Source organism: Nicotiana tabacum, chromosome 17 (assembly GCF_000715075.1).
Source record: "Nicotiana tabacum cultivar K326 chromosome 17, ASM71507v2, whole genome shotgun sequence".
NCBI classification, from domain to species: domain Eukaryota; kingdom Viridiplantae; phylum Streptophyta; class Magnoliopsida; order Solanales; family Solanaceae; genus Nicotiana; species Nicotiana tabacum.
The window spans coordinates 141665636-141737724 of NC_134096.1; the positions used below are offsets into that span (position 1 = coordinate 141665636).

At 39.7% G+C, this 72089-nt stretch overlaps 1 protein-coding gene and 1 pseudogene across 1 annotated transcript; one reads left to right on the forward strand and one right to left on the reverse strand.

The window, feature by feature from the left end:
• The first annotated feature begins 9363 nt into the window (after window positions 1–9363).
• LOC107796689 (uncharacterized) lies at window positions 9364–9936 on the forward strand. The gene has a single exon (XM_016619486.2). It carries the CDS (start codon window positions 9364–9366, stop codon window positions 9934–9936), a length of 573 nt encoding a protein of 190 aa, XP_016474972.2.
• A 3362-nt stretch (window positions 9937–13298) lies between these two features.
• LOC107780417 (uncharacterized) lies at window positions 13299–59801 on the reverse strand (annotated as a pseudogene).
• Window positions 59802–72089: the final 12288 nt, after the last annotated feature.

The window sequence follows — 72089 nt, forward strand, 5'->3', positions numbered from 1 at the left end:
GGATCTCACCAATAACCGCTGAACTGGACAGCCTACTGTGGTGGGGGAGCTGCGTTTACCCGTCTATCATGACCTGCAGCACGACATGCAGCGTCCACAAAAAAAAAAGGACGTCAGTACGAATAAAGTACTGAGTATGTAAGGCAGGAAAGCATAAGTGAGAACAGTAATGTAAACATGGATAGAAAATATTCAACCTGTGACATCTGGGTACCTCTGAGGGCTACTGACATGAAATACATGATACATACATATATATACATAAACTTTTAAAACATATGCCTTTGTGGGCATCACCATCATCATATCGTACCCGGCCGTAATAGGCTCGGTAAAACGTACCCGGCCATCATAGGGCTGGGTAGAATCGTACCCGGCCACGTGGAGCTCAGTAAAACTCAACTGATCAGTGGTTGCACAATAGGTCCCGTACCCGGCCGACTATAACGTAAGGTCGGTATCCTTCGTACACGTTATTAGAATTAATTCTTCATCAAGAATCTTATAAGAATCAGGAACTACCAACAACATTGATAATATAAGAATAAGAGAAGTAATATCAATATCAGTCGTTTCATAAGAAGGGCAGCAATATAAGTACTGCTAGCTTCTAAGAGTAGAGTATCTTTGGGAGCTCGTTCATTACATTATGTACAATCGGAGTCATGCAAAAGAATGAAGGGGATAGCCTCACATACCTTGTATATACTGCCCAACTTGAAGCAATGCAAATGTCACGACTCCTTAGTCTACAATAAGAGAAATGACACTATCATTATCATTTAAGCATCGTAACTATTATGTATCGACCGCAACCTATTTTACGATGAAACGAATAGCACCTCCCCTATTTATATGACTTCCCACAAGTCAATACAATCACAAAATATCCCAAACAACATCATTAATAATCATATTGAGCCTCCCAAAACAGTCCACCAACCAACAACATTACTACCAAGCCTTTCGATATATATTTCACAGGTTCTAGCTTCAACGACTTAGCCGCAACTTGGATAATCTTAAATATATATAGAGTAAGAGGTTCATTACCTTTAAACATAAAGAAAAACTCCAATTTGACCTTAATTTTCCATGAATTATCCCTCCAATTCTTCCACAAGAACAAGGAAGCGAAACTAGCAATTAATTCGGGTTTTTCGGCACTAGAATTACTTTAGAAGACTTGAAATCACCTAGGGTTGATATTAAAAACTCGAAGGAGTATTTACAGAACATAAAACACTTAAAACAACCTCCCACACGAGCTGGAACAACACAAAAATCAGCAACAACAAGAAGAACAAGAAACTTACTAGCGTCACGGGATTCCTGACATTTGATTTGTGTTGTTTGCCCTTTGTTTGAGTCTTGGATCATGAGAGAACCTTGAGATACAGTTTTTAGGGTTCTAAGGTCTGAATATACTGAAAAATAATGACTTAAAACGGGGTTGAGGTATCTTATATATATCCATATGTCTTAAACCGCCTATGTGGGCCCCATAGAGAGCTGCTTGGCGCACTCTCGCGAAAATGCGAATATCTCTCTATTCTGAGATCGTATCGACGAACGGTTTAATGTGTTGGAAACTAGACTCATAGATCTTCCATTTGATAGGTATATCACCCCATAATTCCAAGTACATTGGGAGAAAAATATAGTAACATCTGACCTAAAGTTTAAGTAAAATTATAAACGTAAGTTGCGACAACTTTTATCGACTTTTGTTTCATAACTCGCCTGACTTCAAGACTTATGATACGGATATTATATGATTCAAATACATTAAAACATGACCTCTTGGGACAATTAATCACCTCTAGTGTTACTCGAAAATACGGGTTACAACATCCTTGATTCGTTTAACTTCTAATACTTGTTAACCACTCTTATACACCCTTGTATCGTTTAAGACCAATAGGATTAACTTCTTTTCATTTCAAAGATAATCTCTTCTTGGATTTACGTCGACTAACTTATGGCATGATCTAAGGTACGCGAATTTGGGTTGTAACACCCTCTACCCCTTAGGAACATTCGTCCTTGAATGTAAGGGTTTATGGGGTGTCTAACTCATCGTGGATTCCGACGGAAATTTCCGGCTGAGTTTTCCCTATAAAATGGACACTAGCCAAACTTGCAAGCAGTTAAACCCAACCTATGGCCTTACAAAACTATACAAAGCATTATGGATATGTACATTATCTGCATATCACCATTTTGTATTAAAAAAAGAGTATTCACAAGCTATTGCTTACCTCATAGAGCCGTTTCACCTTATAATGCGTCCTTCTTTCCCCCGGCATCCTCGTTATCTTCACTCTGGAATAGGTAAGGGTATTTAGACTTCATCTCCTCTTCTGCTTCCCATGTCATTTCTTCTATATTCTTGTTCCTCCATAATACTTTCACGGAAGCTACATCCTTTGTTCTCAGCTTGCGGACTTGTCGATCTAATATAGCCACTGGCACTTCATCATATGATAGATCCTCTGTAACTTGTACATCTTTGATAGGGACGACCCGAGAAGGGTTTCCTATACATTTCCTCAACATAGATACATGGAATACCGGGTGGACAAATTCCAATTCGGATGGCAATTCTAACTCATAAGCAACTTGTCCAATTCGTCGAAGAATTTTGTACGGCCCAATATACCGCGGACTCAACTTACCCTTCTTCCCAAAATGCATAACACCCTTCATCGGCGAGATCTTCAGGAAAACCCAATCACCAACCTCAAATTCCTGATCACGACGTCGGACATCGGAATAAGACTTTTGCCTGCTTTGTGCCGTTCTCAGTCGCTCTTGTATCACTTTCACCTTCTTAATGGCTTGGTGAATCAAATCTGGCCCATATAATTCTGTCTCACCGACTTCGAACCATCCAACTGGTGATCTACATCTCCTCCCGTACAGTGCCTCATACGGGGCCATTTTAATACTGGAATGGTAGCTATTATTGTAGGCAAATTCTAAAAGTGTCAGATGGTCATCCCTATTCCCCTTGAAATATAGAACACATGCTCGTAGCATATCTTCAAGCGTTTGAATGGTACGTTCAGCCTGTCCGTCAGTTTGCAGAAGGAATGCAGTGCTGAGATTTACTTGTGTGCCTAAACCCTTCTGAAAAGACCTCCAAAAGTTAGCCGTAAATTGAGCTCCTCGGTCTGATATAATAGATACCGGCACACCATGAAGCCTAACAATCTCCTTGATATACAACTTCGCATAATCTTCAGCCGTGTAAGTTGTCTTAACTGGCAGAAAATGGGCAGATTTTGTAAGTCGATCAACTATCACCCAGATGGAGTCAAACTTATGATAAGAGCGAGGTAATCCAATAATGAAGTCCATATTAATCACCTCCCATTTCCAGGTGGGAATCTCTATATTCTGAATCAATCCACTGGGTTTCTGATGCTCGATCTTTACTTGTTGACAATTAGGACACTGGGCTACAAATTCTGCAATAGACTTCTTCATGTTATCCCACCAATACTGCTCCTTAACGTCATGATACATCTTTGTCGAGCCAGGATGGATAGAATATCGGGACTGATGAATCTCAATCATAATCTTCTCTCGCAACCCTGCCACACTAGGCACACATAATTGGCCCTGGTATCTCAGTGTCCCATCTCCTCCGATCTTGAAAGCTGTAATCTTACATTGCTGAATTCCCTCTCTCAATCTTACTAAGGTAGGATCTTCATATTACCGTGCTTTTACCTCGGCTACCAAAGATGATTCTGCTGTATTCTGTACAGTAACACCTCCGTTATCAGAGTCCAACAATCTGATTCTCATATTGGCCAGTTGGTGAAGCTCTTTGGTCAACCCTTGTCTACCTGCCTCAATATGTATTAAGCTTCCCATTGACTTACGGCTGAGAGCGTCTGCCACAACATTGGCTTTACCGGGATAGTACAATATCTCGACGTCGTAGTCTTTCAGTAATTCAAGCCACCTACGCTGCCTCAAATTCAACTCCTTCTGCTTGAAGATGTATTGTAAACTCTTGTGATCTGTGTAGATGTCAACATGGACGCCGTATAAGTAGTGCCGCCATATCTTCAAAGCATATATTACTGCAGCCAATTCCAAATCATGAGTCCGGTAATTGTTTTCATGCTTCTTCAATTGTCTTGATACATAAGCAATCACCTTCCCACGTTGCATCAATACGCACCCAAAACCTATAACTGAGGCATCACACCGATTACATGATCCGTTCATTGAAACCTCCTAAATATGAATATTGATATTATACAGTGGTTACCGAATTTATCATTGAATTATTAATTGTATTATACTACAAGAAAAGCATGATGAGACTGAAAATTATTTATTGTTTCTAAAAAGGGCATTTTTATGTTAATTTCTGTTTGAGATACTAGCATGTTTTCTGACTTGTCCTCAATAAAAACGGTTGTGGTTAAATGTTATTACTCAGTGAGCTAGAGACTCATTCCCCGCTAATTATTTTTTACAGAGACAGCAGTTGACGTGGGCGAGGATTTCGTTAATTAGAGCGCACAAGTTGATAGTTCTTGGTGAGCCTCGCACTTGTTCGCGTGGGCGGAGATTTTATTTATTGTTATGGCCTTTATTTGAACTTTTAGAGTCTCTCTATAGTCAATATTTTGTATCATGAGTATTCTTTTGTTATTATAGTCTTATGTTGCATATCGTTATTTATTATCAAAGTTGGAGATAAATTAGTATTTCTGGTTGTTAGTGGGTTGATTAGTAATGGTGGAGACTTGTTTTGATTAATTGATAAGTTGTCAATTGTTTGGTTTGATATTAGGATGGTTGGTTGTTGATTTTGAGATAGGGAAAAATTTTGGATAGTCCAAAAACTGGGGAAACTCTGCCCGATTTTCTGTAAAATACCGATGAGGCTTACTTAGGAGCACTTGCTCCTAATCGCCGGTCACGATCCTAAATTGGGTCGTGACAAAGTTGGTATCAGAGCTTAGGATTTAAGTCCCGAGTCATGGAGCAATGTTTAGTAGAGTCTTATTCATGGGTATGTAGGCTCCCATACTTATGATCTTGAGGCTACTGAACATCTAGGAATGTTTTCCCTTCTTTCATCCTTTGATCGTGCATTGAGATAACTTAAGATTGACTTTGGAGTATTTCTTTCACAGATGGCTAGGACACGCACACCCTCATCTGCTGGATGTGGTGCTGGACGTGGTACTACCCGGGGTGGCAGTCAAGTTGGGGTTCATCAAACTAGAAGACAGACTGCTCCTCAACTTGAAGTTGGGAACATGGGTCAACCCCAAGCTGCTATGCCAGATCAAGTGCAAGGGCAGGGAGCTCAGGACGCTCCACCACCAGTGCCAACTGTTGTACCTACTGTTGCCTTACCTGCAGACGCAGTGGCAAGGTTATTAAATGTGTTAAAGGCATTGGTTCCTACTCATGGTAGAAGTTCAGCTCCTCAGGCTACTTTACAGACACAAGCACCTGTACAGACTCGGACTTTCGGGAATAAGGAAGTATCCCTACAACAGTTCCTGAAATTGAAATCACCAAAATACACAGGTTCTGATAATTCGGCAGATCCTCAAAGTTTCTTGGATGGGACACTCAGGGCATTACGTTCTCTAGGATGTTCTAGTGAGAGAGCGGTGGAGCTCACAGCATACAAACTAGAGGATATGTCTAACACATGGTATGAAACTGTATTGCTAGGAAGGCCAGCAGGAACAGCACCACTGATATGGGACGAATTCACTAAATTGTTCATGAATCATTTTCTTCCAGACAGCCTGATGCAAAACTATGCTAGAGACTTTGAGAGATTAGTTCAGACTCCAGATATGGATGTGTCAACATAAAACACCAAGTTTTGTAAGCTGGCTAGATATGCCCCTTACTTAGTGCCTACCGAAGAAGCTCGAGTTCAGAGGTTTGTTGATGGATCGGTTGGTCCTCTATACACTCCAATAGCCCCCCAGATGAAGACTTTATCCTACTCTGATACAGTCGACCTTGCTAGAAAGATTGAAACCAAGGGACGTGAGGAGCATGCAGCTAGTGATTTACGTAAGAAGGCCAAGACAGGAGGGTCTTTCAGTGGCGGTTTTAGTGAAATCGAATAGCAGGAAATCAGGGACAACAACAACAGGGTTCTCAGACAGGGACACACTTGTCTTCACAGACCACATACAGACCACATTACAGACAGGGTACTAGGGGACCGTCAGCATATGGACATCATAATTCTGGGCAGATACATGCCACTACTCCAGTCTTCCAGACTTGTGGTAGATTGCATTTAGGCTAGTGTCGTGTTCTAACTGGAGAGTGATTTTGGTGTGGCTAGTTGGGAAATCAATTGAGGGATTTCCCTCAGCCTCTGAGAAATTTCAACCAGACTTCTATTCAGTCAGATGCACCTACTCAGACTACTCGTAATACTTCAGGTGCTACAGGTACAGGAAATAGAGGTCGACGTGCTGGAGACTGTGCTGCTGTGAATCAAGGACAAGGGAATGCTGGTAGCGGTCAGGCGAGAGTTTTTGTATTTACTAGACAGGATGTACAGGCCTCGAATGGTGTGGTTACAGGTATTCTTTCTGTTTGTTCATTTGATATATTTGCGTTGATTGATCCGGGATCTACTCATTCCTATGTGTCCTCGTACTTTGCTTTGAGGTTTAGTAGACCACTTGAGCTATTGAATGATCCTTTTCTAGTTGCTACTCCTGTTAGAGAGTCTCTATTAGCTGAATACGTGTATCATGCTTGTCAGATTCGGGTTGAAGGTAGAGATACTCTAGCTGATCTTATTGTACTTGATATGATTGACTTTGACATGCTGATGGGAATGGATTGGTTATCTTCTTGCTATGCTATCGTCGATTGTCATGCAAAGATAGTCAAGTTTGAGATACCAAACGAACCTAGTTTTGTTCTAAAAGGGGGTCAGGTTCCAGAGACTTGCAAAGTTGTATCTTTTATGAAGGCTCAACGACTTCTAAAGAAAGGTTGCTTGGTTCTCTTAGCTATTGTAAATGACACAAGAAAGGAAACAATTAGTGTAGAAGATGTTCCAGTAGTGAGAGAATTTTCTGATGTATTTCCTGAGGATTTACCAGGATTGCTTCTATTACGAGAAATAGATTTTGATATTGATTTGCCACCTGACACACAACCCATATCAATACAGACATATCGAAATGCACCGGCAGAGTTGAAGGAGCTAAAACAACAACTACAGGATTTGTTAGATAATGGTTTTATCAGACCGAGTATATCTCTATGGGGTGCACCAGTACTGTTTGTAAAGAAGAAAGACGAATTTCTGAGAATGTGCATTGACTGCAGGCAGTTGAACAAGATAACAATACGCAATAAATATCCTTTGCCTCGTATAGATGACATGTTTGATCAGTTACAAGGAGCTGCCCACTTTTCAAAGATTGACCTCCGTTCTGGTTATCATCATCTTAGAATCAAAGATGAAGATATTTCTAAGACTGTTTCAGAACTCGATACGGGCACTATGAGTTCCTTGTGATACCTTTCGGACTGACTAATGCTCCAGCTGCATTCATGGATTTAATGAATAGGGTGTTCAAGCCGTTTCTGGATAGATTTGTAATAGTATTTATTGATGATATCCTGATATATTCTCGTAGCCAAAGAGAACACGAGGATCATCTCAGGACTATATTGCAGATATTGCGAGAACATCGGCTTTATGCTAAGTTCTCGAAGTGTGAATTTTGGCTAGACTCAGTATCATTTCTTGGGCATGTGGTATCCAAAGATGGAATTATGGTAGATCCTAAGAAGACCGAAGCTATGCAGAAATGGCACAGACCTACTTCTCCTACAGAGATTCATAGCTTTTTAGGCTTAGCAGGCTATTACAGGCGTTTTGTGTAGGATTTCTCCAGAATAGCAGCGCCACTGACTAAGCTAACACAAAAAAATGTAAAGTTTCAGTGGATGGAGGAATATGAGCAGAGCTTTCAAAAACTCAAAACACGTTTGACAACTGCACCAATATTAGCCTTACCATCAGGTTCTGGAGAATTTACAGTATTCTGTGATGCTTCGAGGGTGGGATTAGGATGTGTTCTCATGCAAAATGGTCGTGTTATAGCTTATGCTTCGAGACAATTGAAAAAGCACGAGCAAAACTATCCTTCACATGATTTGGAGATGGATGCAGTGGTATTTGGTCTAAATATTTGGAGGCATTACCTATATGGAGAAACTTGTGAGATTTATACCGACCATAAAAGTCTGAAATATATCTTTCAGTAGAGAGATCTGAATCTTCGGCAATGCCGGTGGATGGAACTACTCAAAGACTATGAATGTTCTATTTTGTATCATCCTGGAAATGCCAATGTGGTGGCGGATGCATTGAGAAAACAATCTATGGGGAGTTTGGCACATATAGCTCCTGTAAAGAGACTTTTGGCCAAAGATATTCAGAGACTAGAAAATACAGGTATCAGATTTAGTGTCAGAAATTCAGAGGCATTGTTGGCTTGTGCTCAGGCTAAGTCTTCATTAGTTGAGCGCATTAAGGCCACCCAATATGAGGATGAGCGATTATGCAAATACAAAGATGAGGACTTAGTTGGTAAAAGCAAGGATATGATTGTTGAAAGTGATGGTGTGCTTCGAATGGGGGACAGGCTATGTGTAGCAGACGTAGATTAGTTGAGACATTCTATTCTTGAAGAAGCCCACAACTCTAAATACACCATACATCCTGGATCCACAAAAATGTACCAAGACCTGAAGCAATTCTATTGGTGGGTAGGTATGAAGAAAGATGTTGCTAACTTTGTTTCCAGTTGTTTGACTTGTCAGCAGGTCAAGTCTGAGCATCAGCGACCCGCAGGACTACTACAATAAATTGAGATTCCAGAGTGGAAATGGAAAAGAATTACTATGGATTTTGTCATCGGGCTACCACGAACCCTTAGTGGTTATGACTCTGTATGGGTGATTGTAAATCGACTGACGAAATCAGCACACTTTTTGCCGGTGAAGACTACATATGGCGGAGTGAGGTATGCACAGATATTTATGAACAAAATTGTCTGACTTCACGAAGTTCCAATATCTATCATCTCTGATAGAGGATCACAATTTACCTCACACTTTTGGAAATCTTTTCAAGAAGCATTGGGTACACGAGTTGATCTTAGCACTGCATTTCATCCACAGACAGACGGGCAGTCTGAACTTACTATACAGATCTTGGAGGATATGTTGAGAGCTTGCATTCTTGAGTTTGGAGGTAGTTGGGATGCTTATCTACCTTTAGCTGAATTTGCTTACAACAATAGCTTTCAGTCCAGTATTCAAATGGCACCATACGAAGCATTGTCTGATAGAAGATGTCGTTCTCCTATCGGATGGTTTGAAGCTGGTGAGACTAACTTATTGGGATCCGACCTAGTACAAGAAGCTATGGACAAGGTCCAGTTAATCAGACAGAGATTGCTTGCAGCTCAAAGTAGACAAAAGTCTTATGCTGATAAGAGAAGAAGAGATTTAGTGATCACAATTGGGGACAAAGTGTTCCTACGAGTCTCCTCTATGAAAGGTATGATGCGGTTTCAGAAAAGAGGCAAGTTGAGCCCTAGGTTTAAAGGACCGTATGAGATACGAGACCGAGTGGGAGCTGTGGCTTATCGTTTGGCACTTCCTCCTGAGTTGTCATTTATTCATCCAGTATTCGATTTCTCAATGCTAAGAAAGTGTATATCAGACTCATATCAGGTGATTGGAGCACCGACTATACCGCTCGATGAGAAGTTGTCTTACGAGGAGGAGCCGATGGCTATTGTTGATAGACAAGTAAGAAAACTACGGTCAAAAGAAATACTGTTTGTGAAAGTCTTATGGAGAAATCATTCTATTGAAGAAGCTACATGAGAAATAGAAGATACTATGCGAGTCAAGTATCCTCATTTATTTCAGTCTACAGGTACGTACCTGAGCTAAATTCAGAGACCAAATTTCATAATGTGGGGAGAATGTAATTTTCCTCATTACAAAAAACAAAGGAAGTAATTAAGTAATTTAAAAAAAAATAACTAATAAACAAAAAGGGGGGGGGAGCAAATTAATAAAACAAAACAAATAAAAAAAAAGAATAAGTAAAGCAAAAGGGTCGAAGCCCATTTGCCAAAAGACAAGAAAGGGGAAAAGAGGGGTTGGCTGCTACGTCGAAGCAGAAGTTTCAGGAATGCCGAAAAAAAATTCAAAAGGAGAAGAAGAAGAAGAAGAAGGAGGAGGAGGAGGTTGGAACCAAACCTTGAGAAATTTTAAATACGCACTGGTTCTTAGGGTAATACTCGAATTTCTCATCTGGGTTCTTTTCTTGTGGTAATTCTTTTTGTCTTAGTTCATATATTTAAAAGGTTTCACAAGGTATAAGAAATTTAATACCAATAAGAGTTATTCTGGGCAAATTATGCAATTAGAAGTTGGTCAATGTTAATGTAGGATAAATTCACTTGGAAAAAGAAGGGTATTGATGTATTTGTACTTAAACTAGTTTCATTATATATGATCTTTGATAGGTATAAATTAAGTTAGGGTGCAATGATTAAGTTTTGGTGTTTAACTGTATTGCAATGACAATATCGAATTTAGGTTTGAATGTGGTAAGTCTAGTATTGAGTACAAAAGATAAGTACCAATTAAGAAGGAATATTATGAACGATAAGGTTATTTTAGTTTAAATGTATGCACACAATTAAGGAAATTGAGCAGTACAGGGAATAAACCATATAAATACCTTTTTATTTAAAAGATTTTGGACTAATTTAAATTACTCATAGCATGGGTAAATATAATTCGGCGAATTGATAATAAAATATAAAACTCAGAGGATTAGGTATTCTAAATTAGTGATGGATTTAGCCTAAATGAGGCAATTAACATGAGATCGATATTATGTAATTATAGATTGATTGGAAGAAGTTGTACGGATTGCTCGAGGTGAAGCATTTGATATTTCGGCACGAGTACTGTGAGTAGTAATCTTACCGCAATTTGTATTTTCATAACTTGCATGATTTACACTTGATTTTTAATATGAATATGTTACCGATTATTTTGAGCTGTATGTGGGACAAGTCTTTTACTCGATATGATACCGAAATAATAATTTGAGATGATTACCGTTGTTTTAAATATTTTTGTTGTCATTAGATATGTTTTACTGTTACTTGAATTTATTATTATCGAAATGAAATTACATGATTTGATAAGAACTGAAATGCCTTATATTATTTTAAATATTGTCCTATGAGTATATACGGATACAAAGACAAGTATAAATAGGTGTAGACTTTGAAGGATTCCGTAGCTAACGACGGGTTTGTTAGACCTGGTGCACCTTGTAAATACCGATTATCATTATAGCCCTCGCTAGTGGGAAGGTAGAACTAGCATACCGTTACCGATTTCCCTCGAGTAGGCACTACCGTTATATTTGATTTCTTGCGAAGAAGTTCACAGTTATACCGATTATATGATCCGTTCATTGAAACCTCCCAAATGTGAATATTGATATTATACAGTGGTTACCGAACTTATTACTGAATTGTTAATTGTATTATACTACAAGAAAAGCATGATGAGACTGAAAACTATTTATTGTTTCTGAAAAGGATATTTTTATGTTATTTTCTGTTTGAGATACTAGCATGTTTTTTGACTTGTCCCCAATAAAAACGGTTATGGTTAAGTGTTATTACTCACTATGCTAGCGACTCATTCCCCGCTAATTTCTTTTACAGAGACAGCAGTTGACGCGGGCGAGGATTTCGTTAATTAGAGCACACAAGTTGATAGTTCTTGGTGAGCCTCGTACTTATTCGCGTGGGCAGAGATTTTATTTATTGTTATAGTCTTTCTTTGAACTCTTAGAGTCGCTCCATAGTCAATATTTTGTGTCATGAGTATTCTTTTGTTATTATAGTTTTATGTTGAGTATTGTTCTTTATTATCAAAGTTGGAGATAAATTAGTATTTTTGATTGTTAGTGGGTTGATTAGTAATGGTGGAGATTTATTTTGGTTAATTGATAAGTTGTCGATTGTTTTGTTTGATATTAGGATGGTTGGTTGTTGATTTTGAGACAGGAAAAATTTTTGGATAGTCCAAAAAAGGGAAAACTCTGTCCGATTTTCTGTAAAATACCGATGAGGCTTACTTGGGAGCACTTGCTCCTAAGCGCTGGTCACGATCCTAAATTGGGTCGTGACACTCTCTTCTTTAACCGTTACACTTAAGTTATTCACTTAATCATTATGAAACTAAACTACATATTCAATTATTCACTATATATATATATATTTAATATAACTTTTTAGAGGAATTTTGTGTATACTATTGTATTAATATAGGGGAAAAGGTAATATACATGGTATAACTCAATTCAATTATATTTTTATTGAAGTATAATATTATATATTCCTAGTATAATTCATTTTTGGAGGTATACTAATGTATTAATAGACATAGTATAATTCAATATATGTTATAATGATATTAAGGTATTATATTACATATATATAATATATTTTTAGAAATGCATGTATATAAATATTAATGTAAGAATATACCTTCTGTGACCTTTTTAAGAATATACCATTTAATGAGAAATACTATATATACTAAGATAATAATATACATTTGATCTTCTTAATAAGAAAGTACTCTTTGATATAATCATGATATAAATTTACATGGTTTATTATGTATATATATCTCGAATATACAGTACATTTTTCTTGAAACATATGTATTTTATTTTTTCGAATATAAAGATGTATACTTTCGCTAGATAATGTTGTGTAAAAAGGTATGTGTACTTTTTCTAGTAAAACGATCCATGTATGGAACGTAGAAAATCTGTTATGGAATAAATTAGTTTCCAACAAAAAAACAATAGGAAAACATATTATCATTTAAATATGTTAGGGATTGGTTTCAAGAAAAAATATGGAAAGAAATATTAAAAAGTACTAGGAACGTTTTCATTAAGGAAATAAATACATTGGGTGCGTGATTATAGGTACATGGTTTAAAGGTGCCTGCTAAAAATATAATTATTTAGTTGTCATGTGTGTAAAATAGCTATTACTGCGATGTTTCTAGAAATTTTCCTTAAATTATGCCTATTTATGTTTTTTGCCCATATTTTTGAATTTTGCTGAAAGAACATGTTGATTTTCTGGTTTTGCAAAATAAAACGGAAGAAGTATTTACCAATAAAACTTTGATCACATATAATCCTTTGTCGAGTGTAACTCCTCTGAAACATTTCCCTACAAAGACAGTGGACAATGTTTTGAAACTGACAAAAAGAAAAAGTAGATATTTAACTTTAAGTCATAATGTTTTATAGGGTAAAATATGCTATGACACGTGTGTCTGTCACGACCCAAAATCCTAATCTGTCGTGATGACGCCTATCTAGATACTATGCAAGCTGACAACTTCAATAAACTATAATTTCTTTTATGTTTGAAAATATAATATTTAAACGCAATCCACAAGTCTCGCAAATAGCGATACAAACACTCCCAAAATCTGGTGTCACTGAGTACATGAGCATCTATACATTACAAGTCTGGAAAACATAGTTTATAATAATCTGAGACCAAATAAAATAATGTCACGGCCCAGTTTCCCCTTCGTGTGACGTCGTGACGGCACCTAATCTCTACAACTAGGTAAGCCTAATATTTTTGCGGAATAATAAAATAAAAATATAAGTTTAACCAACTATTCAAAAATACACAACAATCCCAAAATCCGGAACATCGTGAATCACAAACTACAGGAGAAAAATCTAATGTCTCTATACATTAGAGTCTATCAAAAGAAAATACAGAAAATAATGGATATGGGGAAGAGTAGAAGGGGACTCCGAGGTCTGCGGACGCAGCAGATATACCTTGAAATCTCCAAAGCTGTCCCGGCTCACTGATAGCGCGGCTAATAAGGTGCACCTGGATCTGCATACGAAAAACATGTGCAGAGAGTAGCATGAGTACACCACAATCGGTACCCAGTAAGTGCCAAGCCTAACCTCGGTTGAGTAGTGACGAAATCAGGTCAGGGCCCTACTGGCAAATATATATAATAAGAACAATATAGAGTGTAATACCGTAATAAAATAAAGGCTGAAATTTAACAACAATGAAATCATAGAAGGTAACAGCTCAGTACACAGAAAACACAATAGGGGATCTCCCGAGATACCGTCTCGTAGTCCCAAACGTAAATGTGCAGGGGGATCTCCCGGAATACCATTCCGTAGTCCCAAAGTAAATATGCAAGACATGGGGGATCTCCTGGAATACCGTTCCGTAGTCCCAAAGTAAATATGTTGTACAGGGGGATCTCCCGGAATATAGTTCCGTAGTCCCAAAGTAAATATGCAGCGCGAACGATAGAAATACAACTACATCACGAAATTCTTACAATTTAAACTAAGTACCTGTCAGGGAAGAAGCATGAAATTCACTAAGCATGCTGCACAGAATTCACATAAACAATTAAGACACGTAGACATGTTGTATTAGACTAAACTTGATAGCTACACATATTGGAATAACTCAATTAAGAATAAAAATAGATTAGTACTCATTAAAATGGTATAACTCAAAATAACAGGAAAATATGTTGCTTCTCACAAAGAAAATCGAGTTTTACCACAACTAGCCCATGTACGTACTCGTCACCTCACGTACACGGCGCTCACATATCACGATAGTTCCAAATCTTAAGGGGATTTCTCCCACACAAAGTTAGGCAAGCCACTTACCTCGAGTCAAGCTCAATTTAATCGGTCACAATGCCTTTCCCACGAATATTCGGCTCCGAATGACCCAAACCTAGCCAAAAGCAATTACGTATCTTAAATACAACAATAATAGACTCATCTAATTAACGAAATCAACATTTTAACGAAAATTCCGAAATTAACTCAAAAATTGCCAGTGAGACCCACTTCTTGGAATCGGGTAAAAGTCATAAAATACGAAAGCCCGTTCACTCACGAGTCGACTTGTACCAAAATTCACCAAATCCGATGTCAAAATCCCAATCAAAACTCAGAATTTCGTTTAGGAAAAGTTTCCCCCATTTTTCCCAACTTTTCAATCCAAAATCGAAATTAAATGGAGAAAATAACTATAGATTAATGAACTACAACCAAAAACGAGTTAGGAATCGTTACCCGAAAGCTCTCTCTAAAAATCCCTCAAAGAATCGCTAATTTCCGAGCTCCCAAGTCCAAAATGGAGAAAATGACTCAAGCCCTCGAAACTCTCTCTTTTCTGCCCAGCGAACTCGCTTCTGCGAGCCCAGAACCACACCTGCGGTACCGCTTATGCGGCTAGGACGCTGTACCTGTGAGTTTTGATAAAACTCCAGAGCCTGCACCTGCGCACCTAAGTCCGCACCTGCGGATGCGCTTCTACGCTCAATCGTCCGCTTCTGCGGAACCTTGTGTCCTTCTCATCTCCGCATCTGCGACTGACTTCCGTAGATGCGGCTCTGCTCCTGCGGCTCACTCGTCGCATACCACTGACTCCCCGGCCTAAAAGTGCACTTGTGATCCGAGCCTCGTTTCTGCAAGGCCGCACTTGCGGACTTCCCACCGCAGGTGCGAAAATACCAGAACTAGCAACTCAAAAATTCCTCTAAGTCCAAGCTTTCACCCGTTAAGCACCCGAAACTCACCCGAGGCCTCCGGGACCTCGACCAAACATACCAACCAATTATAAAACACCATACGAACTAAGTCGAGCCCTCAAATCACATCAATTAACTTTTAAATCACAAATCATCCTCTGATTCAAACTTAAAGAACTTGAAACTTCCAAATTCGACAACCGACACCGAAACCAACCAAACCATGTCCGGTTGACCTCAAATTTTGCACACAAGTCATATTCAACATTACAAACCTACTCCAACTTCCGGATTCAAAATCTGACCCCGATATCAAAATTTCCACTACCAGTCCAAATCTCTAAAAATTCGACTTTCGCCATTTCAATTCTAAATAAGCTACGGACCTCCAAAACATAATCCGGACACGCTCTTAAGTCCAAAATCACCCAACGGAGCTAACAGAACCGACAAAACTCCATTCCAAAGTCATTTTCATACAGTTCCGACTACGGTCCAAATCATAAGGCTTAAACCTCCATTTAGGGACTAAGTGTCCCAAAATATTCCAAAAACCAAAATGAAACCTCCCAGAAAGTCACAATAGCAGAAAATAGATATGGGAGAAGTAGTAAATAAGGAATCAGGGCTATTACTCTCAAAATGAACGGCTGGGTCATTACAAATAAAAAAAGGATAGGAAGGAGAGACAAGGTCTGCAAAACATGGCAGTTACCTCTGAATCTCCTGAAAATGGACTGTGTGAAAGAATCAACACCCACTGTATCCGGGATCACCTGGATCTGCACACGAAGTGCATGGTGTAGTATGAGTACAACCAACTCAGTAAGTAACAACAATAAATAAAGAACTGAAAGTAGTGACGAGCTTCTCAGCTAAGTCCAAATACGGTACTTTCCGATATAAAAGAGTAGGCATGGTCTCAAGTTCAACATTTAAGATTTCACTGAAATTTCATATCAAGTTTGACGGAAACAGAAAATAATGTTTTTCCAAAATTTCCAAAAATAGTGATATATGACAGCTGAAATGCAGCAAATAATGATATCAATGCATCCTCTCAGAGTAACAATCACTCAGTCCTCCCATTCACTCCAACCTCACAGTCACTCTTTCCTCACAGTCACTCATTCCTCACAGTCACTCAGCACTCGGCACTCGCACTCAGTAGGTACTTGCGCTCACTGGGGGTGTGTACAGACTCTGGAGGGGCTCCTTCAGCCCAAGCGGTATATCAAGATAATCATGGTATAAATCAATAAAACATGTTGCGGTGTGCAGCCCGATCCATAAATATCCTCACAATTAGGCCCTCGGCCTCACTCAGTCATCAACCTCTCCAGTCTCTCCGGCTCTCGAAAATCATGATGATCAGCCCAAAATTTATAATATGATATTTTAATAAATAGCAACAGAGACTGAGATAGGATATGAAATGAATAAACATGATTGAGTATGAAATTACAATTTGAACATATAATTCAACCACAAAAATGACCCCAATGGGTACCAATAATAACAGCATATGTCTAAGCATAATTTTTAGTACGAGTCTCAGCTCCATTTTCCCTAACACGTAGAGAATGTACGGATATCAACAGATAATTCAACTACACAGTCCCATGAAATTTGACCAAGTCATAATTTCTACGGTGCACGCCCACATGCCCGTCACCTAGCATGTGTGTCACCTCAAATTCAATCACACAATACATATTCCGGGGTTTCATACCCTCACGACCAAATTTAAAACCGTTAACTTACCTCAAGCCGTGTAATTCTTTATTCTGCAATGCCTTTTCCTCGTGAGTTGGACTCCAAATACCTCGAATCTATCCACAAATAATTTGATTTAATCAATAAAATTTATTGGAATTAATTCAATAAGAAAATACTAATTTTCCAACAAAATCCGAAATTTAGCTTAAATATCGTCTGTGGGGCCCTCAAATATCGTCTGTGGGGACCACGTCTCGGAACCCAACAAAAGTTATAAAATCCGAAAGCACATTCAACCACGAATCTATCCATACCAGTTTTACTTAATTCCGACATCAGCTCGACCCTCAAATCTCCAAATTAAACCAAGAAGGTTTTCTAATCTTTCCAACTTAATTCACCCATTAAATGTTAAAAACAACTATGGATTGGGGTAATTTGACCAATAATGAGTTAAGAACACTTACCCCATTGTTTCCTTGAAAGTCTCCCAAACATCGCCTCTTCCCTAGCTCCAATCCGTCAAAAATGAAAAATGGGACGAAGTCCCGTTTTCAGAACTTAAACTTTCTGTCCAGACCTCTCTTATTCGCGAACGTGACAGGTCCCTCGAATTCACGAAGCACAAAATCGTGCTGCCCCACATTACTCTTCGCGAACGCGAGACACTGCTCACAAACGCGATGCTTTACCGAGCTCTTCTTCGCGAACGCGAAAACCCATGCACACTATTTTTTCCCTTTGCGAATGCGGTACCCAAACGCGAACGCGATGCACAATCCATCTCCTCTTCGCGAACACGAGACCCCCTCACGAACGCGAAGGGAAAATCTTTCCTGCCTCAAATTCCTCTTCGCGAACACGAGGGCCCACTCACGAATGCGAAGAAGGAAACCAGAAAAACACACCAGCAGTCTTTAGCCAACATGCCAAGTCAAAAAATGGTCCGTTAACCTCCCAAAACTCACTTGAGGCCCCCGGGACCTCAACCAAACATACCGTCAAGTCCCATAACATCATACGAACTTAGACGAACCCTCAAATTACCTCAAACAGCACTAAAACCACAAATCATACCCCGATTCAAGCCTAATGAACTTTGAAATTTCAAGTTTCCACAACCGACGCAGGAACCTATCAAATCAAGTCCAATTGACCTCAAATTTTGCACACAAGTCACAAATGACATAATGGACCTATTAAAATTTTCAGAATCAGATTTCGACCCCGATATCAAAAAATTAACCCCCCGGTCAAATTTCCCAAAAATTTAACTTTCGCCATTTCAAGCCTAATTCCACTACGGACCTCCAAATAATTTTCCGGATACGCTCCTAAGTCGAAAATCACCATATGGAGCTATTGGAATCATCATAATTAGATTCCGATGTCGTTTACACATAAGTCAATATCCGGCCAACTTTTCCAACATAAATTTTCAATTAAGAGACTAAGTGTCTCATTTCACTTTGAAATCCTTCCGGACCCGAACCAACTAACCCGGTAAGTCATAAAACAACTTTGAAGCATAAATTGAGCAGTAAATGGGGGAATGAGGTTATAATACTCAAAACGACCGGCCGGGTCGTTGTCGCGCCCCTCTTTCTCGCGAAATCGTGTTTTGACACGTGATAACTCTTTTAAAGGAAGGGGTTAAAAGAGAGAGTCGCCACCTAACGGGTTTGAGTTGCGTAAGGACACCTATTTGCAAATAACTCTGGTTTAACCAGTTTGCGTTACCAAAGATCGAGTAAGGGCTCAAATTACCTCGAAGGGAAGGTGTTAGGCACTCTTCGAGGTCCACAACTGTGGGTCCCGGCCGAACATGAATTATATGATTTAGTCAAATAGTAAGAGAGAAAAATAAAAAATTAGAAAAAATCATTATTAGAAATTCCTTGAGTAAACACAGATAATTGGTTTAAAGACAAGATTGGGGGGGGGGGGTCCTAAGTTTTTTAGCCTAAAGGATCATCCCGTGCAACATAAATAATACTTCGTAACTCCCTCGAGATGGGGTGTTACTCGTATTATTCAGCAGGCACAGACTATCATCTCCCGCTACCCGATTACTATCATTAAGTTTTTACCTAAAGCGCACTAGTTAATTCTAAATCGTGCCCTATGCGTGCACTACTCATCCCATGCCTATGGCCCAGGAGGCGTTTGGACCTCTATTTTAGATGGTTTCTAGACTTAGCTTAGGCTGCTCAGAAATGATAAAACTAGGCGACATACAAAAGAAGTTGGACTATATGTCAAAGCAATTAAGGGCTCAAGTTAGCCTCCACACTTAGACAATAAATGCACGCGAACAAATTTTCACATTAACCGTTAGACAATTTCAGGATTGAGGCAAATTAAAGCCATTAGGCCCTATAGACATGATTTCTATGTGACCTGGATTTTGAATGTGTAGACAGTTTTGTATGCAAATTATAATTTCTAAGTGACTACACAGTTGCCTACTAATTACAGGTTATAAGCGATTAAACCTATAGACATGCTATCTAGATGATTTACGCACTAAATGGAAGTGATAATAACAGGAGATATTCAGAATTACCCAGTTTGATCCTATAGGCATGCTTTCTAATAGCGGCAGAGTTAAGAAATGAAACAATGTTGAAAGTTCAATTTAACACATTAAGGCGAGTGGTATTACCCTATAGGCAGGATTTCTAACAATTAGCGATTGAAACTGATTTTTATACTTAACTCCTATAGGCATGTCTCCTAAGTGAGCAATTATAATAACAACAGAGAATTAACCAATCAAAGTCCTATAGGCATGATTTCATCTAATGAATATGCTGCAATTATGCAAATTGGGAGATTTGTCATTTTATTTCCTAACAAAATATATAGGAGCAGAATATGTTAGACGAATTAAGCACTCAGGTCCTATAGGCAGGTTATCTAACGACACATAGGAGCAGAATATGTTTGAGCAAATTAACACCTATAGGCAGGATATCTAACAACACATGGTAGCAGAATATGTTTGAGAAAATTAAACAGATATAGGCAGGATTTCTACCCGTTTCATGAAAACATTATAATAGACCCATTTTTCTAATTTTACTAACACCCCAATTGTTATTATAACATTATTACAAACCCAATGAGTGAAATAAATTACAGAATTACATAATAGCTATAGTGGGCCTAAGGCAGGCCCAATGTATACCTAGCCTAGCTAGGCCTTCAACAGAGTTTTACAACAGCCCAGAAACAAACTCCATTCTCACAAAATAGCCCACATCCAGTAGCCATCAAATGTCCTAGAGGTATAGCCATTTACACAAACCAACTGGTTTATCCAGTAGGTGCGAATAGGGGGCAAAGTTGAGCAATTAGGGAAAAGGTGGCAAAGAACCTTGGACCCTAGTGTGTCAAAGTTTCCAAGGGCTTCAAGAACCCAAGCCAGTGCTCACACTAGGGAGGTTGATAGAGGAGACTCAGGGGAAGGGCTTTGTCTTTCAGCCAGCCCCAGAATTAAACAAGAAACAACCAGTGAAAATAGTAGTAGAGTAATAGGTTTGGAAAACATTTGCAAACTTGTAAGATAATTACATAATAAACTCCAAAAGAAAATTAACACACTGGGCAGGGTGACATATAATAAGGAACAAGGAGCCTGGGATTGCAAGTTAACATGCAATGGTATTAGACTATTAAAACCAAGTAATGAAACTAATTTAGGACTTAAGGGATCATATTATACCAAAAATAAGAGTTAAGCATTATAATACAAACAAGATCAGGTAACATAGTGAGTGTCAGTTAAGGCAGACTAGTTTTAAAGGATCACAAGTTGTCAAAGGTGCATGTTGGATATGGCAAAAATACATAGGGTGACAACCATAGTCATAAGAGCATATAACATTCAGAGTAAAGGTCTTAAACAAGTTAGGGCATACTAATAACATCAAATTAGTCATTTGAAGTTCAGAATTAGGCACAGAACATAGATTGAACCATATAGTCAAAACAGATTTTCAGGTTATCACAAACTAAACTAAGTATGCTTCATTTTGTCTAAATTAGTTAGGCTAGGTGCAAAGCATTATTAAGCTAGAAATCACAAGCAGAATTAGGCAGAAAAGAGTCAAAGAAATGCATTAGAACATGCAGTTCAGAGAAAATGCTAATTAGAACATAATAAACATTGCGAAAGTTAGAAACTAACCAGTGACTGTTCGATAAACAAGAAAAAGATTACAGTAAGGACCCAGAGTCCTGAATGTGTCAAGTTCCAAGGGTTTCAAGAACCCATGCAATGCTCACACCCAAGAGAGGTCAGAAAAAGTAGAAGTCCGGTGGCCTTGGCTTTCAGTCGGCCAAGAACCAAACAGAATCGAATAGTGAACAATTATAGAGTAGAAAACTTCAGTTTTTAGTGAGAGAATAGTGATTCCAGTTCTGTCTAAAGGGGGAATGGGGATGGGTTTATATAGTTGTAAAACTTAAACACACAAACAAGGAAAACAATCAATCAACCTCAAAAGAAAAGGAAATAATAACATGCGAAATTGATTCAGAATCAATTTAGGAGAAGTCAAGTCACCCTAGTTTTTAGGAAAACAAATATTACCAAAATATACACAGAAATAATAACATAGGATGAATATAGACCCAAATAGCACTAAAGATCAGAGGGTCAAACTAATTTTGGTCCGATTTAAGAAAAATCTGAAAACCCTAATTTTAGGGTAAGACAAATATTGATAAAACATATATTGAAAACACACCATAGAAGAATGTAGGACGAATATAGACATAATAATCATACTTAAATCAGAGAATCGAACCTATTTTAGTTCGATTAAAAGAGATCTGAAAACCCTAATTTTAGGGTAAGTAAGAATCCATAAGAGATACACAAATATTCGTACTTACAAAGAGCAAGATGATGAATGTATACAGAATATCAGAAAAGTCAAGGATTTGAACCGATTTCGGTTCGATACTTATGAAATTTTCTTGCCACGTTTAGGCAAGCAGTATAGAAGAAGAACCAGTACCAAAGAAAGGCCGTATATGGCAAAGGGTAGCCATAGAATCCCATATCGTGTGGGATTAGGAGAGATTTTGGGGGGCAACGGCTAAGGTTCTTAGGAGGGAGAAGGGAGGTGGTATATGAGGGTGGAGGACGGTGAGAAATGATTAGGGTTAGGGATGAGGGTGGTAATTAAAAGGGAAGGTTTAATGTGGGCCGTTGATCTCAGAGATTACGGCCACGATTAGAGGGGAATTGGGTCGGGTGGTTAAAACGGGTCGCGGCCGGGTTGTGGGGTTGGGTTAATTGATTTGGGTTGGGGGTTATCTGGGCTAGGGTATTAGATTTTCGGCCAGTAATTGGTCCGAAAATAGGTAGGAGTTTAGGCTAGTTTTTAAATACCCAATATTTAATAAAATAATAATTTATAAAAGTAATTAATAAATAGCAAAATATTATTTTTGTACTGAAATGATTAAAAATAATTACTTAACATTATAAAAATATAAAGAGTCATTTTCGCATAAATAATGTAATTATACATGAATATGGGCTATTATTGCGAAAATGTGTAATTAGCCCTAGAAATGCAAATGTAATTAAACAAATGCACTGGAAATATTTAAAACATCATGTTTGTGTAAATGATAAGTTTATATGATTAAATCATCATAAAAATAATTTGAAAGATAATTACTGGGTATAAACATGCGGAAATAAATTGATTTAAAGCCTTTAAAAATTATGAAAAATTATGAAAAATACTTGTAAAATGCTTATAAACTAAATGACAATGTATATGTACTATTTTGAGAATATATATATTTAAAATATGAGGGGAAAATTGGATATCAACAACTGCCCCTCTTTACCCGGGAATTGTGAAAGAGTTGTCGGGTAAAGAAATGATGACCAATTTTGACCGAATAGGATGATTTGGAAAAATATAGGCCGAACTCCAGTTTCTGAGTTGCCTACATATCCCTAGTTTTACGGAAATAAGGCCGTGTGTAGTTCTGGATCCAACGGTGAAATAATTTGATGGAGTTGTTATAGGAACGGACAAGCTCTTCTGGATAGGACGATATCGGAATTGTGAATGGATATACCTTGGAACGGTTATGGATATTTAAATGGTCATCAAGTGGAAATGGGTAACGGATGGTGGTTGGCTGCATTTGAGGTAGTTACAGGGTGTGAATATTGAACGGAAATTGGAGCGAAGATTTCTCCCGTTGGGAGAACGGTTACCTCCTGGATTACCTGCAAAGCTTAAATACAATGCATGCAAGTGTATATTGCGTTAATTTAAACATGATGCAAATTCCTTTTGGACCATGAAAGTTGTCTTTGGACGATGGGGATGATGTCCTTAGACCATGATGTCCTGGGCCATGAATTGCGTGATAAGGTATTCGCAGGCCATGAAATGATATTCTCGGGCCATGAAAATGGTGCCTCTGAACTATGACGCCTTTGAATAATGATGTGCGATATTAAGAGATCCTCAGGCCATGGCATGATGTCTTCCGGCTATGAGGAAGATGCCTTCGGACTATGACACCTTCGGACAAAAATGGCGGTATTTCAGCCCATGAGATGCAAAGACATGACGTTTGGTTATGCAAAGAGAAATAAGACAGAGCTTAGTCTTGCGTGAGATCGGGGGCAGAGCTTAGCCCCAAGGTGGAGAATAGTGCTAGATTTCAAGTAGCACAGCATTTGGGGTTACGCAAAGAAAGGCAGAGCTTAGCCTCATGCGAAATGGGAGACAATGCTTAGTCTTATGCAAGGAGGAAGCAGAGCTTAGCTTTATGCAAGATGGGAGACAATGCTTAGTCTCATGGAAGAGGAGATAGGGCTTAACCTCATGCAAGTGGGAGACAATGCTTAGTCTTATGCAGGGGAAGGCAATGCTTAGCCTTATGCAATTAAATAGGCAAAGCTTAGCCTTATGCAAAATAGAGACAATGCTTGGTCTCATGCAGGGGAAGGCAGTGCTTAGCCTTATGCAATTAAGGAGGCAGGGCTTAGCCTCATGCAAGATGGAGACAATGATTAGTCTCATGCAATGAACAAATAATAAGTAGTAGCAGAGTATTTCTTAGCTGGAAATGTGTTTGCGCTTGCCAGCTTTGTCGTTATGAAGATAGTGATTCTGAGGTGTGCCCGAATTTGAGAATATTTCGTGTTCCTGCATCCAAAGGACAATCGTGAGTTTTACGGGGGAAGGTTGGTTCGTGCCTCCACCTGCCTACTTTGCTTTGCTCTGTATCGAAGTCCTGCTTAAGTTACCATGGGTAGCATCTGGCTGCTTCATAAAAATAAAGTTTTGAAAAATGTGCGTGCATATGATGAATGTAGTTATTTAAAATACATTAGCATGCAATATCGGATAAATTAGATGAACCAATGACTGTAACACTTTAGAGATATTGCGACTTCCTTAGAATTTTGAGGACCCTTCTCAAAATTCTGCCCCAGTTTACTTAGGCGATTCTCTGACTGTTCTGCATATGATGACGTTGGTTGGACTTGCTCTGGAATTTTGAGGGTCCTCCTCAAAATTCTTCCCCAGTTTCCGGTTGTGGGGAAAATGAAAATTTTATTGAATTGTGACCGAACCCATAGGGCTGCCTACGTATCCCCTCTTAAACGGGAATCAGGTCGAGCGTAGTTCAATTACATCAGATGAAGAAATGTGAACATTCTAAACATAATATCTTTTGACTGCGTCTGAATTGATAGGCTTTGGCCAAACCTCTCCATCCATTTCTGCGAGTATGAGTGTTCCTCCTGTTAGTACTCTGTGAACCATGTAGGGCCCTTGCCAATTGGGCAAAAATTTCCCTTTGGCTTCATCTTGATGCGGGAAGATCCACTTCAGTACCAGCTGCCTCGGTGTGAACTGTCTAGGTTTGACCCTTTTGTTGAAAGCCCTGGACATCCTATTCTGATAGAGTTAACCATGACACACTGCATTCATTCTTTTCCCATCAATGAGAGCTAATTGTTCATGGAGGCTTCTTATCCATTCTGCATCACTGAGTTCAGCTTCTTGTATACTTCTTAAAGAAGTGATCTCTACTTCGGCAGGAATAACCGCTTCAGTACCATAAACCAATAAGTAGGGAGTTGCCTCAGTTGATGTGCGAACCGTGGTAAGATACCCGAGCAGAGCAAATGGCAACTTCTCATGCCATTGTTTGTAATTATCTACCATTTTCCTTAGTATTTTCTTGATGTTCTTGTTGGCGGCTTCTAAAACTCCGTTCATTTGCAGTCTGTATGCCGTGGAGTTCCTATGCTTGATCTTGAATGTTTCACACATGGCTTACATCAAATCGCTGTTTAAATTGGCGGCGTTGTCAGTAATGATTGACTGAATCACTATTCTCATGTTACGTTATCTCATTACATGTCACATTTGTAGGTTCATCGATATAGGTAATAATAATGCTGAAAAGAAAAATGTAAAAATAATAATAAATAAGATAAGCAGTAATGCATTAAGAAAAATCTTAAAAACGTCAACAAGTGCGACTTGATGGCTCGAGCAATTATTTCAAAACAGAATACTGAAAAATGTTTCAAATGTTCAAAACTATTTTTTAAAGTAATTCATTCTAATTTGCCAGGCTACCCAGGAATTCGACGGGCCCGGGATGGTGCAGCGGTCCAGTTTTTGAGAAGATGCCAGTATGCACGAACTAACCTTTGGGAATGGGAATAATCAAAAGAAAGAAAAAACAAAAGGTAACCAAGTTAGTAAGGAACATTAAAAGAGTGTTTGCAATATTAAAACATGTTTCACAAAGTCATGCAATAATTCACGTCCTAATTTGGGGACCTCATTGTGCCCGAGGTAGGCCTAGCGACATATAGCTTTGGAGAAAACTCAATGCCGATAACTGCATCATTTTATTAATATGATAAATAGACCAAATCTCTACTAAAACGAAAATAATTATAAAGAGTCACTAGTGGCATTTGCCTTATTACAATCAAATTCTAAAATTAATCTAGAAAACATCATTCCTAATCTACTCGGTCCTAGAGGGACCTTCTCCAAACTTGGCCTTCTTAGCCCCGTCAAACAGATTCCCCAGGTCGCGCATGTCCAACAGCAGATACGCCCTTGCTAGATGTCCTCCTTCATTTCTCTCTGCGTTCTGACAATCCGAGACCCTTTTCCTCATCTTTCCCTCAAGTTCCATCAAACCCTGCTCAAAATACTCCAAACTTTCTGTTGATTTAGTAGCGACTCCGCTCCATTCATTGATTGCTTCCATGTCCACTTTATGTTGTTCCAAATGCCTGGCCTCAGATTCAAAGACCCTTTTGCGCAACCTCCTGTATTTGACTTGTGCTTTAGCAGCGTCGTCTATGACCCTATTTCTCAAATCAACCCCTAGCTTGACCTCTCCTGCTATGTCATCGACCAACCATGATGGGTAGAAGTACACATGGCCGGCATGATACCTGTCTGGCTCGATTGTATCTTTCTCCACAATAATCTTTTGATGCTACATGTGCTGCGCCTCGAACTTGAATGGGATGGCATTCCCTTGGAAGTCTACTTTGTAATGAACCATTTTGGAAACTCGTGGTATAACCTGTTTTCTCCCAGCTTGCCTCATGATTCTGATAGGAGCATAAGGATAAATTCCCCTTAATTCGATTAGCACTAGATAAGGAACATCTCTCGACCTGATGATGAATTCACTGCTAGGGAACCACTCAAACATCCAATGTACCTTGTCATCGGTCAAATTGCTAAAGAAATGTACCCAGCTCACAGCGTTTCCCGGTTGTGCAAACCTGTCTGGGATAAAAGTCATTCTCTTCGGATGGTGATAAGCTATGTGGTCATTCCATGCTCGTCGCGGAAATGCTTGATGGTGTTGTCCTCTCTGAAGGTGTTCCAACAACCATATTTGCAGCAACAGATTGCAACCCTCAAAATGCCTATATCCCTTTTTGCAACGGTCTAAGGCTCGGTACATCTCAGCCACGATCATTGGGACAATAGTGTAAGTTTGCCCCTTAATTCCCTCCATTAAGGTCTTAGTGACCATAGCTAGGCGAGTGTGGATCATTTCCCCTTGTATCGGGAATATCAGCATCCCCAAAAAATAGACAATGAATACAAAAATCCGGCGGTTAGTCCAACCCAAAGAAGTGATGGAAAATTCATCATGGTAAAGACGATATGATTTGCTATGACCATAACACTCGTAAAGGAAGTCGAATGGTATGTAAGATTTCTTCAGACAGACTAACTCATCATTTTTCCTGAAACCCATCATTTTTAGGAAACCTCGAGAAGTACGGTTTTTCCGTACCAACAAGCCAGGGCTATCCCATGGGAGCCCAACGAAGCCTCCTATTTCCTCTAGAAGGGGAGTCATTTCTATATCACCAAAACAGAAGATGGCCCTCTTCTCATCCTAGAACATGGTGGCAGTCTCAATTAACACATTGTTCGGCTGAATATCAAACAAAGAAGGTAAATTCCCGAGAACTCTTTTCACGTGGTTTTTGTCACTTGGTGAGAGATTTTCCCACCAATCTAGCAAAAAAGGTGGCATACTTCCAACCATGCCGAACCCGGGGAGTTCGTGCCTCATTTCTGTAAAACAAATAAAGTTATCCCTTTCCCTCTCCGGATTCGACTATTTACACATTAATGATTAGCATATCGGCATGATTTCTCCAAATAATGCACATATCATGATTGTACCCCTTGGGATTTAAGGAAATCCCGGCGGGCATTGGACAAGGCTTGCCTTAGAGAGTTCTTACGCAGACAACGTTCTAACCCATACTAAGTTTAGACATGATGCATGCACAGTTAATATTAGAGTGGGGGTTTCTAGAAGAGTCTAGACCGGTACCCTCAAGTGGACAACTTGAGAGGGGAAGGCACGGAACCGTCGATTGCACCGCTGATCGACTAGTTTTACCGCAAATAATAGTTTTAAAATTTAAAAGGGTGATTTAGAAAGAGCACGGACACTCATCAAGTGCTGCTATGGTATTAATTATGCAGGAGTGGAATATGATGTTGAGCATGCTTTATGTAAAGATAAAATGACACGTTGTCAAGTATTTTGCATGATGAAGACGGTAAATGCAGTATTAAATGAAACGTAAAGACATAAAAAGACAGAAAAACAAGGAAGAAATTAGTTCGCGCAATGTGAAAGAATTGCAATAAAGCAAGTAAGGGGGTAGGGGTAGGGAGAGACATGATGTAGCAAATTTAAAAATGATTCGGAGCAAGTGAACATGACTAGAAAATAAAGGAAAACACTCATTGTAACCAAATTAAGCAAAGATTTGCTTATTAATACATATTCAAAATAGAGGGAAATAGGGGAAAGGGTGTGCATGTAGCCATAAAAGGGAAAATGGAAGCGGGATGTTCATGTAACGATAAAGAACAAGGAAACACATTCATCAAAGAAGACTAATTCTTATAGACCAAGTTCGCTATGGTAAGAGCCTAAAAATATCCCCAGCAGAGTTGCCATGCTGTCGCGCCCCTCTTTCTCACAAAATCGGGTTTTGACACGTGACAACTCTTTTAAAGGAAGGGGTTAAAAGAAAGAGTCGCCACCTAACAGGTTCGAGGTGCGTTAGGGCACCTATTTGCAAATAACTCCGGTTTAACCAGTTTGCGTCATCAAAGATCGGGTAAGGGCTCAAATTACCTCGAAGAGAAGGTGTTAGACACTCTTCGAGGTCCACAACTGTGGGTTCCGGCCGAACTTGAATTATATGAATTAGTCAAATAGTCAGACAGAAAAACAAGAAGTTTGAAAAATTCATTATTAGAAAGTCCTTGAGTAAACACAGATAATTGGTTTAAAGACAAGATGGGGGGGTCCGGGGAGGGGGGTCCTAAGGTTTTTAGCCTAAAGGATCACCCCGTGCAACATAAATAATACTTCATAACTCCCTTGAGATGAGGTGTTACTCGTATTATTCAGCGGGCACAGACTATCATCTCTTGCTACCCGATTACTATCTTTAAATTTTTACCTAAAGCGCACTAGTTGATTCTAAATCGTGCCTTATGCATGCACTACCCGTCCCATGCCTATGGCCTAGGAGGCGTTTGGACCTCTATTTTGGATGGTTTCTAGACTTAGCTTAGGCTGTACAGAAATGATAAAATTAGGTGACATACAAAACAAGTTGGACTTCATGTAAAATAAATTACGGGCTCAAATTAGCCTCCACACTTAGACAACAAATGCACGCGAACAAATTTTCATATTAAACGTTAGACAATTTCAGGATTGAGGTAAATTAAAGCCATTAGTCCCTATAGACACAATTTCTATGTGACCTAAATTTTGAATGTGCAGACAGTTTTGTATGGAAAGTATAATTTCTAAGTGACTACACAGCTGCCTACTAATTATAGGTTATAAGCGATTAAACTTATAGACATGCTATCTAGATGATTTACGCACTAAATGGCAGTGATAATAACAGGAGATATTCAGAATTACCCAATTTGATCCTATAGGCATGCTTTCTAATAGCGGCAGAGTTAAGCAATGAAACAATGTTGAAAGTTCAATTTAACACATTAAGGCGAGTGGCATTATCCTATAGGTAGGATTTCCAATGATTAGCGATTGAAACTGATTTTTATACTTAACTCCTATAGGCATGTCTCCTAAGTAAGCAATTATAATAATAACAGAGAATTAACCAATCAAAGTCCTATAGGCATGATTTCAAGATGAATATTGGTATCTAATGAATATGATGCAATTACGCAAATTGGGAGATTTGTCATTTTATTTCCTAACAAAACATATAGGAGCAGAATATGTTAGACAAATTAAGCACTCAGGTCGTATAGGCAGGTTATCTAACGACATACAAGAGCAGAATATGTTTGAGCAAATTAACACCTATAGGAAGGATATCTAACAACACATGGTAACAGAACATGTTTGAGCAAATTAAACACATATTGGCAGGATTTCTACCCGTTTCATGCAAACATTATAATAGACCCATTTTTCCAATTTTACTAACACCCCAATTATTATTACAACATTATTACAAGCCTAATGAGTGAAATAAATTACAGAATTACAGAATAGCTATAGTGGGCCTAAGGAAGGCCCAATGTATACCTAGCCTAGCTAGGCCTTCAACAGAGTTTCACAACAGCCCAGAAACAATCTCCATTCACACAAAATAGCCCACATCCAGTAGTCATCAAAAGTCCCAGTGGTATAGCCATTTACACAAACCAGCTGGTTTATCCAGTAGGTGAGAAGAGGGGGCAAAGTTCAGCAATTAGGAAAAAGGTGGCAAAGAACCTTGGACCCTAATGTGTCAGAGTTCCCAAGGACTTCAAGAACCCAGGGTAGTGCTCACACTAGGGAGGTTAATAGAGGAGACTTAGGGGAAGGGCTTTGGTTTTGAGCCAGCCCCAAAATTAAACAAACAACCAATGAAAATAGTAGTAGAGTAATAGGTGTGAAAAACATTTGCAAACATGTAAGATAATCACATAATGAACTCGAATAGCAAATTAACACACTGGGCAGGGTGACATATGATAAAGAACAAGGAGCCTGGGATTGCAAGTTAACACGCAATGGTATTTGACTATTAAAACCAAGTAATACAACTAATTTAGGACTTAAGGGATCATATTATACCAAACACAGGAGTTAAGCATTATAATACAATCACGATCATGTAACATAGAGAGTGTCAGTTAAGGTAGACTGGTTTTAAAAGATCACAAGTTGTCAAAGGTACATATTGGATATGGCAAAAATACATAAGGTGACAACCATAGTCATAAGAGCAAATAACATTCAGAGTAAAGGTCTTAAACAAGTTAGGGCATACTAATAACATCAAATTAGTCATAAGAAGTTCAGAATTAGGCAGAGAAATAGATTGAACCATATAGTCAAAACAGATTTTCAGGTTATCACAAACTAATCTAAGTATGCTTCATTTTGTCTAAATTAATTAGGCTAGGTGCAAAGCAGTATTAAGCTAGCAATCACAAGCAGAATTAGGCATAAAAGAGTCAAATAAATTCATTAGATCATGCAGTTCAGAGTACATGCTAATTAGAACATAATAAACATTGTGAAAGTTAGAAACTAACCTGTGACTGTTTGATAAACAAGAAAAAGATTGCAGTAAGGACCCAGAGTCCTGAATGTGTCAAGTTCCAAGGGTTTCAAGAACCCATGCAGTGCTCACACCCAAGAGATGTCAGAAAAAGTAGAAGTCTGATGGCCTTGGCTTCCAGTTTTTAGTGAGAGAATAGTGATTCCAGTTCTGTCTAAAGGGGGAAGGGGATGGGTTTATATAGTGGTAAAAATTAAACACACAGACAAGGAAAACAATCAATCAACCTCAAAATAAAAGGAAAGAATAACATGCGAAATTGATTCCGAATCAATTTAGGAGAAGTCAAGCAACCCTAGTTTTTAGGAAAACAAATATTAGCAGAATATACACAAAAATAATAACATAGGATGAATATAGACCCAAATAGCACTAAAGATTAGAGGGTCAAACTAATTTAGGCTAGTTTTTAAATACCCAAACGGGTGGTTCAAACGGGTCGCGACCGGGTTGTGGGGTTGGGTTAATTGTTTTGGGCTGGGGGTTATTTGGGCTAGGGTATTAGAATTTGGGCCAGTAATTAGTCCGAAAATAGGTAGGAGTTTAGGCTAGTTTTTAAATACCCAATATTTAATAATAAAAAATAATTTATAAAAGTAATTAATAAATGACAAAATATTATTTGTGCACTAAAATGATTAAAAATAATTACTTAAAATTATAAAAATATAAAGAGTCATTTCGCATAAATAATGTAATTATACATGAATATGGGCTATTATTGCAAAAATATGCAATTAGCCCTAGAAATGCAAATGTAATTAAACAAAATGCAATGAAAATATTTAAAACATCATGTTGGTGTAAATGATAAGTTTAGATGATTAAATCATGATAAAAATAATTTGAAGGATAATTACTGGGTATAAAAATTCGGAATTCTAGGATTTAAAAATTGATGTAAAATGCTTATAAACTAAATGATGATGCATACGTACTATTTTGAAAGTGTATATATATATATATATATATATATATATATATATATATATATATATATATATAGTCGTTACATTCTCCCTCTCTTAAACAAACGTTCGTCCTCGAACGAGTTTAGAATTATACCTGGAATCTCAAATAGGTGTGGATATTTGCTCCGCATCTCCTGCTCAATCTCCCAAGTAGCATCTCCGACTGGCTGGCCTCTCCACTCTACCTTCACTGATGCTATGTTCTTTGACCTCAGCTTTCGAACCTGCGGGTCTAAAATAGCCACCGGCTCAACGTCATAAGTCAAATTACCGTCCAGCTCCACTGTACTGAAATCCAGAATATGAGACGGATCCCCGACATACTTTCGGAGCATGGATACATGAAATACTGGATGAACACCTGATAGACTAGGTGGCAAAGAAAGTTCATAAGCTACCTCTCCAATTTTCTTAAGTATCTCAAAAGGCCCAATATACCGAGGGCTCAACTTGCCCTTCTTCTCGAACCTCAACACACCCTTCATGGGTGAAATCTTGAGCAGAACCTTCTCCCTAACCATGTAAGCAACATCACAGACCTTCCGGTCAGCATAACTCTTATGTCTAGACTGCGCCGTGTTAAGACGCTGCTGAATCAATTTAACCTTCTCCAAAGCATCCTAAACCAAATCAGTACCCAATAGCTTAGCCTCACCTGGCTGAAACCAACCCACTAGAGACCGACACCGTCTCCCATATAAAGCCTCATACAGAGCCATCTGAATGCTCGATTGGTAGCTGTTATTGTAAGCAAACTCTGCCAGTGGTAAAAATTGATCCCAAGAACCTCCAAAATCAATGACACAAGTGCGTAACATATCCTCCAATATCTGAATAGTGCGCTCGTAATTTCCATCCGTCTGAGGGTGAAATGTTGTACTCAACTGAACCTGTGTGCCCAATTCTCGTTGAGCTGCTCTCCAAAACTGTGATGTAAACTGCGTGCCCCGATCTGAAATGATGGACACCGGCACACCGTATGGGCGAACAATCTCACGGATATAAATCTCAGCCAACCGCTCCGAAGAATAATTAGTACCAACTGGAATGAAATGCGTGGATTTGGTCAACCGTTCTACAATAACCCAAACCGCATCAAACTTCCTCAATGTCTGTGGAAGCCCAACTACGAAGTCTATGGTAATGCGCTCCCATTTCCACTCTGGAATTTCAAGTCTCTGAAGTAATCCTCCCGGTCTCTGATGCTCGTACTTTACCTGTTGACAATTTAAACACCGAGCTACATACCCAACTATATCTTTCTTCATTCGCCTCTACCAATAATGCTACCTCAAATCCTGATACATCTTCACGGCACCTGGATGAACAGAGTACCGCAAACTGTGAGCTTCCTGGAGAATCAACTCACGCAAACCCTCTACATTAGGCACACATAGCCTGCCCTGCATCCGTAATACACCGTCATCTCCAATAGTGACTTCCTTGGCATCATCGTGCTGAACCATGTCCTTAAGGACAAGAAGATGTGGATCATCATACTGGCGCTCTCTGACGCGATCATATAAAGAAGACCGAGAAACCACACAAGCCAGAACTCTATTTGGCTCGGAAATATCCAATCTAATAAACTGGTGGTCCAAGTCTTGAAAATCTAAGGCTAAAGGCCTCTCTGTTGCCGGTAAGTATGTTAAGCTGCCCAAACTCTCCGCCTTACGATTCAAGGCATCAGTCACCATATTGGCCTTTCCGGGGTGATAGAGAATGGTGATGTCATAATCCTTAAGCAACTCTAACCACCTTCGCTGTCGCAAATTAAGATCCTTCTGTTTAAACAGATGTTGTAGATTCTGGTGATCGGTATAAACCTCACAATGGACACCATACAAGTAATGCCGCCAAATTTTCAAGGCGTGAACAATAGCTACTAACTCAAGGTCGTGGACCGGATAATTCTTCTCATGTACCTTTAACTGTCTGAACTCATAGGCAATCACCCTATCGTCTCACATAAGCACTGCACTGAGACCAATACACGAGTACTGCTAACTCAGATTTCACACATAGAGAATTTGGCATAAAGTTTCTCTTCCCTCAGCCTCTATAGTACAATACTCAGATGTTGTACATATTCCTCCTGGCTACGTGAGTATACCAGGATGTCATCAATAAATACCACAACAAATGAGTAAAGATACGGCTAGAATACGCTATTCATCAAGTGCATAAATGTTATTGGGGAATTGGTTAGCCCAAATGACATCACAAAAAATTCGTAGTGACCATAACGAGTCCTGAATGTCGTCTTAGAATATACGAATCCGGAATTTTTAATTGGTGATACCCGATCTCAAATCAATTTTGGATAATACCCTCGCTCCCTAAAGTTGGTCAAATAAATTTTCAATACGCAGCAAAGGATATTTGTTCTTGATTGTAACTTTGTTCAGTTGTATGTAATCAATGCACATCCGCATAGTACCATCTTTCTTTTTCACAAACAAAAATGGTGCACCCCAAGGTCACACACTAGGCCTAATAAACCCCTTATCAAGAAGTTCCGGAAGTTTCTCTTTCAATTCTTTTTACTCAGATGGTGCCATAAGATATGGAGGAATAGGAATGGGCTGAGTGCCCGGCACCAAATCAATAACAAAATCAATATCTTTGTCGGGTGGCATACCTAGCAGGTATGCAGGAAATACATCTGAAAAGTCTCGTACTATAGGTATTGAATCAATAGTAGGAATACCTGCATCAACATCTCTCACAAAGGCCAAATATGACAAACACCCCTTCCCAACCATACGCTGGGCCTTCAAATAAGAAATTACCCTGCTAGGAATAAAGTCTAGAGAACCTCTCCATTCAACCTTCGGCAACCCCTACATCGCCAACGTCATAGTTTTTTCGTGACAGTCCAGAATAGCATGACATGGAGACAACTAATCCATACCCAGAATTACATCGAAATCAACCATATCGAGTAATAAAAGATTAACTCTAGTCTCCGATTCCCCAATACTTACCACACACAACCGATACACACAGTCCACCGTAATAATATCGCCCATCGGCATAGATACACGAATAGGTAAAACTAAGGACTCATGGGGCATATCCAAATAACGAGTAAAATACGATGATACATATAAATAAGTAGAACCAGGGTCAAATAATATAGAAGCCTCCCTATGGCACACTGAAAAAATACCTCTGATCACTGCATCTGAAGCAACAGCATCTGGCCTGGCAGGAAAAGCATAAAATCGGGCCTGACCACCACCTGATCGGTCTCCACCTCTTGGGCGACCCCTAGCTGCCTGACCCCCACCCCGCGCTGGCTGGGCGAGTGGAGAAGTAACTGGTGCTGAAGTCGTAGTATGACCCCTCTACTGCATTGGACCTCCCGAGCGACGAGGACAATGTCTCCATATATGCCCAAATTCCCCGCACTCAAAGCAGTTCCCGGGTACTGGTGGTGCTGACTGAATCGGGCCCCGAGAATCAGAATAACTGCTAGAAGCACCCGGTGCAAATGAACCTTAAAATGAAGGAGCACAGGACGAACTCTGGGCTTCCAGGGCACTGAGAGATGACTGACCCTGATGAGAACTATATGGACCCTAGCTGGATGATGAATCGCGGTGAACTAGACGACCCGTCTGAGCGTGTTTGTAAGGACAACCCTATGATGACCCAAAAGGTCATCTTATGTTTTAGAACTCGAATCTATGCTCTTAAGCCTTAAAAATTTCATTTTCACCCTCCTCGATTTGCGTGCACAGTCCGGGCAGGTTTCCGGAAAGCTTTTATTTTAAAAATGGATGAAAATAAGAATTTATACCTTAAAAGTTAATTTTAGTTGACTTTGGTCAATATTTTTGATAAACGGGCCCGGATCCATGTTTTTATAGTCCCGGTGGGTCCGTATCGAATTATGGGACCCGGGCTTATGCCCGAAATCGAATTCGGAGGTCCCTAGCTCAAGTTATAAATTTTTGATAAAAATTAAAAGTCTGAAAATTAATTGTTCTAAAGAATTGATTGATATTTGGCATTGTTAGTATCGGGTACGTATTTTGCTTCGGAGCCCGGTACAGGTTCATTATGATATTTAAGACTTGTCTGTGAAATTTGGTGAGAAACGGAGTTGATTTGACGTGATTCGGATATCCAGTTGAGAAGATATGAATTTTAAAGTGTTCTTGTGAATTTTATTTGTTTTGGTGCTAAATTCATAGTTCTAGGTGTTATTTTGGTGATTTGATCGCGCGAGCAAGTTCGTATGATGTTTTTAGACTTGTGTGCACCATTGATTTAGAGCTTCGAGGGCTCGGGTGAGTTTTGGATAGGCTACAGAGTGACATTTGGCTTGGAAAACACTCATGGTGCATCTGATATTATTGCAGGCCTCTGATCTCGCATTTGCGAGATCAGGCATCGCATTTGCGAGCTTCTCATCGCAAATGTGAAGAGAAGCTGGGCCAATAGTTTTCGCATTTGCGAGTTTTCTTTCACATTTGCGAAGGGAGTCAGGGAAGGGTAGTGATCGCAAATGCGATCATTTAGTCGCATTTGCAAAGATTCAAGGTTCGCATTTGCAAACTTATCTTCGCATTTGCGAAGGCAGCATAAGTGTGAAGGGCTTCACATTTGCGATGACTCCTTCGCATTTGCGAGCTTCGCATAATGAAGCTCAGGTCGCAAATGCGACATCTGCAGCTGATCGAAATGACTTTTGGACGGGAATTTTCATTCATTTCCCAAGTTTTCAAGACCTAAAACACAAGAGGCGATTTTTCCAAAGACCATTTCTTCCCCAAATCATAGGTAAGTGATTCTAAACTGGTTTCTTTCAATCTTTCACTACATTTTACAAGATTTCAACCTAAAGTCTAAGGTTTTCATGGTAGAATTAGGGGTTTTGGGTAGAAACTAGGGATTTCGAAAATTTGGGGATTTAGACCTCAATTTGAGGTCGGATTCCAAAACCAATTATATATTCGGGTTCGGGGGTGAATGGGTAAATGGATTTTGGTCCGAACCTCGAGTTTTGACCAAACGGGCCCGGGGTTGATTTTTTGACTTTTTGGAGGAAAATTTGGGAAATCTGTAATTATTCATTAAACTTGATTCCTTTAGCAATGTTTGATATTATTGAGTCATTTTTGAATAGATACGAGTGATTTGGAGGTGAATTCCAAAGGAAAAGCTGTGATTGAGAATTAAGTGGCCTTCGGAGCGAGGTAAGTGTTGTGTCTAACCCTGACTTGAGGGAATTAGGAACCTTAGATTATTTGCTAAGTGAAATTCATGTGAGCGGCGTATATGTTAGGTGACGAGTACTTATGCGCCACCAATTTACCTATTTTTCCACGTTTCTTCTGTTTTATTATATTGTCTCTTCCTATGCCTAATTGCTACAAGTTTATACTAGTGTTGTTAAATTGATCGTCATTATCATGTTTACGGACTTTCTGTTGGTAATCGAGTATTTATTTAAAAGTTGAGATTTATATTGTGGAACCAAATGTTGAAGTAAGGTTTGTACTTGTTATTCTATCTCCCTATTGTTATTTATGCATTGCATTATGGTAAGGGAGAGTGTTAATGCACGAAGGGTGATGCCATGTCATATTGTGAGTGTTAATGCACGAAGGGTGATGCCGTGCCATATTGTGAGTGTTAATGCACGAAGGGTGATGCCGTGCCATATTGTGTGTGTAAAAGTACGAAGGGTGATGCCGTGCCATGAAATGAGAGTTAATGCACGAAGGGTGATGCCGTGCCGTTTCTATTGATTTTATGGTGAGATTGAGAGTAAAAGTACAAAGGGTGATGCCGTGTATTTTTCCTTTATTGTTTTCACTATTCCTGTTGATTCATGGTATATTGACTGCTCCGGTTATTGTTTTGTCGTACTTCTTTATTTCGTATTCCCCTCAGTATGTTTCCCTCCTGACATTTCCTGTTTAGTTCTTCATTTATGTTATTTGTATATACACCGTTAAATTGTACATGTTGATTTGTATGTGACTTGCCTTAGCCTCGTCACTACTTCATCGAGGTTAGGCTCGACACTTACCAGTAAATGGGATCGGTTGTACTGATATTGCACTCTGCACTTTCTGTGCAGACTTTGATACCGGTTCAGGTTGATCAAGATTTTGCTATTAGTCCGCTGTTCGGAGACTTAAGGTAGATCTGTCGGCATTCACAGACCTTGAAATCCCCGTATACTTTTTATGTCACTGTTGTTTTCTTTCATTCAGACAGTTGTATTTCTTCTAGACTATTACTTGTACCAAATTCTAGAATGCTCGTGAATTGTGACTGCAGATCCGGATGGTAGTAATTAATATAGTTTTATGATATTCCGCACTTATTGTATTTTATCTTAGTTAATTATTGTTAATTACTGAATGGAAATAAGGAATTGGTTTAATGATTCTCTAACGTTGGCTTGCCTAGTAAGTAAAATGTAAGGCGCTATCACGGTCCCGTCGGTGGGAAATTTTGTGTCATGACAGTTGGTATCACAGTAGTAGGTTACATAGGTCTCACGAGTCACGAGCAAGCTTAGTAGAGTCTGAAGGATCGGTACGGAGACATCTGTACTTATCTCTCATAGGCTATGAAGTTTAGGAACAATATCACTTCTTTCATTCCTTATCGTGCGGCGTTGATTTTGCTTGAAACCTATATCGCGTATTCCTTTGTATCTGCTCGTGTATGACTTTGCGCACTCGATATCAGTTGTGCATCGACAGTTCATGATGTCGCAGATGAACTACGAGGGAGCTAGAGATGCTCAAACATTGACTCAATGTGTGATTCTGACTAAAGATGCGGACGTATAAAGAGATCACCCAGTGAATAATGTGGGGGGTGCAACGTACCTTGGCATCTGGTTGATTTATACGAGTTGTGAAGGTTAATATTGTGGACCATCGGACGTGGTGAACTATGACTTTGTGTCGAGTGGGGGAGTCTACTATCAATGAATGGATTGCGAGTCATGTGTTATATCAGTTTTGGCCTGAAATGTATATATGTGGTACTGAAAGGTTCCCCAAAAATTTACACATGTTTAAGGCCTGAGATTTTGTAGAGGATAAGGTTGGTACTTGCGGTATGTCCACCTACTTAGTAATCCTATACTTCAGTACCAAAGGAGTTAGAGAAACAACTTTAAATTTACAGAAGACTACTCAGTGTGGACGTCATGGTTGCAGATTTTGGGATGCTTCGGAGAAAGTACAGTAGTTGACGAGATTCTGGACTATGTGGTTTGTGCCAAGATTTGCCGGTATGGAGCTCTACTTTTTTGATCGTTGTGTATAAATAGGGGTAAGGGTTACCCCAAAGAAGATTCGAAGAGTATGTTAAGAAATAGGTCAGCTCAACAGTGTTGAGTCAGCATAACAAAAGAAGAAATTGGCCTTGGGAGAGATAATTCTCCACAAGTGTCCGTGGCAAGCCTATGAAGAGGGCAGACTAGCCAATGCAACACCGCCCACTTGGCTCAGTTCTCAGAACGCTTTTGAACTACCTACTGAGGGATAGAGACTGAGGAGGGTTTATGAAGGGACTCACTTACCCTATCAGACTTCAAATGGCCAAGGAGACCGGAAGTGAGATTTCTTTTCAGGCAGTTGCTAATGTCGCGAGGAGGATCGAGATGGTTCTTGCACAGGAGAGATGGTAGAGGTCTGATAGAGGCCTCGTCAGTTCGGTGGTGCCTCGTCTGGAGGCAGGGGTACTTATGGCAGAGATCAGGTACCTAGAGGTGGAGGTCAGACCATTAGAGGTGGAGGATAGGCGGGTAGAAGGTGTCCTAGAGGTGGAGACCCAGCTGTTGTTATATTTGTTTTATGATATGGCGGAGGTCGTTACATCAGATGGTATCGTTACAGGTACGACCTCGATTTAATATAAAGGAATAATTTTCTTAATTTGATTCGGTTTAGAGTATCGAGACGAGTCCTCCTATTGTGCTCCACTTATGAGTGGGCTTCGTAATTCTATAATCTACTTATGTGTCTACTTCTGTTGGGAGGTTTTATGGAGATAACTACACCTATAATTCCATGATGGACTCTAATAAGATCTGTGAGACTAAAGGTGCCTTTCTGGTACTTATTTCGGTATGTTTTGATGTATTTCCGGATAATTAATTACAAATTGTGAATTATATGCCCTACCGGTGTGGGGTTCATTATGTGTTGTGATTTTGTTTAACGAAAGTTATTTAAAAGGATAAAATGGAAAGTTTCGATTGGCAAGATGTGCATATTATTTGTGATTTAGAACTGAGGCTGAGGTCCTCACATTTTAAAATAAATTGATATGTTTAAACCGGGCTATGAGCTGCGGTGAAAGTTATATACGGACGAGATCCTTGTGATATAAATTCTTCTGTTTAAATTCTCCCTTGTGAAATTAAATTTGTACGATAGTACTAATAGGGAGTCATGTCTGTTAGGCTTATTTAAAAATATTTGTATGAAATTCTCTATGCATACTTGCCAAATTCGTGTTGTAATATTGACTCATTAATTCGGGTAAATAATTATGAGGTCTTCATGCCTCGCATCTCGTTATTAGTATTGTGAAGGTTTGAAACGAGATTTTTGTTAACATGAGGTTAATTGGCAATTCGGTAATCGATCATGAACAACATTAAGAACAAATATCCAGTGCCAAGAATTGATGACTTATTTGATCAGTTTCAGGGATGCCAAGGTATTTTTGAAGATTGATTTGAGGTCTGGTTACCATCAATTGAAGATTAGGGAATCTGATGTACCCTAAAACAGATTTTCGGACTCGGTATGTGCATTACGAATTCCTAGTGATGTCATTTGGGTTGACAAATTCCCCAGCAGCAATTATGGATTTGATGAATCGGGTGTTCAAGCCCTATTTGGAATCTTTTGTGGTTGTATTCATTGATGATATCTTGATTTGCTCCAGCAGTCGAAAGGAGCATGAGCAGCATCTTTAGAGTGTGCTTCATACTTTGAAGAATAATCAGTTATATGCCAAATTTTCAAAATGTGAGTTTTGGTTAGACTCAGTTACCTTTTTGGGGCATGTTGTATCGGCAGAAGGAATAAAGGTGGATCCTATGAAGATTGAGGCTGTTCAAAATTGGCCTAGACCTACTTCAGTTACACAGATCCGGAGTTTCCTGGATTTAGCAAATTATTATCGTCGGTTCGTGGAAGGATTTTCATCTATAGCAAGCCCATTGACCGGATTGACCCAGAAAGGTGTCCCATTCATATGGTCAGATGAGTATGAGTTGAGCTTTCAGAAGCTCAAGACCGCTTTGACTATAGCGCCAGTGTTGGTATTACCCACAGGTTCAGGATCATATACAGTATATTGTGACACATCTCACATTGGGCTTGGTGTAGTATTAATGCAAGATGGCAAGGTAATTGCATATGCATCGCGGCAGTTGAACGTTCACGAGAAGAATTATCCTATTCATGACTTAGAACTGGTAGCCATTGTTCATGCGCTAAAGATTTGGAGGCATGACCTCTACGGTGTCTCATGTGAGGTATTTACTGATCATTGTAGCCTTCCGTACCTGTTCAAACAAAAAGATCTTAATTTGAGGCAGAGAATATGGTTGGAGTTGTTGAAAGACTATGATATCACAATTTTGTATCACCCTGGAAAGGCCAATGTGGTGGACGATGCTTTGAGTAGAAAGGCTATGAGTATGGGCAGTCTTGCGTATATTCTGGTTGGTGAGGGGCCATTAGCTGTATATGTTCAGACTTTGGCTAACCAATTCGTGAGGTTAGATGTTTTAGAACCCAGTCGAGTTCTAGATTGCACAGTCGCTCGAACTTCTTTATATGAGCACATTAGAGAGAGGCAGTATGATGATCCTCGTTTACTTGTCCTTAAGGACACGGTGCGGCACGGTGATGCCAAACAGTTTGCTGTGGGGGATGATGGAATTCTACGAATGCAGGGTCGTATTTGTGTGCCTAATGTGGATGGGCTTCGTGAATTAATTCTTGAAGAGGCACACAGTTCCAGGTATTCTATTCATCCAGGTATCGCCAAAATGTATCAAGATTTGCGGCAACATTATTGGTGGAGGAGAATGAAAAAGGATATAGTTGCATATATTTCTTGGTGTCTGAATTGTCAGCAAGTTAAGTACGAGCTCAGAGACCTAGTAGGTTGCTTCAGAAGTTAGAAATTCCTGAATGGAAATGGGTGCGTATCACTATGGATTTTGTTGTTGGACTCCCACGGACTCAGAGAAAATTTGATGCAATTTGGGGTCATTGTGGACAGGTTGACCAAGTCAGCACATTTCATTCCAGTGGCAGCTACCTATTCTTCAAAAAGGTTAGCTAAAATTTACATTCGTGAGATTGTCCGCCTTTACGGGGTGCCCGTGTCTATTATTTCATATGGAGGTACGCAGTGTACCTCGCACTTTTGGAGGGCAGTACATCGTGAATTAGGTACGTGGGTTGAGTTGAGCACAACATTCCTTCCGAGCGTACTATTCAGATCTTGGAGTATATGCTCCGCGCCTATGTTATTGACTTTGGAGGTTCTTGGGATCAGTTCTTGCCGTTAGCGGAGTTTGCCTACAATAACATCTACCAGTCGAGCATTCAGATGGCTCCATATGAGGCATTATACGGAAGACGATGCCATTCGCCAGTTTGCTGGTTTGAACCGGGAGAGGCTCGGTTATTGGGTACCGATTTGGTACAAGATGCCTTGGATAAGGTCAAGATTATTCAGGATCGACTTCGCATAGCTCAGTCTAGGCAAAAGGGTTATACCCACCTTAGAGTTTGTGATATTGCATTCGTGGTTGGAGAAAGAATATTGCTTCGGGTATCGCCCATGAAGGGTGTTATAAGATTTGGGAAGAAGGGCAAGTTCAGCCCTAGGTATATCGGGCCATTTGAGATCCTCGAGAGAGTGGGGGAGGTAGCTTATAGACTTGCGTTGCCTCCAGGGTTATCCTCAATTCATCTGGTATTCCATGTGTCTATGCTCCGGAAATATCATAGTGACCCATCCCATGTGTTAAATTTCAGCTCTGTCCAGTTGGACAAGGATTTGACTTACGAGGAGGACCCGGTGGCAATTCTAGCCCGGCAAGTTCGCCAGTTGAGATCCAAGAGTTACCCTTCAGTTCGAGTGCAGTGGAGAGGTAAGCCTATTGAGGCAGCTACTTGGGAGTTTGAGTCCGATATGCGGAGTAGATATCCCCACCTTTTCACCAGCCCAGGTACTTTTCTATGTCCGTTCGAGGACGAACGGTTGTTTTAAAGGTGGAGAATGTGATGAGCTAAAAGGTCATCTTATGTTTTAGAACTCGAATCTGCGCTCTTAAGTCTTAAAAATCTCATTTTTACCCTCATCGATTTGCGTGTGCAGTCAGGGCAGGTTTCCGGAAAGCTTTTATGTTAAAAATTGATGAAAATAAGAATTTATGCCTTAAAAGTTAATTTTAGTTGACTTCGGTCAACATTTTTGGTAAACGGGTCCGGATCTATTCTTTGACGGTCCCGGTAGAATTTTTGCCCGGAATCGAATTTGGAGGTCCCTAGCTTGAGTTATGAATTTTTGTTGAAAATTAAAAGCTTGAAAATTATTTGTTTTTAAGAATTGATTGATATTTGGCATTGTTAGTATCGGGTCCAAATTCTACCGGGACCGTCAAAGAATAGATCCGGACCCGTTTACCAAAAATGTTGATCGAAGTCAACTAAAATCAACTTGTAAGGCAAAAATTCTTATTTTCATTAGTTTTCAATATTAAAGCTTTCTGGAAACCTACCCGGACTGTGCACGCAAATCGAGAAGGGTAAAGATGAGATTTGTAAGGCTTAAGAGCGTAGATTCGATTTCTAAAACATAAGATGGCCTTTTGGTTCATCACATTCTCCACCTCTAAAACAAACATTCGTCCTCGAACGGACATAAAAAAAAATAGCTGGGCTGGTGAAAATGTGGGGATATCTACTCCGCATATCGAACTCGAACTCTCAAGTAGCTGCCTCAATAGGCTGACCTCTCCACTGCACTCGAACTGAAGGGTAACTCTTTGACCTCAACTGACGAATCGGCCGATCTAGAATGGCCACCGACTCCTCCTCGTAAGTCAAATCCTTGATCAACTGGACAGAGCTGAAATCTAACACGTGGGATGGGTCACCATGATATTTCCAGAGCATAGACACATGGAATACCGGATGAACTGAGGATAACCTTGGAGGCAACGCAAGTCTATAAGCTACCTCCTCCACTCTCTCGAGGATCTCAAATGGCCCGATATACCTAGGGCTCAACTTGCCCTTCTTCCCAAATCTCATAACACCCTTCATGGGCGATACCCGAAGCAATATTCTTTCTCCAACCATGAATGCAATATCACGAACTTTACGGTCAGCATAACTCTTTTTCCTGGACTGAGCTGTACAAAGTCGATCCTGTATAATCTTGACTTTGTCCAAGGCCTCCTGAACTAAATATGTACCCAATAACCGAGCCTCCCCCGGCTCGAACCACCCTACTGGCGACCTACTATGTCTACCATATAATGCCTCATAGGGAGCCATCTGAATGCTCGACTGGTAGCTGTTATTGTAGGCAAACTCTGCTAACGGCAAAAACTGATCCCAAGAACCTCCAAAGTCAATAACACATGCACGGAGCATATCCTCCAAGATCTCAATAGTACGCTCGGACTGCCCGTCCGTCTGAGGATGAAATGTTATGCTCAACTCAACTCGCGTACCCAACTCATGCTGAACTGCCCTCCAAAACTACGAGGTAAACTGTGTACCTCGATCAGAAATGATAGACATGGGCACACCGTGAAGACAGACGATCTCACGAATATAAATCTCTGCCAACTGCTCCGAGGAATAGGTGACTACCACAGGAATGAAATGCGCAAACTTAGTCAGCCTGTCCACAATGACCCAAAATGCATCGAACTTCCTCTGAGTCCGTGGGAGTCCAACAACAAAGTCCATAGTGATACGCTCCCACTTCCACTCAGGAATATCTAACCTTTGAAGTAAACCACCAGGTCTCTAATGCTCACACTTTACCTGTTGGAAATTTAGGCACCGAGCTAGATAGGCAACTACGTCCTTCTTCATTCGCCTCCACCAATAATGCTGCCTCAAGTCCTGATACATCTTGGCGGCGCCTGGATGAATAGAATACCGGGAACTGTGGGACTCCTCAAGGATCAACTCATGAAGTCCATCCACATTAGGTACACAAATACGACCCTGAATCCTTAAAAATCCATCATCTCTAATAGTAACCTGCTTAGCACCACCGTGCCGCACTGTGTCTCTAAGGACAAGTAAATGAGGATCGTCATCCTGCCGATCTCTGATACGCTCAAATAAAAAAGACCGAGCAATTGTACAAGCTAGAACACGGCTGGACTCAGAAACATCTAACCTCACGAACTGGTTGGCCAAGGCCTGAACATCCAATGCAAGCGGCCTTTCACCAACTAGAATATATGCAAGCCTACCCATACTGACTGACTTTCTAGTCAAAGCATCGGCCACCACATTGGCCTTCCCGGAATGATACAATATGGTGATATCATAGTCTTTCAATAGCTCCATCCACCTCCTCTGCCTCAAATTGAGTTCCTTCTGCTTGAACAAATACTACATGCTCCGATGATCAGTGAATACCTCACATGGCACGCCGTAAAGATAGTGCCTCCAAATCTTCAGCGCATGAACAATGGCTGCCAGCTCTAGATCATGAACATGGTAATTTTTCTCGTGAACCTTCAGCTGCCATGAAGCATATGCAATAACCTTGCCACCCTGCATCAATACCGCACCCATACCAATACGAGATGCGTCACAATATACAGTATAAGATCCTGAACATGTGGGTAACACCAATACTGGTGCCGTAGTCAAAGTTGTCCTGAGCTTCTGAAAGCTCACTTCACTCTCGTCTGACCACCTGAACGGGGCACCCTTCTGGGTCAATCTGGTCAACGGGGCTGCTATGGATGAAAACCCCTACACAAATCGACGGTAATATCCCGCAAAACCCATGAAACTACGGATCTCTGTAGCTAATGTGGGTCTAGGCCAGTTCTAGACTGCCTCAATCTTCTTAGGATCCGCCTGAATACCCTCTGCTAATACAATGTGACCCAAGAAAGCAACTGAACTCAACCAAAACTCGCATTTTGAGAACTTAGCATATAACTGGCTGTCTTTCAGAGTCTGAAGGACGATCCGAAGGTGCTGCTCATGCTCCTCTCGATTGTGGGAGTAGATCAAGATATCATCAATAAACACAACCATGAAGGAATCCAAGTAGGGTTTGAACACCCGGTTCATCAAATCCATGAATGCTGCAGGGGCATTTGTCAGCCCAAATGACATCACTAGAAATTCATAATGCCCATACCGAGTCTGAAAAGCTGTCATAGGAACATCGGATGCCCTAATCCTCAACTGATGGTAGCCAGATCTCAAATCAATCTTTGAAAACACCTTGGCACCCTGAAGCTGATCAAATAAATCATCAATCCTCGGCAATGGATATTTATTCTTGATGGTGACTTTGTTCAACTGCCGATAATCTATAGACATCCTCATCGATCAATCTTTCTTCTTCACAAACAACACAGGTGCACCCCAGGGCGAGACACTAGGTCTAATGAAGCCCTTATCAAGCAAATCTTGCAACTGCTCCTTCAATTCTTTCAACTCTGGCAGGGCCATGCGATATGGCAGAATGGAAATAGGCTGAGTGCACGGAGCTAAGTCAATGCAGAAATCAATATCCTTGTCGGGTGGCATCCCCTGTAGGTCTGTAGGAAACACCTCTGGAAACTCACGAACAACCGGCACTGAATTCATGGAAGGAACCTCTGCACTAGAATCGCGGACATAAGCCAAATAATCTAGACACCCCTTCTCGACCATATGCCGAGCCTTCACATAAGAGATAACCCTACTGGCAGAATGGCCAAGATTCCCTCTCAACTCTAATCGAGGCAACCCCTGCAAGGCTAAGGTCACCGTCTTGGCGTGATAATCTAATATAGCATAATAAGGTGACAGTCAATCCATGCCCAGTATGACATTAAAATCAATCATGTCAAGAAGTAGAAGATCTAGACGAGTCTCAAGACACCCAATGGTGACCACACACGAACGATAAACACGATCTACAACAATAGCATCTCCCACTGGTGTGGACACATACACATGAGCACTCAAAGAATCACGGGGCACAACCAAATAGGAAGAAAAATAGGAAGACACATAGGAGTAAGTAGATCCCAGATCAAATAGAACTGAAGCATCTCTACTGCAAACTGAAACAGTACCTGTGATAACAGCGTCAGATGACTCAGCCTCAGGCCTGGCTGGGAAAGCATAACACCGGGGCTGGGCCCCACTACCCTAGACCACGTCCTTGAGACGGCCTCTAACTAGCTGGTCTCCACCTCTAACGACCTGATCTCCACCTCTAACAGTCTGGCCTCTACCTCTAGCTGCCTGACCCCTACCTCTGACTGGCTGAGTAGGTGGTGTAGCAACTAGTGCCGAAACCATGGCACGAGAACTCTGCTGCTATGAGTTGCCCGTTGCCCGAGGGCAAAATCTAGCAATGTGCCTCGGATCACCACAAGTATAACATAACCTCGGCTGCTATGACTGCTGACCCTGAAACTGACCCCGTCGACCTGAATAACCACCCTGATAACTCTGGAGTGGAGGTGCACTAATAGGAGCTGGTGGTGCGCTATAGGCTAGCTGGTCGGAATAATGCATCTAAGGTCCACGACCACCTGAGGCACCGTGGGATGCCTGGAGCGCTGAATGAAATGTCCTGGGAGGATGGACTCTACCAAAAGTACTCCTGCCTCTAGATGAGGCACTGCTGAACTCATCGGAATGACGAGGCCTCTTGTTAGACCCCTGACCTCCCTGAGTAAGAACCATCTCGACTCGTCTGGCGACATTAGCAGCCGCCTGAAAAGAAATATCACTCCCAGTCTCCTTAGCCATCTGCAATCTAATAGGCTAAGCAAGTCCATCAATAAACCTCCTCACCCTCTCTCTCGGTGCGAAGCAGAAGAATGGCATGACGGGCCAAATCCACAAAACAGGTCTCATACTGAGTAACAGTCATACTGCCCTGCTAGAGACACTCAAACTGACGGCGATGCTCCTCTCTCAATGTGATAGGCAGAAACTTCTCTATGAAGAGCTGAGAGAACTGGTCCCAAGTAAGAGAAGGCGACCCAGCTGGTCTGGTCAACAAGTAATCTCTCCATCATTTCTTGGCGGAACCAGTCATCTAAAATGCAGCAAAAGCGACCCCATTGGTCTCTACTATACCCATGTTCCGTAGAACCTTGTGACAACTGTCAAGATACTCTATGGGGTCCTCTGAAGGAGCACCACTGAAGTGAATAGGAAAGAGCTTGGTAAAACTGTCCAATCTCCATAAAGCCTCAGAAGACATAGCTGGCCCATCTCCAACCTGCACCGCAATAACCGGCTGAACTAATCCAATTGGCTGAGCTGTTGGAGCTTGATACTAGGGAGATATCTGTTCCGGAGCGGGAGTGGTAGGAGTCTGGGCTCCTCCTCCAGCCTGAGAGACTGCTGGTGTCATGGGAAATGCTCCAGTCTAGGCCACACTCTCCATAAGGCCCACAAAACGGACCAAAGCGTCCTGAAGTACTGGGGTAGCAATGAACCCCTCCGGAACCTGAGCTGGTCCAACAGGAACAGTCTTGGCTAGAACCTCCTCGTCAATCTCTATCTGAGGCTCCACTGCTGGGGCTTCTTCTTGGGCCCTAGGCTGAGCCCTGCCCCTGCCTCGGCCTCTGGCACGGCCTCGACCTCGACCTCTGCCCAGCGTAGGAGCTGTCACTGGAGGCCCTGGCTGCTACTCAGCTGAGGAAGCGGTACGTGTTCTTGCCATCTGGGAGAGAATAAGAGTAGAAGAGTTCAATCAGAATTGAGAAAGCAAAATCGCACGGTAAAGAAGAATAGAAGTGAAACTTGTCCCTAAACTTCATAGCCTCTGGAAGATAAGCATAGACGTCTCCGTACCGATCCTCCAGACTCTACTAAGCTTGCTCGTGAATCGTGAGACCTAAGCAACCTAGTGCTCTGATACCAACTGTCACGACCCAAAATTTCCCACCGACGGGACCGTGATGGCGCCTAACATTTCACTTGCCAAGCAAGCCAACGTTAGAGAATCATTAAACCAATTCCTTATTCCCATTTAATAATTAACAATAATTAACTAAGATGTAATATATTAAGTGCGGAATATCATAAAACTGTATTAATTACTACCACCCGGATCTAGAGTCACAATTCACGAGCATTCTAGAATTTACTACAAGTAATAGTCTGAAAGAAAAATAACTGTCTGAATAAAAGAAACAGTAGAATAGAAATGATAGATGGGGACTTCAAGGTCTGTGGGCGCCGACAGATCTACCTTAAGTCTCCGAACAGCGGACCAATAGCAAAATCTCGATCAACCAGAGCCGATATCAAAATCTGTACAGAAAGTGCAGAGTGCAGCATCAGTACAACCGACCCCATGTATTGGTAAGTGTCGAGCCTAACCTTGACGAAGTAGTGATGAGGCTAAGGCAAGGCACCTACAATCAACCTGTACAATTTAACAGTTTATACACAAATAACAGGAATGAAGAACTAAACAGGAAATGTCGGGAGGGGAAACATACTGAGGGCAATACAAGATAAATAACTACAACAGAATGATCACCGGAGCAGTCGATATACCATGAATTAACAGGAATAGTGAATACAGTAAGGAAAAATGCACGACATCACCCTTCGTGCTTTTACTCTCAATCTCAACATAAAATTAATAGAAACGGCACAATATCACCCTTTGTGCTTTTACTCTCATATTATGGCACGGCATCACCCTTCGTGCATTAACACTCATAATATGGCACGGCATCACCCTTCGTGCATTAACACTCATAATATGGCACGGCATCACCCTTCGTGCATTAATACTCACAATATGGCATGGCATCACCCTTCATGCATTAACACTCACAATATGGTACGGCATCACCCTTCGTGCATTAACACTCTCTCTTACTATAATGCAATGCATAAATAACAACATGGAGATAGAATAACAAGTACAAACCGTACTTCAACATTTGGTTCCATAATATCAATCTCAACTTGAAATAAAAACTCAATTATCAGCAGAAAATCCGTAAACATAATAAGAACGATAATTTGGATAACACTAGTATAACACGTAGCAATTGGGCATAGGAATGAGACAATATCAGAAAAATAGAGAAACATGGAAAAACAGGTAAATTGGTGGCGCAAAGGTTCTCGTCACCTCACATATACGCCGCTCACATGAATTTCACTATGCAATTAATCTAAGGTTCCTAATTCCCTCAAGTCAGGGTTAGACACAATACTTACCTCGCTCAGAAGGCCACTTAATTCTCAATCACAACTTTTCCTTTGGAATTCACCTCCAAACAACTCGTATCTATTCAAAAATTACTCAATAATATCAAATATTACTAAAGGAATCAATTATATTGCATAAATTAAAATTTCCAATTTTTCTTCCAAAAAGGTCAAAAAATCGACCCCGGGCCCGCTTGGTCAAAACCCGAGGTTCGGACCAAAATCTCTTTACCCAGTCACTCCCGAGCCCGAATATGTAATTAATTTTGGAATCCGACCTCAAATTGAGGTCTATTCCCCAAATTCCCGAAATTTCTATTTTCTACCCTAACCCCTAATTCTACCATGAAAACTCTAGATTTTAGGTTGAAAATTCAAGAAATGTAATGGGTAATTAAAAGGAAATGGTTTAGAATTACTTACCAACAATTTGGGGAATGATTGACTCTTGAAAAATCGCCCCTCACCGTTTGGTTTTTGAGAAAAAAATGAGATTTTTTGTCAAAAATCCCGTTTTGGGTTATGTTAAGTGCTGGGCGACAGAGTTCATCACGTTTGCGAGAGCACTGTCACGTTCGCGAAGTGTATGGACTGCCAAGCCTTCACGTTCACGAGGCAGAGCTTGCGTTCGCATAGGCTACCCTTCCCTGGTCTTCGCGTTCGCGAGACATTGCTCGCGTTCGCCAGTAATTGCTCGCGTTCGCGAGACATTGCTCGCGTTCGCGATGAAGAAAAAGATGACTCCCCCTCCCTAGTGCCTAACGCTACGCGTTCGCGATGGGCTTGTCGCATTCGCGAAGGGTAACGCCCACATCGCTTCACTTTCACGACCAAGCCTTCGCGTTCGCAAAGAAGAAATCCTCAGCTGCCCAGTTTACTCTTCGCATTAGCAAGAGTACATTCGCGAACGCGAAGAAGGACATGCCAGAACACAGATTCTGCAGAAAAACCAGATTTCCAAAGTCCAAAACATCTCGTGGCCTATCTGAAACTCACCCGAACCCTCGGGGGCTCCAAACCAAACATGCACACAAGTCTAAAAACATCATATGAACTTGCTCGCGTGATCAAATCGCCAAAATAACACCTAGAACTCTAAATTTCGCACCAATTCAAATGAAATTCTCAAGAACACTTTAAAACTTCTAATTTCTCAATTGGACGTCTGAATCACGTCAAATCAGCTCCATTTCTCACCAAATTTCACAAACATGTCTTAAATATCATAATGAACCTGTACCGGGCTCCGAAACCAAAATACGGATCCAATACTAACAATGCCAAATATCAATCAATTCTTGAAAACAAATAATATTCAAACTTTTAATTTTCATCAAAAATTCATAACGCAAGCTAGGGACATCCAAATTCAATTCAGGGCATACGCTCAGGTCCCATAATTCGATACGGACCTATCGGGACAATCAAAGTACGGATCGGGGCTCGTTTACCAAAAATGTTGACCGAATTCAACTAAAATTAACTTTTAAGGCAAAAATTCTTATTTGCATTAGTTTTCAACATAAAAGCTTTTCGGAAACTTGCTCGGACTACGCGCGCAAATCGAGAAGGGTAAAGATGAGATTTTTAAGGCTTAAGAGCGCAGACTCGAGTTCTAAAATATAAGATGACCTTTTGGGTCATCACAGTTAGTATCGGGTCCGTATTTTGGTTACGGAACCCGATACAGCTTCATTATAATATTTAATACTTGTCTATGAAATTTGGTGAGAAACAAAGTTGATTTGATGTAATTCGGACGTCCAGTTGAGAAGATATGAATTTTAAAGTGTTCTTGAGAATTTCATTTGATTTGGTGCTAAATTCATAGTTCTAGGTGTTATTTTGACGATTTGATCATGCGAGCACGTTCGTATGATGTTTTTAGACTTGTGTGCACCTTTGGTTTAGAGCCCCGAGGGCTCGGGTGAGTTTCAGATAGGCTACGAAGTGAGATTTGGCTTGGAAAACACTGATGGTGCATCTAATAATATTGCAGGCTTCTGATCTCGCATTTGCAAGATCAGGCATCGCAATTGCGACCTCTGAGAGGTTTGCATTTGCAAGCTTCTCATCATAAATGCGAAGAGAAGTTGGGCCAATAGTTTTCGCATTTGCGAGTTTTCTTTCGCATTTGCGAAGGGAGTCGGGAAATGGCAGTGATCGCAAATGCAATCATTTAGTCGCATTTGAGAAGATTCAAGGTTCGCATTTGCGAACTTATCTTCGCATTTGTGAAGGCAATAGAAGTGTGAAGGGCTTCGCATTTTTGATGACTCCTTCACATTTACGAAGTTCATGTCGTAAATGCGACATCTCCAGCTGATCAAAATGACTTTTGGACGGGAATTTTAATTCATTTCCCAAATTTTCAAGATATACAACACAAGAGGCGGTTTTTCCAAAGACCATTTCTTCCCCAAATCATAGGTAAGTGATTCTAAACTGGTTTCTTTCAATCTTTCACTACATTTTACAAGATTTCAACCTAAAATCTAAGGTGTTCATTGTAGAATTAGGGTTTTTGGGTAGAAACTAGGGATTTCGAAAATTTCGGGATTTAGACCTCAATTTGAGGTCGGATTCCAAAACCAATTATATATTCGGGCTCGGGGGTGAATGGGTAAATGGATTTTGGTCCTAACCTCAGGTTTTGACCAAGCGGGCCCGGGGTCGATTTTTCGACTTCTTGGAGGAAAATTTGGAAAATCTGTAATTATATGTTAAACTTGATTCCTTTAGCAATGTTTGATATTATTGAGTCATTTTTGAATAGATACGAGTGATTTGGAGGTTAATCCCAAAGAAAAAGCTATGATTGAGAATTAAGTGGCCTTCGTAGCGAGGTAAGTGTTGTGTCTAACCCTGACTTGAGGGAATTAGGAACCTTAGATTATTTGCTAAGTGAAATTCATGTGAGCGGCGTATATGTGAGGTGACGAGTACTTATGTGCCACCAATTTACCTGTATTCCATGTTTCTTCTGTTTTCTTATATTGTCTCTTTCCTATGCCTAATTGCTACATGTTTATACTAGTGTTGTTAAATTGATGGTCATTATCATGTTTACGGATTTTCGGTTGGTAATCGAGTATTTATTTAAAAGTTAAGATTTATATTGTGGAACCAAATGTTGAAGTAAGGTTTGTACTTGTTATTCTATCTCCCTATTGTTATTTATGCATTGCATTATGGTAAGGGAGATTGTTAATGCACGAAGGGTGATGCCGTGCCATATTGTGAGTGTTAATGCACGAAGGGTGATGCCGTGCCATATTGTGAGTGTTAATGCACGAAGGGTGATGTCGTGCCATATTGTTAGTGTTAATGCACGAAGGGTGATGCCGTGCCATTTTGTGAGTGTAAAAGCACAAAGGGTGATGCCGTGCCATTATATGAGAGTTAATGCACGAAGGGTGATGTCGTGCTGTTTCTATTAATTTTATGGCGAGATTGAGAGTAAAAGCACGAAGGGTGATGACGTGCATTTTTCCTTACTGTTTTCACTATTCCTGTTGATTCATGGTATATTGACTGCTCTGGTTATCATTCTGTTGTAGTTCTTTATCTCGTATTCCCCACAATATGTTTCTCTCCCGACATTTCCTATTTAGTTCTTCATTTATGTTATTTATATATACACGTTAAATTGTACAAGTTAATTTATAGGTGCCTTGCCTTAGCCTCGTCACTACTTCATCGAGGTTAGGCTCGACACTTACCAGTACATGGGGTCGGTTGTACTGATACTGCACTCTGCACTTTCTGTGCAGACTTTGATACCGGCTCAGATTGATCGAGATTTTACTATTGGTCCGCTGTCCGGAGACTCAAGGTAGATCTGTCGGCATTTACAGACCTTGAAGTCCCCGTCTACCTTTTATGTCACTGCGGTTTTCTTTCATTCAAACAGTTGTATTTCTTCCAGACTATTACTTGTAGTAAATTCTAGAATGCTCGTGAATTATGACTCCAGATCCGGGTGGAAGTAATTAATACAGTTTTATGATATTCCGCACTTATTATATTTCATCTTAGTTAATTATTGTTAATTACTCAATGGAAATAAGGAATTGGTTTAATGATTCTCTAATGTTGGCTTGCCTAGCAAGTGAAATGTTAGGTACCATCACGGTACCGTCGGTGGGAAATTTCGGGTCGTGACAGACCCCTACCGCGGTAAAACTGACCCCCTAAAGGAATACCACTGAAATCACCTGACCCCTCCCTCTCTCCACGCTCTTGGCTACAAACCATCTCTATTTGCCAAGCAATGTCAACTACCTCATCAAAAGTAGTACCAGATACTCTCTCCCGAGTCATAAGTAACCGTAGCTGATATGTGAGGCCATCAATGAACCTCCTAATCCTCTCTCTATCAGTGGGAACCAACCAAACTGCGTGACGAGCAAACTCAGAAAATCTCATTTCGTACTGCGTCACAGACATACCATCCTGATGTAACTGCTCAAACTGTTTGCGCAACTCTTCTCCGCGAGACTGTGGCACAAACTTCTCCAAAAAGAGAACGGAGAATTTCTGCCATGTAAGTGGTACAACACCGATCTTCCTGCACCTCTCATAAGTCTCCCAGCATCTGAAGGCAGCCCCAGAAAACTGCAAAGTAGTGAACGAGACCCCACTGGTCTCCAGAATACTCGTTGTCCGAAGCATCCGCTGACACTTATCAAGAAAACCCTGAGCATCCTCTGACTCAGCACCGCTAAATGATGGAGGTCGAAGCCTCCCAAATCTCTCAGGTCTCCTCTGCTTATCATTTGCCATAACGGGGACTATCGGGGCTTGAGCAGCTACAACTGGCTGGACTAGTAGTGCCCCCGGTATCTGAGGTCCCTGTACTACCTAATCTGGAATACGGGCAATAGGGGTGTGAGTACCTCCCCCGGCCAGAGAAGTGGCTGGTGCGGCCTGAGCCGAAACCACCTGAGCTAGGCCAGTGCAAACTGTTAATATCTGGGCCAAAGTCTCCTGAAGACCTGGAATCTCAATAGGCATAGCTGGTGCCTCAGCTGGTCCGGTCGGCTCAGCTATATCTGGAATCTACTCCTGAGCTGGAGCAACTGGTGGTACTGTTGGTGCTATGGCTGGCAAGTGGGCCGGTCCAGGCCCACGAGACCGGTCCGGGACCGCAGGCTAAACGGGCCAGGACCGTTAGGACCGATTTTAGTGGGCCTGAGCCAGTCTCGTGGGCCGGTCCTATGCTTTGGGCCCGCCGGGACCGGACCAGTCCCTTAGCGGGCCAAACGGTCCCAACGGTCAACTTTAAAAAAAAAGTAAAAAAAAATAAAAAAATTTAAAATATAGCCGTTGGGCTGTCAAAAATAGTCGTTAGCTATTTATAAAATAGCCATTTAACCCCCCAACTTTGTTTTAACCCCAAACTTTTTATAATTATACTTTTTCCCTATTTTCAACTATAAATACCCCCTCATTATTTTTATTTTTCTTATAAAATCATCAATCTATTACAATCTCTCTTTAATTTTCTTCTATAATTGCTACTATTGCTTACTTTATTGTTACTAAGTGTATAATATAAAAGCTATATTCAAAATATATATATATATATATATATAGAATATATATATTATACATTTAGTATATATACTATACTATACTATATATACATTTTATATATAGTATATAAGATGTATATATAGAAATGACCAAAGTATGGTACTTTTTAGTAGTAACATGAAAGGACCAAAGTATGGTACTTTTTAGTTGTTATAAATATGGGATGATGGAAGATAAAGTTTTAGCTCAACTCATATTACAATTTCAACTAATTTCAAACTCTTAGATATATTATCCTCTTTATCAGCTAGCTACACCAGTAGCATAACTAAATATAATGTCTCTTAAAATTATGGCAGAGAATATCGTATTATACTATATATAATACGGCTAATAGGGTCACCAACTGCCAAATTCTCTGCTGTGATGCTAAGCGACATTATATTTAGCTATGCTACTGGTGTAGCTAGCCGATAAAGAGGATAATATATCTAAGAGTGGGAAATTAGTTAAAATCGTAATCTGAGTTGAACTAAAACTTGATCTTCCATCATCCTATATTTATACTAGCTAAAAAGTATCATACTTTGGTACTTTCATGTTACTACTAAAAAGTATATGTATATATCGATATAAAAAATATATCTAGATGCTTAATATGCATTTCAAATGTTTTGGAGAATTTCAAAATGTCATAAATATAAACAATAATAAAATACAGATATAGATTAAATATATCATTCATGATTTTTTGAAATTCAGAAGGGGCATTCTTTAAACCAAAAGGCATAACATTCCATTCATATTGCCCGAATGGAACATTAAAAGCAGTTCTATAAGTATGCTCTTTAAATATTTGAATCTGCCAATAACCAGATTTTAAATCAAACTTTAAAAATATATTGGCATCATATAATCTTGATAATAAATCCTTTTTATTGGGAATGAGATACCTTATCCATTTTAAATACTTATTTAAAGGTTTATAATTAATAACCAACCTAGGAATAATACGTTCCTTTTCAGCAGCATTATTAACATAAAAAATGTGCAAGACCAAGGAGATTTTGAGGGTTTTATCAAACCCTTTTGTAACAAATTATCAATCTCTTTTTTGCAGAATTCTACCAATTCAGCGTTCGTCTGACAAGGTCGAGATTTAGTAGGAATATCATCCTCAGAGAAATTATCTTCATATGGAAGAGTGACAATATATTTTTTTCGATTCCAAAAAGCACTAGGATGCTCAACACAAATATCAATAGCAATTTATTTGGAAATCAATTTAATCTTTTCCTGTACTTAAGTGGATTTTAAAGTGTCAAATATATTCATACTAAATAATTCTAACTGTAACGAATCAATATGTCTTTGCTTCATATCAATTAAAGCATCTATATCTCTAGTTACGGGATCTGTAACAAAAGTGTAACTTATCTTTCTATCCTTTTGAGTCTATGCTAGTAAAAGGATAAATATTGTTAATAAAAGGTGTTCCAAGTATAATTGGAGGGTATAACTGATTTTTAACCAATAAAAAGAAGTGAGGAATGCAGACTTTATTTTGACAAATACCCGTATTAGGCAATTTATACTTTATATCTAAAGCATGTCCTGATGCAGATTTAACCATATGAGTAATTTTTTGAAAATATTTAGTAGGTACTAAACCTTCTTGAATGCAGATAACATCAGCTCCACTATCAATCATAGCAATATTTGTAATAGAAAAACTATAATCAATTAGAATAGTACATTTGATATACCATTTATGGGCAGTAACAATTTGCATCATTCCCAAAAATATATCATGTTTAGAATCAAGTCTAATAGGTTCTTCCTCAATATCATTTTCAGAAATACCTTTGTTTTTATCATTAGAAAACTCAGTTACGGAATTATTTTTCTCTATCTGAGTAATCCTGTGATCACAAATCATTTGATTTTGTTTAAGAGATTTAATCTCCCTTTTTAAACATTCAGTTTCAACCTTCAAATCATCGAAAGAAGCATCTTTGGTTGGTATAATTTTATTATTAAGTCGGTTATTAATTTCAGACAAAGAATAAGGCGCAGAATATTCAAATTCGTTCTTTTGTTTTTCAAAAGGTTTTGAAGAACTAGAACTTGATCTTGCAGCCAAATTTATAATTTTTTCACGAAGTTTATCATCAGTAACTTCTTTTAAAAGTTATATTACATTATCAGATGCAATAGTTTCATGTTCAAATCTTAAAATTGAGATTGTAATTTATAAAATTCATCATCATCACAAGTACATGTATTACCTTTGCAAGCTGTACAAGTTTTATCAATATTTTTATCACTATCAGATAAATCAAGTAAATCGACTTCAGCTTCAGATTCTAACTCAGAATTATAATCAGATTCTGATCCAGAAGTGTATAACAAACCATAAACCTTATCACGTAACTCATCGTCTAGTTCTAAGGTTTTCAGCTTTTGAAGCTTATAATTTGGAGCTAAATGGCCAAATTTTCCACATTTATAACACTTAATATCAGCAAGATCTCGCTTAGACCTATTTTTCGTAAATCTAGTAGACTTGCGATGAGCTTTCCTAGCATCACGCTCTTCTTTGGATCTATATCTCGATCTCTTTTTCTTATAAGGACTGTCTGGGTTAGGATATCTATGATACCTATTTTTCTTTTTCTTGCTATGAGCAGAAGTCTCGGGTATACCGAATTGGGTGCAAAAGTCTCCTAATTGTGATTTTTCCTTAAGCTTATCTATCTTAAGCTGTCTGGACAATTTTAACTCATTACACAAGTTTAATCCTTCTTGTGTGCATACTCCTATTAATTTTCCATAGGTATAATCTTTGTACGGAATTTCCCCGTAACAACCCCTTAGAGTTTTTCTTACTCTTTCAGCAAATAAGGAGGGAAGGCCATCTATAAACTTAGCTTTCCAATGTTCATACTTATTTTCGGGTAATTCCATTACTCTACTCATAAAAGTATCTTTATACCATCTAAACTCGCTTAAGGTCCTACATCTAAGGCCATTTAGCAGAGTACAGACAGTCTCGTTCTGATTGGTAAATCTACCATTGAAATGTTCTAATATGGTAAGAACAAGGGTGTAAACAGCATCTTCTCTATTTTTCACTAGAGCCATGCCTAAGTTATCAACTCCTTCGCCAGTGGCTATTACATTAATAATCATCGCCTTTTCTTCAGTAGTTAAATAATTATCCCACCAGCCACGAAGCTGGCCAGTAAAACCTGCAATAATCATTTTGCAAATAGTTCTATCTGTATTTTTTACAGTTTTACAGATAGTTGCATACATAAGCATTCTATGCACACGAATAGTCAATTGTCTATCAGTTAAACCATCAAGATTCCATTCATAAATTTCGGAACCACTATAAGACGTATTAGTCTAATTCCAATCTCATTCTTCTATTAACACATCTTGAGGAGTAGGGCAATTATAATAATAAGTTTGCATTCTGGGTTTATCAACATACTTACTATTCCTTTTGGGATAACCTCTGAGTTTATTAAACTCTGACCAGACTTCATCTTTATAATCAGAAGTAGTATCTAATTTATCAGTAAAATATTTTTGATAAATCAATAGGTTTAATATTTAAACCAGATAACTTTTTATCAAGAAGTTCTTCTAAATCATTTAACGATTTGAATTTAAAATCCTGAATCTCAGGGGGTCTTTGAACATGAGTAAGAACAATTTGAGCTTCTGATTTGCTTCCTGAAGTAGAGGCAATATCAGTTATCTTCTTGCTAGTACTCATTTCCTTTATCAAAACTGTTAATTCATTAAGTTTTTTATCAAGAGAACTGATATGTTCACCCAAAACTTTAACATATAAAATTAAATAATTATTTTGAGAAATCAAATTATTAATTTCTACGATGCTGACTGCAGCAACATCTTCATCAATAAATTTTTGAAATGCAGTAAACGTAATACCTGTATTATTAGGTAAAACAAAAGGTGCTTGAGGTGGGTATATGACTTTAGTAATATTACCACTTCCATCTCTATAAGATCTTTCTAAAACCTTTATGTAAAGCGGTAAATAAGTGATTATAAACCAAGGAACAAAGTACATAATTTGATTATGTAAAGCACAAGTTTCATAAAATTCTTGAGAAATATTATTTAAATCTTCTTTACTATAAGTATAAAAAACCCAAGTTTTAAACCGGTTTCATTTATTAATAAAAAAATCCTTTTGAACATATTTTCTAGCTTGTGACCCTGGACTAAAATCTATTTGGTGTGGAATCATTAAACATCATTGGGGTTGAAATCCATTTCAGATACAGAAGGAATATCCTTATAAGAAATATTATCATTATCCTGAACAATATTTGTTTGAGGGTTAATCTTAACCCTTTCAACAGGCTTATCACTTTTAGTAGAAATAGTGTGTAAAGATTCAGCACGATTTCGAGCTGGTCCATAGACTGGTTCAACAGGAGAAATATGTTGAATTGCAGGTAAAAGTTTATGATTGGAAAATGAATGCCTATTATAATTAGCACTAATAGTAGGCAAAAGTCTATTTTTAGAAAATGACTGCCTATTATAAGTGAAACTATTATCATCAAATTGAATGCAAATCCTACCATCCGGATTTTGAGTAATATGAGAATATTCAGTATTACTGACAGCATTTGCTATTTGACTCGGGGATATAACTGAATCCAAAGTACAAGTAGTTGGGAAATTAATTTCTTCCCACTTATTAGGTCTTCTCGTGGTGACCTTAGACTTTGCAAAATTGGTTTCCACCAATATAGTCTGATCGGATGTATCATACAGTTTACATCTAGGGTTTAACGTAGATAATAATTTAAAATAAATTCTATAAGATAAACATATAAGTTCAGATCCAGGCGCATAATTATAACCATGCGTTTTCACATTTAATGTCAATGCATCAAGTATATTAACATTAGATAGAGATAATTGAAGATTGGGTTGAGTATTAAAATATACTGGACCGTAGGCCACAGTAGATTCAATAGAACCCATCAGATACTGTCTAAAATTCAGATTTCTAGCATCTCTAAGAGCAGCCAAAAACGTCTCTGGTAACCCTTTAAGGGTTAATGGCTTAAAAGCAATTTGGACCATACCAACATGCAGATAATTATACTGATTTTTATATAAATCTACATCTTGTTTGTTTAACAAACGAATAGTCTGTTCAGACAAGTTTAAAGCTAAAGATTGCTCAGTAGTTTTAACTAGTTGTTTTGAAGAAAGTTTATCAAACCATCCATAATCATAAATTGTTTTAATAGGGACTTTAGGAATTGTCCATTTGTTTAATAAATCAAGGTTTTGAGGTATATCTACCTCTTCAAGTCTAGTATTTTTCATACTAGTTTCTCCTAAATTCATAACAAAAAATAACATATCTATGTCGAATACTTCAGATCTATCTCATATATACCATGAAGGTTCCTAGGCTCTGATACCATCTTAACAGGATCTGGTAGGCGGGCGGTAATCCGCACGACCATCCCAATCTAGCTAATTCCCTTCTGGGGAGCTGTTGAGTATTCTGTAATTGAGTCCTGTCAGTAATAACATCAGGAAATTTTGATGCAAAATCAATCGATCTTTGTATAGGAGTATTCCTTGACAAATATTATGTCCTAAAAATCGAACATTTGTTTGAAATAAACTCATTTTTGATTTTGAAATAACTAAACCATTTTGTATAACAATCTTTTTAAAGATATCTAGATGCTTATTATGCATATCTATGTTGAATATCTAACTTCTCTCCTATATACACCATGAAAGACCTGGCCTCTATCAAAATATAAAGGAATTTTTTATATGGTTTCTTGGCTTGGTTTTGAGATGGTGGTACAGTCTAATCTAGCACTACTCTTATTGGCTTTGCCTTAGTGGCTCCGTCTAGCAAGCCGTGAACCTTAGCCCATTAAATGTGTTGAAAAAAGGCATCTTCTTTCACGGTTAGAATCGCTAGACACATGGGCTCAATAAGAGTATGTATTAGATTAAGACAGGCCCCTTGTTCGAGTAAAAGGTTAGACCTTCCATACAGTCAGCAAACTATATGAAAATTCTGGTATATTTCTGTTCTTAAATCCTTACTGGTCGTGCAGACTACTGCCAGCCTTTAAACTTAAGGATACTAAATTAGCTAGATTGGGATGGCCGTGCGGATTACCGCCCGCCTACCAAATCCTGTTAAGATGGTATCAGAGCCTAGGAACCTTCATGGTATATATAGGAGAGAAGTTAGATATTCAACATAGATATGCAATTTCTTAGCCGGACATAGTCACGGCCAGAGAGGAGAGACTAGAGAAGAGACTTGAAATTAAAGAAAAATAAATACATCTTAAGGCCAGGATGCAAGGCCTGAATGCTATGAATTGGAGATTTTATTTACTTCAAAGCTATTACAAGACTACAATAGAAAGAGAGAGAGATTTACAAGAGAGAGAGAGTTTTGGCTGATGCCTCTCTCGGAATGAAGAATGATCCTGTATATAGAAAGAGAAAAGAACATAAAGAATCTATGCACAGTAAAGTGAGTCCCATATGTAGGTCCCTTATACAGTGAATTTACTGTGTATACAGTGTTTCTACTGTGTAAATAATGTATCTACTATTTAGTGGGGTCTGTATACAGTATTTCTACTGTGTAAACAGTGTATCTACTGTTGAGTGGGGTCTCTGGTGGCTTCACTGTTGATCACACTCCATGTTTCTCTAATTCTTTCATCTGCTGGATGAAATCTTCCGCATTTTCTATGGCTTCATCAGATAATATCTTCTCTGATTGAATAGGCTAGGAATCTTCTGCAATATCATCGTTGCTAGTTTCACTCCGCATTGAATTGTCAGATTTTTTATACTAATTAATAGATTGAAGCAAGTTTCTTTTTACTTCTTCCAAATATCTATTAATCATCTCATCTTTATCTCCTTCTTAGAAAGAGATTCTTCTAGCAATATGCTTGACTGAGCTATCATCAATTATTCCCTTCTGGGGAGCTGCTGAGTATTCTTGTATTTTTGGTATATATGAGATAGATCTGAAGTATTCAGCATAGATATGTTATTTTTTGTTATGAATTTAGGAGAAACTAGTATGAAAAATACTAGACTTGAAGAGGTAGATTGTCACAACCCAAACTAACCCCTGTCGTGATGGTACCTATCGTGGAACTAGGCAAGCCGACTCATTTCCAAAACAAACTGATATTTTCATTTCAAAGATAATTTCAATGTTATTTAACATTTTAAAAAAACCTTCATAAAGGAGTTCTAATCAAAATAAAAGTGCGGAAGAAAAAAAGCCCGACATCGGGGTGTCACTAGTCATGAGCATCTACTACAATCTGTCTAACAATATCAAGGCTAACTCAGCCTGAAAAATAGCTAAATACAACTAGAGGAAGATAAGAGAGAGAAGAGCAGGTCTACGATCTCCAGGCAGCTACCTTGCTATCCTCGGGAAAATCTGCAATCAGAACAATCAACAACCACTATCGTGTCCAGCTACACCTGGATCTGCACACAAGGTGCAGGGAGTAACGTGAGTACGCCAACTCAGTAAGTAACAACAATAAATAAAGACTGAGCAGTAGTGATGAGCAATAAAGCATATAACGTTCATATCAGGAAATCTCAGTAAAATACCACATGCTTTTAAAATAAGGATTTGAATCAAAACATCTCGTTTAAACCCAGTTCCAGTAAATATCATTTAAAGATATTTTTCAACAGTTTTCAAAAAGAGGAAAATGCAAAGGTGAGCAAAAATGATGAAATCATAAAGAGCCCCTCGGGCAAAACATCACTCATATACAGCCCCTCGGGCAAACCTCACAGTCACTCGTGCCACTCGGGCATACCTCACAATCACTCTTGCCACTCGGGCATACCTCACAATCACCCATACCTCCCAGTCACTCAGCACTTGGCACTCGTATTCAGTAGGTACCTGCGCTCACTGGGGGTGTGTACAGACTCCGGAAGGGCTCCTTCAGCTCAAGCGCTTTAATCTGCACGGACAACTCACGTGCTGCACGGACAACTCGTGTGCTATAATAATAAAGTATGTTGCAGGCGGGCAGCCCCAATCCACACTCATCCTCATAATTCAGGCCCTCGGCCTCACTCAGTCATAAACCTCTCAAGCCACTCGGGCATTTCAGTAAAAACAGGGCATTCGGCCCAAAATATTTATATGCATCGAAATAGAGTCATAAAACTGAGTTATGCGGTAAACAGGTATAAACATGACTGAGTATAGATTTTCAATCGAAAACAATGAGAGGGTGGTAAGAAACAACCCCTAAGGGTCCAAACAACATTGGTGCAAGGCCCAAACATGGCATTCAACCCAATTTACAGAAATCCTTTCTAAAACATATAAGTATCATATAGTTTCAACAAAATATGCAACTTTACAGTTGCTACGGGACGGACCAAGTCACAATCCCCAATAGTGCACGCCCACACGCCCGTTACCTAGCATGTGCATCAGTAAAAATAGTAGAATGATACAAAATCCGGGGTTTCATACCCTCAGGACTAGATTTACTATCGTTACTTACCTCAAACCGGTCAAATTTCTACCCCGCAATGCTCTTGCCTCTGAACTCAGCCTCCAAATGCTCCAAATCTATTCACAATCAGTACAATACATTCAATATACGCATAATGGAATGAATTCCACAAGAAAAACTACAAAATTAGACCAAAACCAGAAATTGGCTCAAACCCGCCCCCCGGGCCCATGTCTCGAAATCTGAAAAAATTTATAAAACTGGAAAGCTCATTTACTCACGAGTCTAACCATACAAAATTCATCAAAATCCAACAGCGTTTGGTCCTTCAAATCCTTAAATTACTTCTCCAAAAATCCCTAGCCCTAACCCCTCATTTTCACTAATTACAATGACTAAACAATGAAAAATCACCATATATACAAGTATTAGGGCTCAAGTAACTTACCTCAACGAAATCTCCTTGATTCCCTCTTCAAATCTCTCCCAAAAGCTCCAAAAACCGAATAGAAATGGTGAAGAATGCACCAAAATCGCGAAGGGTTCTATTTATGGTTTCTGCCCAGGTTTTTCGCACCTGCGACCATTTACTCGCACCCGCGCCACACCTGTAGTCCAAGGAGCCGCACCTGGGCAACTCACTTAATCCCCTAGCTTCTGCACCTATGGACATCTTTCTCGCACATGCGGACTCGTATCTGCGGTCCCTGGTGCGCATCTGCGAAACCAGTCCAAAATTCTCATCTCCGCATCTACGCTCAAGGCCTCACACCTGCGGGCTCGCAGATGCGGCCAATTCTTTGCACCTGTGTTCCCAGCCTTGGCCCAGCTCGCCCGCACTTGCGCACTCCCCACGTGCACCAGCGGCCTCGCACCTGTGACTCTTCCTTCCGCAGGTGCGGAAATAGCAGAAGCAGCAGCTCCAGCTGCAATTTCCAACTTTGACAAATCCGTTAACCACCCGGAATCACCCCGAGGCCCTCGAGACCTCAACCAAAAATACCGACAAGTCATATATCAACATACCAACTTAGTTGAACCTTCGAATCACTCAAAAGAACATCAAATCATCAAATTACCCTCGGATTAAAGCCTAAGAACTTCTAAATCTCCAAATTCGGCAACCGATGCCGAAACTAACCAAACCACGTCCGAATGACCTCAAATTTTGCACACACATCACAAATGACACTATGAACCTACTCCAACCTCCGGGATTCCATTCCGACCCCGATATAAAAATTTTCCACTGCCGACCGAAATTGCCAAATTTCCAGTTTTGCCAATTCAAGCCTAATTCTACCATGGACCTCCAAATCACATTCCGTGCGCACTCCGAAGTCCAAAATCACCTAACTGGGCTAAAGGAACCATCAGAATTCAAATCCGAGATCGTTTACACATAGGTCAACATCCGGTTGACTTTTCTAACTTAAGGTTCTAAATAAGAGACTAAGTGTCTCATTCCACTCCGAAACTACTCCAGGCCCGAACCAACTAACCTGGTATATCATAATATAGCTTAAGAGCATAAAGGAAACAGAAATGGGGGAAAAGGGGGCTATAACTCTCGAAACGGCCGGCCGGGTCGTTACATCCTTCCCCACTTAAACATACTTTTGTCCTCGAACGTGCCGAGAGTTGTTCAATAAGCCAAGAAATGGATGTGTAACTTTCCCATGCACATAACCGGGGGTGATCCCACGTCACCCTATCCCATACAGGTCTAATAGCACAGCATAACTGAAATTCCTCATTTCAACCTAGCCAACAAGCCTTCGAATCAAATTTCTGACATCCGAAATTTCTTATAAGATCAGAATTTCGCATCTACATACCATATAAGTCTGAACAAGCTGTACCAAAAGCCGTACCCATAACTCAAATACTCAAATTCAAATACCGCATAGCTCGAATTCTCGAAGCAATGATTTTAAATCACAATATCGATTCAAATGAACCTAGTGCTGGTAATAAGCATCATATCAGACAAAACCTTGTTCTAAAACCTTCGTACACTGCCGATGATGAATGAAACATACCGAATTCATAACCATTCATTAGACCAACAGGTTATGGAGCTCCTGTTCCTTCTACAAGAACTATAGCCAATTTCAAAGCCGACTTCCGATTTTATCCTCCCAATTATACCACAATCAAATCTGATAGCATCCATTCTAGGCCCAATGACCTTGTCTCATCCAACACGACCACTCTAATGACATGACACATCAATACAATCTAAAGCCACAACTCGTGCAATCCGTGCACCAGATAGAAACATTCCAAATGTACCTAGTCGTAACAATGACCCAAACAGGAGAACCGTTCCACAAGCTCGACGAGTACCACCCCGATGCAATGCTAAGAACCCATCACACACCGCAGAACCATTACATATGAATCTTACACGAGGGATCATATTTCCACATAACTCTGCTGCAATACGCGACCCTATCCAAATACTGGTCCATATGAAAACACCTCAAGCCACCCTGCTAAAATCAATAACCATGCGCAATTCGACATTAAGTACCCAAAGTGCATTACCATAACTACAGAGAAGCAAACGACACCATGCCACATAAAACCCGAAAGAACATAACCAATACATTATCAACCAAGTAATATCCAATACTATTTTCGCTCAAATTCCGCTATAAGGCCACAATAGAACCGCACCATATGTGCATATAACCATGAATCAGAACTCTTCGTACCATAGAAGAGTAACTCACAGATCATTTCAGAACACGAATAAGCTTTACATCAACCGAAGGGAACATCCTTCAATAATAGCAGTATGGAGCCAATCAATCCGGCTCGGTGTAGAATACACATCCTAATTGGGCCTACCAACGGGCCCCCAAATCAACTATGGTCAGCCACCAATAGATAAACAACCTCCGAAAGTCCACAATGACGGAATCATAATACCTTCTATCATCTGGCTAGCTCCGGCCACAACTTCACAGTCCACAACCATGAAACAATCTGCTCCTGAGAACTCCCAATCTCCAATTCCATAGAACACATGAATCACCATATTTGATTCCACCTCCACCGCCCGAATGCCTAACACCTCTCTCATACACAATCATCCCACGAGAAATACTTAAAAAAAAAATCTTCAGTGCCACCTCGCAAAAATTTGAATATCAACAGTCGATCAACCAGGAGAGTGCCGCAATACCAGTGAAGTACCCATAAATCAAAACACACTGCCCGTTCTGAAATGTACACTCTCATCAAGCTATACCAGATAGTAATATCATTTACCTAGTCATCGGAAACCGTTTATGCTGCCTAAGAATTTATGTCCTTCCCTTCAAAACTGAACTGTGACCTTGTACATGTAAATCCTATTCTCGCACAACACACCACATCTATTATGCCATCGTATGACAAGCATAAGAATTCCATTATCAACTCTGAGTCACTAGCAAATTACATACCTTATTAGTCAGAAACCTCTTTCTTGCTTCTTTCAAGGAGAAAATCATAACACACAAAACATTCCGTACATCGGTAGAAAATATCCTGTTCAAACCATGGTAGAACCCATCCTGAACACTTTGAAATCCATTCGCACATAACCAAGCTATCTGAACTGAATTCCTCTAACTCCACCAAGCCACACAGGTTGCCAAATTTGAGAGCATTGCCACGAAACACCTGTAGATACTAGCCACATCATAAGTACCCAAAGAACCGATCATACCCATTACTGTGCTAACCCAACCTACTACCAAGCTGTCCTATTTCTCCAAGTTCTTTCTAAATTGCCTTCAAATTGCTACGTTTTCCTTGTTAGAACACTACTATCCTTAACTTAAACATACCCCACTAACTCTAGCATAGAATCACGCCGCCCTAAGGCTTATAAGCCGTCAAATTCCCTTTTTATGTATTCCAAAGTTTCCACAACCAAAAATGCTTACTCTGAATAGACTTTATGTGAACCTAAAACTGTTTCCTTCACCTTCTTGATACTGAAATGCATAATTCACAATGATATAAGATGCCATGAGTCTCAACACCGTTCAATGCAACTCCCAGTTTTCTAGCCATATTTATAAATCTTGAATCCATTGTAACCATTCTCGAATTAATCGACCAAACGGACCGAAATGACCTGTGCCCCCATTAGCACACTAACACCCAAAGGAATAAAGAGTAACCCACACTCCTACGCAACCGAGCAAATTCCCGCTCCATGTACACTACATTCTCTGTGAATAACCACTCAATTATTTTATGGTCCTCCTATAACCATAGAGTGTAATACAACTTGTGTCCAGAAATTCCTTTACCCGAGTCATCCTCGACCTTTGCAAGTCATAACTGATTCACCGGTATACCCCGAACCGAAACTAATATGACCCATACCTGTGCAATCAACTCGTCGATAGCAGACTCCCGCACTTAGCCTTAAGCTGCAATTATATAAAATTACAACCCGTAATAATTTCTCTTTCTCAATTACCAAGGTCTCGCACCATTAACCTTCCAGACTTCTCGAAGTCTTTTATTAAGCCTTTCATGAACATTCTGAATCTCCAGCCAAAATCACACACGTGACCTCCTACCGGGTAGCAAATAATATTCCTCGCAAAAGCTTCATCAACATCACGCCACCGCTAGCTACACACAGGAGATAACCCACATGTGGAATTCTTTACCGACATCTTCCAATGACACTGCACTGAGTGCAACGACCACTAAATTCGTAAATTCTCCTGAGTTCATGCTCGCCCACCATTTGTATAAGTCTGCACTTTCCCTATTGACATCAACTGTACGTCAACAATACCTTCCGAACTCAAGTCATATTGCACCTGACACGATAATCAGATCTTCACACCTCTATTCATTTAAAACACACTCCTTTCTGCCATATTCAATTTTCTTTTGTACACTAACCATCACTCCAAATAGAGTCTGCAGGCCGATTCATATACTAACACGATTCCAAACCATTCTACACTTTCTCAAGGCGTATGACTACCCTACTAGTGAATTCATATGCTAATCTGCCACTCTTACTTCGGTTAAATTATCTCCTTTAAGAAACCTCTCAACCTCTACTTCTCCTACTTGACCTGCTAGTACTTCAACCACCGCGAAACACTTCCCGTCATATCTTCCCTCATACTTTGCTACCCAACTGCTGCATCAAATCGAAATGTATCTCTGTCGCACCTGAACCAATAAAATGTTACCGACTCTAAGTCTCTTCGAAGATCATCTTTCTCGAGACATCAACATCAAAAATACACATTCACAACCACAATCACTTACTCTTCTTGAGTCCAAACTCATTGACAAGACATGAGAATTTAATTTGCCCCAAAATTTAACAACGTGAAAGATCCTTCAAAACAATCACACTCGAGACCATACGTCACATCAAAACGAAAATCAAGCGACCAATGGTCTTCCTTTACATTTCAAGGAAACACTTCTCGTCACATTCAAATCGTCTTAATACATCCCACAGTTACATTATACTTATCAAAAAGCCATTCCACCGCTCATCGAGCCATGAATTCCACTCTTAGGGGAATTACTGGACATATGAGTCCGAATGTGCAGGTTACAATTGAAGAAACCAAGCCAAAACTACGGTTTAAACCTGGCCTCAAGTCCTCCATACTAGCCCATCACCAAAACACATAATACACATCTCGAACCTCGTTCAAAGAATCACAAGCCGGCGATGCACAACTGATACCGAGCGCTCATGTGCGCATACAAATGCATGGAAGGAATTCAAAGAGTTATGTTTCAAGCTGCATCAATTTCGCATGATAGAATACAAGAAAGTAAAATTTTCCTAAGGGTTTTGCAGCCTCTCGAAGATAAGTACAGACGTCTCCGTACCGATCCGCAAGACACTACTAAACCCGTTCATGACTCGTGAGACCTATGTAATCTAGGCTCTGATAACAATCTATCACAACCCAAACTAACCCCTGTCGTGATGGCTCCTATCGTGGAACTAGGCAAGCCGACTCATTTCCAAAACAAACTGATATTTTCATTTCAAAGATAATTTCAATGTTATTTAACATTTAAAATAAAACCTTCGTAAAGGAGTTCCAATCAAAATAAAAGTGAGGAAGAAAAAAAGCCCGACATCGGGGCGTCACTAGTCATGAGCATGTACTAAAATCTGTCTAACAATATCAAGGCTAACTCAGCCTGAACAAAAGCTAAATACAACTAGAGGAAGATAAGAGGGAGAAGAGCAGGACTGCGATCGCCAGGCAGCTACCTTGCTATCCCCGGGAAAATCTGCAATCAGAACAATCAACAACTGCTACTGTGTCCAGCTACATCTGGATCTGCACACAAGGTGCATGGAGTAACGTGAGTATGCCAACTCAGTAAGTAACAACAAAAAATAATGGCTGAGTAGTAGTGATGAGCAATAAAGAATATAACGTTCATATCAGGAAATCTCACTAAAATACCACATGCTTTTAAAATCAGGATTTGAATCAAAACATCTCGTTTAAACCCAGTTCCAGTAAATATCATTTAAAGATATTTTTCAACAGTTTTCAAACAGAGGAAAATGCAATCATGAGCAAAAATGATGAAATCATAAGCAGCCCCTCGGGCAAAACATCACTCATATACAGCCCCTCGGGCAAACCTCACAGTCACTCGTGCCACTCGGACATACCTCACAATCACTCTTGCCAATCGGGCACGCCTCACAATCACTCATGCCTCCTAGTCACTCAACACTCGGTACTCGCACTCAGTAGGTACCTGCGCTCACTGAGGGTGTGTACAGACTCCGGAGGGGCTCCTTCAGCCCATGCACTATAATCTGCACGGATAACTCGCGTGTTGTACGGACAACTCACATGCTATAATAATAAAGTATGATGTAGGCGGGTAGCCC

Excerpts from the sequence above, each read along its gene's own strand:
- LOC107796689 (XM_016619486.2), top strand. The coding sequence starts at position 9,364 with ATGGCACCATACGAAGCATTGTCTGATAGAAGATGTCGTTCTCCTATC.